Source organism: Microtus oregoni, unplaced genomic scaffold, assembly GCF_018167655.1.
Source record: "Microtus oregoni isolate MIOR12 unplaced genomic scaffold, Mior012 000026F_ref0000081, whole genome shotgun sequence".
In the NCBI taxonomy this organism is placed as follows: Eukaryota; Metazoa; Chordata; class Mammalia; order Rodentia; family Cricetidae; genus Microtus; species Microtus oregoni.
In genome coordinates this window covers 34481380-34553468 of record NW_024543085.1, presented here as the reverse complement: position 1 = coordinate 34553468, position 72089 = coordinate 34481380, and the positions used below count along the sequence as shown (strand labels likewise).

Below are 72089 nucleotides of genomic sequence, written 5' to 3'. Positions count from 1 at the left end.
ACAACAGAGACAACTAATACATATTTAATATCAGGTTTGCCAATCTTTGCCAATTCCCGTGATGTGAATAGTTCTGCCATGCACTATTCCAAACTGTTGTTGTGATATCACGACTGAGGGTAAGAAGGGCAGCACACAATTCTGTAACATCCCCATTCTAGAAGAGAAGTAAATAAACCTAAAGAGCATAAGTATAGTAAAAGACAGGGAAGTAATTTGGAAGTGTTTGCATCTTTTATATAATTTAATTATAAGAATGTATTTTTTGGGGGGAGGGGGTTTCGAGACAGGGTTTCCCTGTGTAGCTTTGGAGTCTATCCTAGAAATAGCTGTGTAGACCAGGCTGGCCTCTAACTCACATAGATCTGCCTGCCTCTGCCTCCCTCATGCTGGGATTAAAGGAGTGTGCCACCACCACCCAGCTATAAACCAGTAATTTAAAAATTTTAAATGATAGTGTTTAATAATTGCCTCCCCAAACTCTCGATAATTTTAACCACTGTGTTTCATGAATTTGGTGAAATCTGGAGTCATCAAGACAACTTGTTAAGTAAAAAAGCTGGATCACGGGCTGGCGAGAGGTCTTAGTGGTTAGCTTGCTGCTCTTGCAGAGGGCCTGGGTTGGATTACCATCTTCCATATGGCAGCTCAGAACCGTCTGACTCTGGTTCCAGGGGAGCTGGCACTTTTTCAGAACTCCACAGGCTCCTGCATGCACATGGTATATACATACACATAGGCACACATATACATAAAGTAAAGAACTATATAAATAACAACAAAATGACAAAAATGCTTACTGTACAAGACAGGTGATGGGAGCTACATCCACAGAAGCCACGTAAAGGAAGGAGAAGACCAGCTCCGCAAAGTTTTCCTCTGACCTCTACATATGTGCTGTAGCATACATACTAAATAGAAACAAAATCGAATTTACTGTGGGGTACTGCTGCAGTAGAGACCAGTTTCTCTTACTTCCTGTTTTGATGATTTCTTCTATTTGATGAAATAAATGTATAGGGCAAGAGTGAGTGACTTGGAATGAATTATGTGAACCATGAAAGAGAAACAAGTTTTTGTTGTTGTTTCGAGACAAGGTGTCTCTACCTAGTCCTAGCTGCTCTGGAACTTGCTGTGTAGACCAGGCTGGCCTCGAACTCACAGAGATCTGCCTGCCTCTGCCTACTTAGTGCTAGTGCTGGGATTAAAGACGTGTGCCACCATACCCAGTGAAACAAGGTTTTTAAAAATAGGAAACCTGAAACTAATTTGTAATAAATTCTTTCAATTTTCAGGTAACTTTAAACACAGAGAATTTTATTTTTATGAATGTCTAGTCAAATAGAAGTTCTTGTCTGAATAGACTGAATATGATAATTGAGGATGGTTCAAACTTAAAATTATTCATGCCTTTATATTAAAATTCTTGATTATATATATTTGGTTTTTCAAGACAGGGTTTCTCTGTAGCTTTGGAGCCTGTCCTGGAACTAGCTTTTGTAGACCAGGCTGGCCTCGAACTCACAGAGATCCACCTGCCTCTGCCTCCCGAGTGCTGGGATTAAAGGCGTGTGCCGGTCACCATCCGGCCCTTAATGGTATATTAGTTACTTATTGCCACATTGTAAATTACTCCATCATTTGGTTGAGCTGGGTCCCAGCTAGGCTTGTCTGAAGTTGCCTCAATACGGTGAGGGAGCAAGTTCTTTCCCAAACTCACGCAATTGCTTGTTGGCAGGATTCCGTTCCTCTTGGGTTGCTGGATTGGAGACCTCAGTTCCTCATTGACTGCTGGCTGGAGTCCCTCAGTTCCTCACTGTCAGGTAGGCTGTCCCGTGACGCAGCTCATGACGTAGCAGTAAGTCTCTGCCAATGAAGAAATGAAGGAGGAAGCAAGGGGAAGCAAGATGGAAGCTCTAGGCTTTTCATGCCCAGATGTGAGAAGTGGTGTCCCATCATTTCTGCTGTAGCGTTTTGGTTTAGAGTCATTTGGAAGTCATTGGGGCTTCCCTTAAGAAGAAGGGATTAAAGAAGGGTGTGAACTCCAGAAGACGGATATCGTTCATTGGTGGTAGCCTGCTACCAAAGGGAGTGGCTATTTTTAAAAAATTTAAATATGTTTTTTGGGGGAAGGGTTGGATAGCATCTCAAACAGTCCAGGATGGCCTCAAATGGACCATGTAGTTGGGGTATGACTGAACTCCTTCTGCGGCTACCTACTGAGTGGCAAGATTATAGGCACACACCGCCATGCCCAGTTTACGTGGTGCTAGAGACCAAATCCAGAGTCTTGTACACGCTAGGAAATACCTCCAAATGACCTACATCCTTAGTCCTTGAATATATTATTTTGACTGTAATTTAGAAAATGCTTTGAGCATCTCAGTATAAACAGCGAGACATTATAGAATCTGAATTTGCATATAGATGAAAGCTGCTTCTATCTGTCAGCTTTGAGTGTGTTTAAGTGAAGCATGGTGGTGCGTGCCTGCAGTCCCGGCACTTGGGACCTGAAGCAGGAGAATAGCAAGTTCAAGGCCAGCTCAACTAAACACTGAAACCCTGTCCAAAAAGACACACAGACATATGTATGTAAATATGGACTGGCAAGATGGCTTGTTGGGTAAAGGCACTTTACTGCCGAGGCTGATGCTCTGAGTTCCATCTCCAGGACCTACATGGTGGATGAAACAAACAAAAAACGATTCTCACAGTTTCTGTCTTTTAAACACACACACACACACACACTGTTAAAAATAAAAAAAGGATACACTTAAAAGGAAATAAAGGATAACTTTAAACTTTTGATACCTCAGTCAGAGAAGAGTGAGTCACATGAGCACATTAGGAAGCCTGTTTAATGATGACAGCAATAAAGACCGCGAGAAATGATAGCACGGAGCTGGTTATATTATGCCTTTAGTTCCGAGCAATCACAATTAGCTCTCCCAGAAGAAAATTGGAATTTCCTTGGAATCTTACCGCTCAGATATGAAGATATGAAACAGCTAAGTAGAGCCATTTCCAAATTTAACAATAATCATAAATATTTATATAATGTTACTGCTAATGATTCGTGGAATTGAAACTTTTCTAAGTTATAAATAATAATTTTTAAAAAATCAAGCATAGTATAAGGACTGAATTACCTTGCCATTCCCCATAAAAAGTAGTATTTCTCCCACCTAACTGGGAGGCTGGGATAGGAAAAGGGTGCGTTTGATACCAGACTGGACATCATAGCAAAACCCCTGGCCCCCATGTGAAAATTCAACAAAAAAGTATGTAGCCAACAAAATTTGACTTAAAAAATATTTGTGTTTGTGTGTGTGCACATGTATGTGCATGTGCCATGGTCAGAGGACAACTTGCAGGAGTCACCTCGCTCCCACGGTTGGGGCTCTGAAGCTAGAACTGAGGTTGTCGGGGTGGATGGCAAGTGCCTTGCTGGCTCCCAAAGTGACTTCCTTTATCTTTCTAAACTGGCACATGCTTTTGTTACTTAATCTGATACTTCTTTTTCTTTCTCCTCTCTACTTCCCTCCCCTCCCCTCCTCTCCCCTTCCTTCTTCCTTCCCTGGCCTTGATCTCCAGAGGTGCCAAAATCAAACACATAAACAAATCATCTAGGACTCCCAGAACTTAAATTATGATCTACTTAAACATTCAAATGAGATTTCTTTATTTTGAGACAGGGTCTCGGGTTGAAGTAGGTGAGCAATCTGGACTCTGCTTGGATTGGTTTATGCACACCTCACTCTTCTAATAAAGCGCTTGGCAGTCCGACTCCTTTAGCTGCACATGGTGCACACACTCCTCTCTGAACAATGCACCCGGCACTTGGTCAACCTCTGAGCACACCCTCTCTGAACAATGGGATAAGTTTCTATACCCCTAACAAATTTAGACAGTTTCTATTCAAATATATTCTCAATGTTTCCTGGTACAAAGAGTGGAAAGGCTAAGCCAGACTGAACTGGTTTTGGGTGCATGCATCGTAAAGCATAACTGGATATTAGGCCTGTTCATAATTGGGTGTGCATATGATTAAAATCAGATTCATTATGGGACTGGATAGGCACAGTAGAAAAATGATTATATGCCTTAATATAGCAATCAAAACAGAGAAACGCCCTCACAATCATGCTACCAAGTGAGTTACTTCCCCAGCTTCAAGTAGATACTCAAAAAATTATTTTATATATGACAAAATTACTTTCAATAATATTCATAAAATGAAACAAACAAGCAGACAATAAACACAGACGAGCACTGTTCAAAAACACTGGTGAGATTCAGTGGGTAGAGGCTCCTGCTAACAAACCTGAGGACCTAAGCTTGGTCCCCAAGGCCCACATGATGGAAGGAGAGAACTGACTCCTGTAAGTTATCTCTTGTCTCCACTATAGTATGGCACTTGCATGCACGTGCGCTCGCACGCACACATACACACACACACACACACACACACACACACACGAGAGAGAGAGAGAGAGAGAGAGAGAGAGAGAGAACTTTAAAATATATTTTTAACAAATAAAGAAAAAAGAAAATCACCCTTTCTGTGCTCCCAACACCACCACTGGTAACAGTGGAGCCCAGGCTAGCCTTCATCGATTAACCACGACGACCAGGAAGTCCCCATCTTCCCAGCTCTTTCTCGCCAGTGCTGGATTATAAGTGTGTGCCACAGAGGTCAGCAGTGATTCCTACTTTGTCAATGTCCCTGGCCAGGAGTGGCAGTCTGACTGGCGATCTGGTGAAGTCTGGGGGCTTTTGGTCGCACAGTGTTAGACTCCTGCTTCCCTGGCAATGTTTGCATGCAGAGCATCTCCTGCACATTCAGTGTTAGACTCCTGCTTCACTGGCAATGTTTGAATGCAGAGCATCTCCTGCACATTTAGATTGCTTACTGTAAGCCCCTCCCACCCATATCCCACTAAAGGATAGAGCCACAGAGAGCTCCAAGTTCAGTTTACTTAAAGTTAACCACTGCATCTATAACTCCTAGAAAAAAGCCCGAGGACAGGGCATGGCAGTAGTGATAATCCTGCCCCCACCGTCCCCTCAGCCTCCACAGCGCCCTCATAAGAGCCACCACACTCAAGCCCCTGTTTTCTCTTTATCTGCCTTTATTTCTTGGTCATTCTCAGATTCCATTTATCTCCCCCCCCCTTCTCTCTCTCTCTCTCTCTCTCTCTCTCTCTCTCTCTCTCTCTCACACACACACACACACACACACACACACACACACGGTCTCAGGTAGCTCAGGCTGGCCTCAGCTCTCTCTGTAGCCAATGCTGACTACTTCCCCTCCCAGGTGCTGGGATTACCATGCCTGGTTTTGTGCCGCTGCTTCCAGAAACTGCATGCTTCTTTCTTTCTGGGAGTCCTTACACATTTCTGAAAATAGTTTTTTATTTTCTTTTTAAAGATTTATTTTATGAGTGTGAAAGGAGTGCCTTCAGGTATGCATGTGTATCAAGTGCTGGAGGTCAAAGAGATCAGACCATTCAGGCTGGCAGGCTTGTTGAAGCACCTTTCACCTGCCAAGTCATCTCACTGGCCCTCTACGGTTTGTCTTTATAGTCTTGAGTTTTTAATCTAGCCACGGTCTCAATAAACATATAGAAGACCCATTCATAATAAAATTACTCATTTTATGCTTAATCTTAGGGACCTATTTACCATTAGACCTTTTTACTAGGTACTTTGTTTCTTTATATATGTATTTATGTTCTTATACATATAAGTGTGTGTGTGTGTGTGTGTGTGTGTGTGTGAGTGTGTGTGTGTGTGTGTAACTTTTTAACTTGGATACTGGGAATCCAAACTCAAGTCCTCGTGCTTGTGCAACAGGCACTACATCCTCTGAGCTGTCTCCCCAGCCCATATTCCTGTTCCATTGATCCCCGTCTCACTCCTCTTCCTATTTGCTTTCCTTGTAGGATCTCAATCATGCTGGCCTTTATTTTCTATGTCTCAACTTGCCGGGCCGTGGTGGCGCACGCCTTTAATCCCAGCACTCGGGAGGCAGAGGCAGGCGGATCTCTGTGAGTTCGAGACCAGCCTGGTCTACAAGAGCTAGTTCCAGGACAGGAACCAAAACCACAGAGAAACCCTGTCTCGAAAAACCAAAAAAAAAAAAAAAAAATTCAGAAATTTTATGTCTGCATGTGTGTCTGTGCAGCACATGTGTGCCCGTGGAGGCCAGAAGAGGGCACTAGATTGCTTGCAGCTGGAGCCACAGATGGTTGGGAGCTTCCATGTGGGTGCTGAGAATGGAACCCAGGTCCTTAACTACTGAGCCGTCTCTTCAGCCCTGCCCCTCCATGTCACAGTTTATCTTTCCATTTCTTCCACTTTGGCATTATGTTCTGCAAAACATTTTAAGTTTTTCTCTTCCAAATCACCATTTTACTTATTTGTTTTGAGATGGGATTATTTCAGTCCAATCTACACAGCCAAGGTTGACCTTGACTGTTTGATATTCCTGCCTTCGCACCACAGTGCTGGGATTACAGGCTTGAGTCCTTGCACTTGGTGTAGGCAGTTCTGGGGATTCAATCTGGCCTTTGTTCATGCTAAACAAGCTCTCGACCTAGAGCACTCTGTTCATTCTCTAGGGAACTCACTCCCGGCTTACAAGCAGAATGTTTGGCCACCATACTTTCAGTTCCCCAGCGCCTTGGAGGAAGGATCTACGAGGGAGCTGAGGAGTAAGTGCCTTTTCCACATGTTGCTGGAAATTTCTGAGACTATTCATTAGAATTAAGGAAATATACCTGTCTCTGCCTCCGGAGGGCTGGGATTAAAGGCAGGCAACCACCACCTGGCTTTCTTTTTTGGTTTGTTTTTGTTGTTTTCAGGCAGACTCTCTTGCTATGCGTCCTTGACTAGTTCACAGTGTAGACCCTGGTTGGCCTGAACTCAGAAGTCAGCCTGCCTCTGCTTTCCCAGGGCTGGGATTAAAGACCTGAGCTACCACACCCAGCATGAGACAAGTTTTTTCCAGGATGTTTGTGTTGGTTTTTCATGTTAGTCCTTTAGAACATTATTGATTTTCCTCTGGTGCCTTTTGTGTATGTCTTCACAGAAGTTTGGGGGTGTGATTATGTGCTGGGTTGGTTTTTTTTCTGGCAGTCTGTCATGGTTCTCTAAACTGACACCCCCATGGTGGGTGTTTAAGTAAGCAAGCAAGGGGTATTTACAGTCATCTTCCTGTCTGTTTCAGTGTGCAGAGACCAGTCAGTTGGGGAACTCAATTCCTGAGAAAGAGGGCACTAATCTGGAAGACTGACTTAGTGTGTCAGCATCCTTGTCTTTTGCTTTTCCTCTCTCTGTATCTGCTGAGGAGGCCTGAGTTGTCTTAGCTCAGTCAAGCTGCCCCCCTCTCAACCTCTCCCAGGGCCTGGTACCCCTTAAGCAAATTGCTGGGTTTCTTTAGAGAGCAATCCTACCTTCAACCAAGAGCTCATTGCTCATTGTAGCTGCAGACCAGTATCAGCACGACTGGGAACTGGGCAGTGTCAATTCTCCGCCCCACCCTAGACCCATGGACACTGAGTGTGGAGCTCAGCAGTCTGGGGCTCCTGCTCAGGCAGACTCACTGATGCCACCCCACCCCCACCTGCCCCTGCAACCCCCACCCCCACCCCCACCCCCATCCCCACGCTCTGGGTTCTGTGGCAGTTGGCAGGGTGCCTAGTGGCTAGTATTCCTGGTTCCTCCGAGGCCTCTGGGGTCTTTTTAGGAAGAGTCGCAATGAATTTTGGTGAGAATTCCTCTTTTCTTTATTAAAACATCAAGTCCTAAATGCTTTTTTTTCAAGTAGCAGTTTTATCATGAGAACATAAAGATATAATGCATGCATTGTAATGGCTACTCTTCTCCTTGATGTAACCGATTCCTGCTTTAAAAAAAGAAAAAGAGAGCCGGGCGGTGGTGGCGCACGCCTTTAATCCCAGCACTCGGGAGGCAGAGGCAGGCGGATCTCTGTGAGTTCAAGGCCAGCCTGGTCTACAAGAGCTAGTTCCAGGACAGGAACCAAAAGCTACAGAGAAACCCTGTCTCGAAAAATCCAAAAAAAAAAAAAAAAAAAAAAAAAAAAAGAAAGAAAAAGAAACAGCATGCGGGAGTAGGGTTTTATTTCAACTCACTGCTTGAGTCTCTTACCTTGAGGAAAGCCTGGTGCTGGGAGTGGCTCTCAGCTGTGGACAGATCAGGGCGGAGAAAAGGGATGCTGGTCCTCAGCAGGCTTTTCTCCATTTCCTCTTTTATTCAGTCTGGGATAGTGACTGGGAGAGTGGGGCCCATGTTCCCTCCTCAGTTAAACAATTCTGGAGACCCTCTTACTGATATACCCACTGGTAGGTACATGTTTTACTAATTCCCTAGGCGTCTACATCTTAAAAGAATTTATCTTGTTTATGTGTGAAGATTAGAGCTGTGTGCTACCGTGCCCGATTTCACGTGAGTTTCAGGATCTGAATCCAGGTCCTCATGCTAGAGTAGCATCCACAGAGCCACCTCCCTGATATACTTCTTAATCTGATCGAGTTGGGAATGAAAATTAATCATCATGGATATCAAGCCATATGAGATAGTTCCTAATTTCCTAATGACGAAAGCAGACTGTGTTAGTAACATGACGTCCACCCTCCCTTCACTGAATGTCGTTAGACCCATCCACTACTGCCAGCTATTTTGACTGTTTAGTCATTTTTCTGTTGACACATTCCTAAATAAAAACTTATATATAGCTTTTTTTTTAAAACAATTTGGACATTAGCTGTTGACTTCCTGGTACTGAAGACTTAACTCCTTTATTCTATCTCCTTCTTGTTCTCTATCCATCTTGAAAATTTTTTGAGATTTCTTTTGAGAGAGAGAGAGAGAGAGAGAGAGAGAGAGAGCAAGCATATGCCTGTCACAGTATCTGTGTGATCAGAAAATAACTTTGGGGACTAGGGTTCTCCTTCGACTATATGGGTCTCTGGAATCCAACTTGGGATATTCGGCTTTGTGGCAAGTAGCTTTCTTGGATGAGCTTCTTTACGTTTTTTGATTTTGTTTTTTGAAACAGGGTTTCTCTGTGTAGTCCTGGCTGTCCTGGAACTCAACTTTCCAGACTGGCCTCAAACTCAAGAGCTATCCAGCCTTCCGAGTGCTGGGATTAAAGGCGTGGGCCACCACTGCCCAGGCCATCTTTTGAGAATGGTTATTTCATTTTGGTTTAAATAAATAGCCAGAGTTTAAGTGAGATGTACACAAAGCTCGCAGCGTGCTATGATTGCTTCCTTCCTCTTCTGGCTCCAACCGCTCTGAAGTTAAGGCAGACTTATTTCCCTACTTGCATAGTTTTCTAAGTGTTTATTCATGAACGCCCCACCCCGTGCTCCAAAATACCCAGATGAGCATGAGACACACTCATCTCATACCTGTGTCTTCTTTCTAGTGTTAAAGGAGCATTTCCAATGACCTTTCGATCTCTTTGTTTTCTTTTCAGAGACCGTCATCTCCCAAGCAGCCCGTCTTCCTGTCAGACAGATCTAACAGGTTGTTCTCTGGGCCTGTGCTCAGCTCTTGTCCTGGGGTTTGTCTTTTCTATTCTCCCAGGCTCATGAATCTTAGCAGGAAGTATTTAAGTAGTGCAGCATAAATCACCCTTCCTTGAATTGTACTTCAGATTCCTGCCCCTGGGTCCCAGTCCCTGTGAATAGATCATTATTTTGGCATATTCAAGATAATTTAGGCATAGTACCTAACTGTTTTCTTCTTCCTAAAGTACTAGAGATTGAATAAACAAACCTAGGGCCTCATGCGTGCCAGGCAAGCACTCCATCACACTGAGCTGTATCCTCAGTCTATTCTTAGTTTTTGTTTTGAAACAGTACCTTACTAAATTGTTCAGGTTGGCCTTCAACTCACTCTGTGCCCTAGTCAAGCCCTGAATTTGTTATCCACCTGCCTTATCCTCTTCAGTACATGGGAGTAAAAGCTTCTGCCACTAGGCCTGGTTACTTTGTCACTAGCAATGTACCGTCAGTTTGTTTATTCATTTTACTTAGATTTGTTTGTTTTGAGACAAGGTCTCATAAATCTTTGGCTAGCCTGGAACTCACGCTTTAGAGCAGGCTGTCTCTTCCTCCCAAGTGCTGGGATTAAAGGCATGCACCACTTCCACTTGGCTTTATTATATTATTATTATTATTATTGAGACAGAATCACACCACGTAGCCACTCTGCTGTCCTTGAACTTGCTGTGTAGAGGCTGGTCTCAGACTCACAGAGATCTGCCGATCATTTCTTCCAGAGAACTGAGGTTAAAATCACGTACCACCATGTCAGAGCCTTTACTTCATTTTTAAAATAGTTTTCCTAGATAGCGGTTAGAGCACATACATTACTGTTTCAAACACCAAAAGCAAAGGGCTTGGGCCGGTGGCACATGCCTATAATCTTAGCACTTGGGAGGTGGAGACTGGATGGTTAGCAAGGCCGTCCTTGGTTACACAGCAACTTTGAGGCTAGCTACACTAGCTACACAAATCTGTTTCAAAGACAACACAACCAAGTATCTGGGCATGTTGCTGCTATACAATTATAACTCCAGAAAGATAAGGCAGCATGGTGGAGAATTCAGAGCCAACCTACTTTGTTCTGTTTTTAAATTTGCATTACTTCTTATTGCTATTATCAGTGTGCATGTGTGTGTGCCCATATGTATAATGTGCGTGAATGCACAGGTACTACAGTGCACCTGTGAAGGTCAGAGGACAGCTCTGTGGGAAATGATTCTCTCCTTCCTTTGATTCGATCCCAGGGACTGGCTTGCACAGTATGCTTACTGTGCCACCATGCCGTCTTGCCCACACCAGCCTGAGTTTCCTGAAATACGACTGAGATATAATAAACTGCACACACTAATGCATAGTTTTAGGCACATTCTGTGAAACCATCACCACAAATTGAAGCACTACACTTACTTGTTTCCCCCAAATCTTAGTTCCTTTGTCCTTCCATCTTCTTACCCAGGGAGGATTATCATGGAAGGTCCTATCTGCTTAGAGGTCCTTGAAGCCAGTGAGCACATCAGACTCTTGAGTTTATTATCCCCTGGATTCTACGTGGCTGTGCCCTCTTCAGCATATGGAGAATGCAGACCTACAGACAAATCTCACCTGCTCCTGTCACTAGGAATGTACCTGCAGGCAAGTCAAGTCTTACTTCCCAGAAGTAAGAGCCAGAAGAGCCAGAAGAGCCAGAGGCTACTCACGAGAAGGATCTAGAGATCAAAGGGATAACATGTTCTATGTTCTGGTACTAGCCCCTGGAAGAGCTCCTAGCACACAAGACCTGCTCTACTCTAATCTCTGCTCACTTGCCTCTGGTTTCACTGACAACAGCTTTCTTTGTGTTGCTCCCATTAGGTTTTCTATTTCTCTTGGATAGTGAAGTTTCTTCCTCCTACATCAGCCCTTCTCTAGCGTCATGTCTACCTACCTTCAGACTTTGAATGTTTCTCTTTGAAGCCTTAAGAAACACAGCCTAGGACTGTGACTCAGCAGTTAAGAGCACTTGCTGCTCTTGAAGAGGAGGACCCATGTGGTGGATCACAATCACCTGCAGCTCCAGTCCTAGGGGTCATGATGCCCTCTTCTAGCCTTCATAAGCTGCTCCTGTGGTACACATGGCACACATGCACTTACACACACACACACACACACAAAAAAAAAAAACAAAAAAACAAAGAGACAAATAAAACCAGTTTAGATTCAATTAGGGAACTTTTCTAAGTCACCCAATCCAATCCTCCTATAAAGAAATGGGTCAAATCAATTCTCTGTTTCTTGTCCATTTTTTTTCTTGTAGACAGTATTTCTCAGCTTAAAGATACCCCTGGATAAGGGTGACAAAAGCAAAAGAGGTTGAACAATTTTGCTTTATCATACATCCATATTACATCATCTGCCCCAAGGATTTGTGACTACATGTTCCCTTTTTGTACTAAATATAAAGGGTGCTTTCAGTTGTCCTTATTTTTGGCAAGGCCAAGCTCATCCTGGCTTTAATCTTCCTAACACCTTTCATACACGTGTGAGCCACAATTCTGAATCTGTCCTTGACTGAATGTCCCTTTCTCTAAGTGACAGTCTTGGATTTGGAGGAACTCATTAACTCCTCTCTTATGGCTTCTTCACTCCTGTGACTTATCATGTTCTTAAAAGCAAGAGCTATTTTTTATATTTCTTTCCATTTCTTCATGGCGTTGTAAAATCTTATTTTATTTTTGCAGGGGTGGGTTGCTGAGGACTGAATTCAGAGCCTCACCATTCAGGTGTTCTACCACTGAGCTATAACTCCGGGTGCCAAGTATAGTGAGCTCTCAGTAAGTCAACCTTCTTTCATTACATGAGCTAAAGTCACTTTTTAGTGCTTTTGCTTAAAAGAATCTTTAGGTGCGGTTGTGATTTTAACACCAGCACTTGGGAGACAGAGGCAGATAGATCCCTAAATGAGGCCAACCGGATCTACATACTTAATTCCAGGCCAGCCAGGGCTACATAGTGAAATCTCAAAAAAAAAAAAAAAACTTATCAAACATATGGAGATAAATTTTTTAACCTTAACAAGTCCTGAATATTAAACCTGGTTATATGACTGTTTTTGAAATACTTAATAAAAGAAGATAACTGGAAATTCTGATTTCTGTCTGCTACACTGTGAGGCAATGTACTGAGTGACAGTTTACAGTTTTTGCCCTGTGTGCTGGTGCATGCCTTTGATCTCAGTGCACAGGACAGGCAGAAGCAGGTCGGTCTTTGTGAGTCTGAGGCAAGTCAGAGCTATATATCCTGTCTCAAAAAACTGTTTTTCTATGTGCATGTATGTGTGTCTTTGTGGGTAGAGGTCAGAGACTGGCACTGGGTGCCTTCCTCAACAACTTCCTACCTTGTTTTTGGAGACAGTCTTTCTCTGACCCTGGCCCTTATGTGGCTAGCCTGGCTGGCCAGCATCTCCACCTCTCCAGTGCTGAGCTTCGTACCTGACTTTTTTACTTAGGTGCAGGGACTGAGTTCAGGTTCCCAGGCTTGCATGATAAGCATGTTGCCAATGGAGCCATTGACCCAGCTCCATCTTTTACAACTTATATGTAATTAGAAAACAAAAGGTTTCAAACCCCTCCAGATTTAATGCTAATGTCCTAATTCATAACTATAAAGGAATAAATCTGAGGCAATAAAATTGAGACAGGACTCTCAATTTAATCGGACTTACAGATTTATTAGAGTAAATGAGCTATCCATGGGCAAAAAGATTGATAAGACAGAAATGAGGAATAAAAAATTTACATTTATTTATATAGTGTATGTGGGGTGCAGGGAGGTGGGTGGTTGATGAGGCACATGCAGCCACACTGCATATATGGAGGTCGGAGGACAACTTTCAGGAGTTAGTTCTCTCTTTCAACCACATGGATCTTGGGAACTGAACTCAGGGTGTCAGGCCTGGCAGCAAGTGCCTTCGCTCATTAGCAATTTCACTTACTCCTTCAATTATAATATCTTTGTTGTTGTCTTGTTTTTTCCAGACAGGGTCTCTCTGTGTAGCTCTGGTTTTCCTGGAAATCAAGGCCAGCCTTGAACTCAAAGATATCCACCTGTGCCTGCCTCCCGAGCTGGGATTAAAGGCATATGCCGTCACCAGCTGGTCCTTTAATAACCTACAATGGACCGTCAGTGTAGAATTTCCCTAGCTCCTGGATTAGAAGCAAAGTCAACCACCCTATTAACAAAGCTGCTAGTTTTGCATACTGGGTCTTTTTTCACTGTGACTCTGTTTTCCTACTTTTCCAGCACCCATGATGCAGTCCTTTGCTTTACCAGACTTTATCTGTTTCCCTTCATCTCATAAAATTCAAACTTCCCAGTCTTCCGGGTGTGAGGATATTTTCTGTCTCTTGGGTTAATACAATGAGCCACTGTGAGGATCAAGTAATAGAAAGTGCTATAAAAAACAAACCATGAGGCTAAAAAGATGGTTTAGTGATTAAGATCATTTGTTGCTCTTGCAGAGGACCCAGGTTCAGTTCCTAGTACCACGTGGTGGTTTACAATCATCTGTAATTCCAGGTCTGGGAGATCTGACACCCTTCTAACCTCCACAGGCATCAGGTATGCATGTGGTACACAATACATACATGAAAGCAAAACTTTCATGCCCATAAATCTAAAAAATATTAAAAATTCAAGAAATCACTATCAATTAATGCATGACAGTAGCTTAAAGTCTAAAGCATATTTTTTTTCCCCAAAGAAACTAACAGACACATTTATGGAGACAGGAAAGTGCCAGCAGTACTATAAACAGAATTGCTACGCTGGAGAAGTGCAGCTTCTGGGGATGCGCAGCTCAGAGGTGTACTGCCAGGACCGCAGCATCCATGACCTAGACAGAGGGAACCTCACTACAACTCTCACACCTGTGTGGAGGCAGGTGTCTTTCTCTTTTTAAATTGTGTGTCTGTGTGCACACACATGCCATGATAGGTGTGCATAGATCAGAGGACAACTTGCAGGAGTTGGTTCTCTCCTACCATATAGGTCTTGGGGACAGAACTCAAGATTGTCAGACTTGGTGGCAAGCGTCTTTACCCACTGAGCAATTCTGCCATCCATATTTTTAAAAATTCAAACTCTAATTTGAGACAATTTTCTAGCTGCTCTTTATTGTCCTCTTTAATACTATTAATAACCAAACAATTATGGCTAATTACAGTTAACAGCTATATGGCTTATTAGGAGCTAAGCTGTTCTCAGCAGTTGGTTATCTCATTTAATGAATCCTAAGCTGAGGCAGATATTCTTATCATTCTCATTAAAATGAAAAAAAACCTAAAACTCGTGCATAAGTTGTCATAGAGACAGGAGGGTGCAGAATCCAAACCCATGTACGTAATTGCTATGTCTGGAGGCTGCCACTAAAATGTTGGCATTATCCAGAGTTCTACCCTGCATCCCTTTTTCCTCAGCATTGAACATTTGTGTGCGCACCTTATTATCTCCCCCACTTTTAAAGAGATTTTTATCCTTATAGTGTTCTTAAGCCTGATTTTTCTCATGTGCCCGTAAAACCATTTTCATTTTCAAACTCAACCAGCAGACCAAACATGAATACAGAGGTTTACTAAATAAAGCTCTTCTTAATAAAGTCTATTAAGTGGAATGAAATGTCCATTTGCCACAATATTGGTGGCACTTGATCAGATGACTAAGATGGTGTCTCAGGTATTGTCTACTGGGCTTCTCAGCATCATGAAGTTATCCAGTTTTCTCTGCTACATGTTTTAGCTGTGGCTCTTAGACATGCTAGTCAAGTGCCCTCCCTTTGTAATTACTAAGAGTTTTGTGGGGATTTATTTGAAATTGTTACAATCCCTATCAAACATACATTTTATATCTGTGCGATTTCATATGTTATTTGATGGGCTGTAGTACGTTATCATTAACAACAAAGATATGAAGCTCTGGGCCAGAGTCGGCTCAGCAGGTGCTTGCCACGCAAGCCTGAGGACCCGAGTTTGCCCCACATGCAGATGAACAGTGAAAAGAGGACAGACTCTGGAAAGTTGTCTTCCACAAGTGCGTACACGCTTGTCCGACAGCACGTGTGCAATCTCTTACATGAAGCTCATTTATTTTCAATAAAGTCCAAGAAATGCAAGTTGGTCTATATCCTTTTGACACTCTTTATTAGTTTATGCTTTTTCATTTTATTTTTGAGACAGGGTTTGTGTAGCCTTGGCTGGCCTGGAACTTGCTCTGTAGACCAGGCTGTCCTTGAACTCAGAGATCCGCCTGCCTTTGCCTTCTGTGTGTTGGGATTAAAGGCGTGCACCAGTACACCTGGGAGTTTTTGCTTAAATTCTTTTATCTGACACAACTAAGGCTCCAAGTTCATCTTGTATTTTTTTTTCTCCTCCAGTCTTGGAACCAACCATTTTGCTAAGAAAAATGGGGAATTGTATTTAGAAGCCAAACTCTGGACTGTTTTACCGCTCACAGATCCTCTCAAGGGACAGAGTATTAACATACTTATATTTCTACAAATAGAGACTGATTCCGTTATTACTAGCCTACCAGAAAGGTTTTCTAGATTTCTTCTTACATATATGTAACTCTCTTTTTCAACAAGGAGAAACTGGGCTCTCATTTTGCTTACTATAATTACCTACTGAACCATCACGCTGTACATCACCAAATGTTAACTCTCCCAAAGCCAAGTGTGCCCTCAGAGAACACTGCACATGGCTGCTTTCTGCACGGATGCCTCTGGTTTTAGCAGACAACTCTGGCTGCCTTCCTTTCACTCACTGGTTGTTTTGTCCTTTGACCTCATGCAAACGCTACAGAACACATTAAATTCATTCTTTTTATATTTCTTCATCCTCTCTCCCTCTTTCTTTTCCTTTTGCCTCAGTGAGGCGATTAAGGAAGGCATCATTAGCCATATTTTTTTTATCAGATCTTTGGGGAATTGGTCAATGATACATATGCTAAAGTCACATTCAAATTCATTGAGTTTGTGTGAAGTATGATTTTCTTTTCCTGTGATGTGAGAAACAGTAGTGCATAACAGAAAGGACTCGGTATAGAAAGAAGAAACAAGTTTAGTTCCAGTTCTGATACGGTAAGTTACTCGTTTTCCTCCACTTGGAAAAAAAAAGGGGGGAGGGGGCTAGACTAGACCAAGGACATTTACTGCTTGGGGACAGTGAGTCGACTGCTCCCTGCCCATTTTCCAAACAAAACTTACCTAGGGAGTTCTATTGCTCTCCCTGATACAAATGTTCACAGAAATTCAGCTTCCAACACTCCATGTGATAATCCTTAACATTCTTTCTACTGTTCATTTTTCGCTATTTATTAGATGCTTTTATTCTTCAGTTTATCACTTGACAGTTAATTTGGCTTCATCTTTCACTGAAAATCGGTGACGGCCTGTAGTGCACCGAAGACTTCAACGACTTTTTTTTTTTTAAAGCATCTCTTTTTCCCAGGGAAAACAGGGTTCACATGTTCTCCCCACCTTCCCAATTAGCAGAGCAGAGCAGTCACAGCCAAGCCTCGTTATTTATAAAAACCGCCGGTTCTTCATTCCTCTCACCAACCCCGTTTCAAGACTGTCCCCCCACCCCCGCCCGCCCCTTGGCGACAGATACTAACGGAATTCCTCCCGGAGACAACGCTCTTCCTCCTCACGGCAGCTCCAATCAACACCCTGATTTCCGAGTCGTTCCCTGGGAATCTGAGCGCGACGCTCTCGGAAGTTTGAGTGCGTCTCACAAGGCATTCCTCCACTTCGGGAGGCACAACTGCCTGACGTGTCACCCCGGCTGGGGCCCACGCAAAACGGGGGTGGCATCCTCAGTGGGCGGCTGCTAACTGACGTGAGGCGAGGCGACCCCGGAGGGCTGAAACTTCCTGGCTTCTCCGCCTCGGACCAGAACCACCGCGTCTCCCCGTCTTCACGCGGCAGGAACTGCGCCCCCCTCGCCCCCCGCCGCCCCCAGCCCGGGCTTTCTCTCAGCGACAGCGAACCCCGCTCCACGCACGCTCCCGCCGCCGTCCTCCGTCCCCGAGCCGCGCGCCCGCCCTGGCCGTCGCGCGTGTCCTCACGGCGTCTCCCCTTCCTCCTCCTCCCCGACCCGCCAGCCCTTCGGCCGGTGTCGCCGCGCGGGTCGCCGCGGAAGGAGCCGGGAGCGCGCGCCGCGGCTGAGAACGTGCGCGAGACGCACAGCACCGCGCCGAGCGCCGGAAGGAGGCGGCCGGGCCTCGCGCGTCGCGCGCGCCGCCCCCGCCCCTGCGCCGCGACCTTGCTCGCGCGCGCGCACTAAGGCGCCGCCGCCGCCGCTGCCGCCGCCGCCGCCGCCGCCGGGGCTGCTGCTCCGGCTGCTGCAGGAGGCGGCGCTGGCTGGCGGCTGCGCTCGCTCCAGTCGGCGAGTGGAGGAGCGAGCGAGCGTGTGTGTGTTTTTTAAAGATGGCCGGAGCGGCGGCGGCGGTGGCCGCGGGAGCAGCAGCTGGAGCCGCCGCGGCAGCGGGGTCGGTGTCGGCTCCGGGTCGGGCCTCGGCGCCCCCTCCGCCTCCGCCCGTGTACTGTGTGTGCCGGCAGCCGTACGACGTGAACCGCTTCATGATCGAGTGCGATGTCTGCAAGGACTGGTTCCACGGCAGGTAAATAAACCCCCTCAGCCCCGCCGCCGTCGCCCGCGGCCACCGGCCAGCCTCCTCCGCCGCCGCCTGTGCCTCCCTCGGGCTGGGCCGCCGCGTCGCGCCCCACGTCCCGAAACCCGGGCGCTGAGCCCCCGGGCCGGGCGGAGGCGAGAGCGGGGGGCCCCCGCCTGCCGGGCAGGCTGCGGAGCGGAGCCGGTGGACTCGGCCGGCCCGGGCGAAGAGTCGCCACAACAAACAGGAACAAAGGGGCCGGCGGAGAAGTTGGCAGGGGAAGCCCGGGCGAGGGGACGCGGCGGGCGGCGCGGCTCTGGTGACGGCGGAGCGCAGGCAGGCCCGCAGCTCGTCGCCCCCCACTGCCCTGGCTGCGGCCGGGCGCAGTGTCCCGGGCTCCCGCCGCCCCGCGCCTGCCCTCGCCGGCCACCGCGCCTGCTCCGCTTCCGGGCGGCCGCCGCTCTGTCCGGCCGCGCGTCGTCCCCGCCGCGGGTCCCGTCGCGCCCCCTTCTCTCTTTATCAAACTTCCTCGGGCGGCGGGACGGGGCGGCGGTACGACGGCGCGGGGCGGCGAGTAAACAGAGCAACAGATGAGGAGGCACTCTCTCCTCGCGAGGTGCGGGGCCCCGTCACGGCGCAGTTTGCCTGGCCGCCGGCCCAGCCCGCAACACACCCCCCTGCGGCCGGGGGGGCGGGCGACCCGGGTCGGGGCACGTCGCCGCAGACCCTCCCCGGCGTCGCCGTGGCGTCGCACCTCAAACTTTATACTGAGTGCGGTCTCCGGCGACACCGGGACGGCCCGCAGCGGTGGCCCGGGCGCCGGGGCCAGCCAACTTTGGGGCGGTGCGGTGGCGGACGCTGCCCTCGGACGCCGCCGCCGCGCCGCGGTTTGACGTTTCGGAGAGCTCGGGCCGCCTCCGCAGCCAGGCCGCCGACTCGTGTGTTTTGTAATCAAAGTGTGAGGCTAATAAAGGGCGGCGCCACAGCCTCTTGACTCCGGCGTGGGAGGGATTCGCAGGCATTTAAACAAAGAAACTAGTTGGGGTTGGGCTCCCAAAGTCCTTATTTGGGTGTTGTGGCAAAGCCTGCGGTCACCTTTAGGTGAGGCAGGTTTTCTGGGCACCGTAGGATGTTGTATCTTGACAACAGCCCGCTTGGGAGTTATCGCTGATATGGTGACTGTGGTTGTAGGAAGTATCCTTTGATTGACAGCAGGGCATTTAAATAGAGCCCCCGCTCCCCCTCCCCAATTTTACAGAAACATTGCACCACCAGGCCAGATGCGTTAGTCTCCCTCTACTGGTCTGGGAAGAGAAAACCGTTGATGTTACAGGGTTTTCAGTGGTGTTGACTAACTAGGTAGAGTTCGACTTAATTTTCAAGTACAGTTAAATTTACTGAGTTTTAAAGTTAGGTGTCCCTAACAATAGATAGCACACACAAAACTGTCTCTTTAAAAGAAGGGTAACGTAATCACTTTTGTGTAAAGGCAAATTCGAGCAGTCTGACAAAAGGTGAAGGGTATTGTCATGCCACTTAATAAATGTTTTCCTATATTTTGATTATTCACAAAGGTGAAATTTGTAGGTATCAGACCTTACTGAGTCTGTTTATACCTACATTCTCCGCTTCTACAAAATTTCAGGCAACCAGAGAAGACTATCCAACATTAAATTCTAAAAAGAATTAGTTGCAATTTCTGAAAGGTTGAGGTTTCCGGGGGATGATTTGATGGAAAATATGCCCCGTTGTGTAATTCATGGATCTGATAGCTTAATAAGTTATAGATTTGAAGTTATTAAAGCTAATGTTATTGTAATGTGTGTGCTGGGGAGTCAACCTCAGGTGCTCATGCTTGTGCTGCAAGCGTGCGAGAGCTCTCACACACACCCCCCCCACACACCAGTTTTTTAAGACAGTGAGTTTCTGTATAGACCTGGCTATTCTGGAAGCATCATAGATCAGGCCTCCAACTTGGAGATCTGCCTGCTTCTGCCTCCTAAATGCTGGGACTAAAACCATGTACCACCATGTCCAGCTGCACTTTTTGGTCTTAAATTAGGTGTCTTAATGCTAGAGCATAATAAACCTAAGGTGTTTCCTAACAACCATTTATGTTACACATTTAAGTACCAGTATCTATTTTCTGGGGACCCCAAAAGTTGTCTTTATTTCTTCTGACAAAGAAGAAAGGGCCTTCCTTGATGCAGCTAGGCTGCAGGGCGACTAGAACAGCTTCCTCTCTGGTTGAGACCGTTGAGCTTTGGTGCATCCTTGGTTCAGGAGTTCCCATCCCTTAGCCTGCCCAAGCCTTTTTGAAAGGGAAAGAATAAAAGGATGCTTAACTAACAGACTGTAATGTATAATAGATACCCTGGGGTCAGTGAGCTGAGAGATGGGCAGGGTTTTCCTAGGGAATTTTTTTCAAACTTAAAGAGCTCTTCCTCCAGTCCTAATGGAAGTCCTCCTGGGGCTGCTCCATGACTTTAATAGTGCTTTGAAAGCATCCCGTGAAAAACTACACCATTGTTCTGGTTCAGTAGTACCAGAATGTTGTGTCTTGTTTAGAATTAAACGCTTATATATCTTTATAATCACATATTCTTTAGATTTTACAGGAGCAGTGTATTACAGGAAATTAAAAAGTATAGAGAAATATAGAGAGTCCCTATCTTTCATGGATAACTAGTACTTAATGTTTGAGATATGACTTTTTAAAAACAAAATTGGATTTTGCTTTATGTATTGTTACATTTTTAACTAGTGTGTACTTTTTGTCATATTTTTAATGCTATTTGGAAATTTTTTTAGTGGCTGTATAGTATTTTTTTTTGCCATGTAGTGTTTAATTCCACAGAATCATAACATTTGAAAGTAATTTTCCTGTTATTACTTTGTTTTACTACTTGCATTTATTAGTGGTGATACGATTTATACCCTTTTAACCAAAATTTTGTGAATATTTCTGTTTCCTTAGATTAACTCAAATAGACAGCCTGGCTTATGCTAGGTATTCAGTAAGAAATTCCTTGAAACAATTGATGTTAGAAGGCACAGTTGTTTTTCGTTTGACATGTCTTTGCCAGGTTATATTCTGAAATGTTGCTCAGTTTTTTCTTCACCAGTGCCCGCTTTAGTTCCCTGTGTCTTTGACAATATAAAGTGTTACTTTCTTTATCAAACAAACAACTTTGGCAATTTGTATGTAAGTGAATATTATTTAAAAAGGCCTTGGGCATAATGGATAATAGGGGAACACAAATTTGAGTCTAGTCCAGTCTACTTAATGAAACTGTCTAAAAACAAAACAAAAAGATAAAAAAAATCCTCACCACCAGGCGGTGGTGGCACACGCCTTTAATCCCAGCACTTGGAAGGCAGAGGCAGGCGGATCTTTGTTAGGTCGAGGCCAGCCTGGTCTACAAGAGCTAGTTCCAGGACAGGGTCCAAAGCTACAGAGAAACCCTGTCTCGAAAAACCAAAAAAAAAAAAAAAAAAAAAAAAAATCCTCACCAAAAAATAATACACAAAAAAATGGTTTTTAACTGTCCTCAAACTAAAACAACCCAAATATTAACAGTAGATTGCATGAATTTGATATATTCATAAAGTAGAGTAACACTTCTGCAATAAAAAGAATACACTATTGGTTCATGCAGCAACATGGACAAAACTCAACAGATAAAGAGTTGAACATAAAAAGGTAGAAATGAAATAAATTCTGCTTTTAATCCCAGCACTTGAGAGGCACAGGCAGAGCTCTGTGTGTTGTAGGCCAACTGGTCTACATATCAAGTTCCAGTCCAGTCAGGGCAAATAGTGAAATTCTGTCCTCAAACAAAAAAAGTACAACAAAATGTTTTTAAAGTTAAGAGTTGTCCAGTTTGGCAGGTGACAAATAACATTCAGGTTGTTGGTAATGCTGCTTCCCTGTGGTGTGCTTGTGGAAAGCCTGTGTCCATGATGCTGACAAAGTGCTGATTCAGAGGGAAAGGAAAGCCAATATCCTGAGTGTGGACCCTGTGGAAATCTAGGAAGAGTCAGAATACCCGTTTGGAGAGTAGAAGAGATCACTGTCTGGTTTTGTAGGCAGGTCTAGTACTTTGAATTTTACTTTTGTTTTTGTTTGTTTTGTTTTTTTGATGCATGGTTTCCCTGTGTAGCCCTAACTGTCCTGAAGTCCTGAAACTCCTTCTGTAGACCAGCCTGGCCTCGAACTCAACAGAGATCCAGCTGCCTCTGTCTCCTGAGCATTGGGATTAAAGGCGAGCACCACTACTGCCTGGCTTTGATTTTACTTTTAAACAGATGGTTTGCTTTGGATTGAGATATCAAGGAGTTGACAACCTTTTATAAGGATTATTCTTGGTCTTGGGCATGTCTGAGGATCCCTGCATTTGATTCCCTGCTCTGGAGGAGAATCGTTCTGCTTGTACATCAGAATAGACTGGAGGTGGGTGAAGGTGAAGCTAAGGAGACTACTAAGGCTCTTGTAATAATAAGTAGCATGGTTGAGTCAGTTTGAGTAATATATGAGTGGTGTGTGTGTGTGTGTGTGTGTGTGTGTGTGTGTGTGTGTGTGAGAGAGAGAGAGAGAGAGAGAGAGAGAGAGAGAGGACTGAACCTAAGGCCTTGGCCATGTGAGGCAAGTCTTTACCACAATCTATATCCCCAGCCCTCTTTACTTTTTGAGACAGGGTCTCACTAAGTTGCCTGGGCTAGCCCTGAATTTTTTTTTTTTGGTAACCTAGACAAACCTTGAACTTGTGATTTTCCTGCCTTAGCCTCCTACGTCTTATATTATTTTTGTCTTTTATTATTATTATTATATTATAATAAATGTCTTAGATTATTTTTCTCCTTGATGTTGAATGGAGAACTTTGTACATGGGAATAGAAGAATTTTATTGGGTAATATGGTTGAATGAGCAATTCTCATGTTATACAGAGCCTCAGGAATTCACCAGAAACATACTGGATGTTTTAATCAGTCCTATGTGCAGTTTGATTACAGTAGACCTTTAACACATCTAATTCTCACACCTTGGATAAGTGTTATTATTGTCCCCATTTTGTACTTTAGGAATCCAAGGGATAGAGAGTTAAATTACCTTCCCACGATTGTATAACAACAAGGTGAAATAGTATCTGATCTCACATAGCTCTGGGTCACTAGAAGTCCTAGGTTGTCTCTGTGGCTATAGATAGTTCAGGTTTGTCTCTGCTGGTGATGGAATACACATTCCAGAGGGAGATACCTGTAGGCATCTTACTTTCTTGATTCTTGCATTTCTCTCTCTCTCTTTTCCTTCTGTCCATCCACATACCCACCCATCCATCCATGTGTACAGTGTTCTGCCTAAATGTATGCCTGCACCACTAGATTCTTTCTTTCACTTACTTGTCATTCATTCATTCATTCACTCGTTTATTTATTTATTTATTATGTGTGCAGTGTTTTGCCTAGAAGAGGTCACCAGACCTCATAGATAGATGGTTGTGAGCCACCCATATGGTTTCTGGGAATTGAACTCAGGACCTCTGGAAAGAGCAGTCACTGCTGTTAATCTCTGAGCCATTTTTCCAGCCCCTTTCTTATTCTTTTAAGAAAAGATTATGCTAAGAGATGGCTCTAGTGGTAAAGAGCACATGCTCTTGAAGGAGACACGTTAGGTTCCTAGCAGCTGTGTTGTATGGCTTACAGCTGTCTAATAACTCTAGCTCCAAGGGTTTGGCTTCTGGGCATCCCTACACACTTGCGTGCAGACACACAGACAGACAGACACACACACACACATATAAATAAAATTTAAAAAATAAAAAAGATTTTCAAGTGAAATATGTTAAAATTGTAAGTGAATTGGGGACAGACTATTAACAAAATATTGGAAGCTTTCCTCATTTAACTCTGCTTTTAGTTGTTATAAATGAATTTCTTGTTGGGGAATATTTAGCTTTTAATTTTTTTTTTAATAGGAGTTGCCAGAGGTAGGTGAATTTCTGTGGGTTCAAGGTCAACCTGGTTGCAGGCTACATAATGAGACCCTGTCTCTCCCCCACCTTCCCCCACCCCCAAAAAAAAAAGAACAACAAAAAAAAGAGTAGGAAGTGGTGGCTTACACCTATAATTCTATTCCCAGGCATTAAATTCAAGGCTAGCCTGGCCACATTAGACTTTGTCTAAGCTTCTACTCCCTAAGTGCCTCCTCCCTCACAAAATAGGGATTGGAATCCTTTTTAAAAATTGTTTTGTAGGCACTATCTTAAAGATGAAGTCTTGGTTTAGTATAAACCTAAGTGAGCGTTTATCTCCCCATAAGAGGACAAAAGCCGGGGCTGGAGAGATGGCTCAGTGGTTAAGAGCACTGCCTGCTTTTCCAAAGGTCCTGAGTTCAATTCCCAGCAACCACATGGTGGCTCACAACCGTCTGTAATGAGATCTGGTGCCTTCTTCTGGCCTACAGTCATACACTCAGACAGAATACTGTAATACATAATAAATAAATAGATATTTAAAAAAAAAGAGGACAAAAGCCAAATTACTGGACTTTTTGGCTACTTTTTGATTTTTTTACTTCATTTTGGGTGGGAGTGGGACAAGGTGTTGCTGTGCTTGTCATGATCTTCCTGCTGTAGCCTCCTGAGTGCCAGGGCAACTCCTTTCCTTGATAGGACAGCTTAGTCATAAGGGAGATAGATAGACTTTTCTCATTAACCCTATTGGGTTAGTTCTAACTATTAGTGTGGGGCTGACTTCTGCTTGTTTATTCTTTTGTCTCCAGTGTTCTAGGGTTAAATTGAGTTTTCTGCTCCTTTTCTTTTTGAAGTGAAGTGGAGGACTTGAGACAGAGCGGAACAGGTGTACAGGAGTCTGCCAGCAAGAGCTTTGGTAATTTCAGGCACAGAAACTTGGATTGTTTGCACAGTTTTTGAACAGCTGGTGGGTACTGCTCTGCAGTCTGTCTGTTAGGCTTTAGTTCTTTATAGACACTGCCTTTTATTTATGTAGTCATCGTTACTTTTCTATTAAGGATAGCTCACCTTCTATATCCAATATAGTGTGATTTAATGCTGATTTATGATTTTTCTGTTTCTGTGTGATCCCTGGTTTCCCCTCCCCCCCCCTTTTTTAAAATTTTCTTATTTTTAGTATTTTGTGACAGCCTGCCTCTGCTTCCCCATGCAGGAAGTAAAGGTGAGTGCCACCATGCCCAGTACGCTGGTCCCATTTTTATGGAGAATAATGTTTAGAAATCAAGGCCTGTTTGGCTGTAAACTTGACAGTATGTCTAGGCTTTCTCGTGGACATAACTAGGAAATACAACATCATCCACATATGTGAACCTCTATTTCTATACCTGCCTATATACAATAAAGATCACAAGTTTTCAGGGTGGTACCTTATAGACTAACAGCACAGGACTCTTTTTAGTATTTTTCCTATTCCAGTCTTAATTTTTTTGTCCAATAGTGGGAAGCTCAGCTCTTTTTTTAAAAAAAAAATTATTTATTTATTTATTATGTATACAATATTCTGTCTGTGTGTATGCCTGCAGGCCAGAAGAGGACACCAGACCCCATTACAGATGGTTGTGAGCCTCCATGTGGTTGCTGGGAATTGAACTCGGGACCTTTGGAAGAGCAGGCAATGCTCTTAACCTCTGAGCCATCTCTCCAGCCCTGGAAGCTCAGCTCTTATCTGCAGCTTTGTGTGTGTGTATTTTGAGACAGGATTTCTCTGTGAGATATTTGCTAGATTGCATTTTTTTTATATAGTTGCCTTTAGCTTCACAGCATGTAGTAAAAAAATACTGTATAGCTTTATTTTTGTTTTTTTAGGCATGTAGATTTTTTAAAGATTTTTTTAAAATTTATTATGTATACAGTGTTCTGTCTGCATGTATGCCTGCATGTCAGAAGGGGACGCCAGATCTCATTACAGACGGTTGTAAGCCATCATGTGGTTGCTGGGAATTGAACTCAGGACCTCTGGGGATAACAGCCTGTCTTCTTAACTGTTGAGCCATCTCTCCAGCCCCGTGTAAAACATTACTAAAAGGTCCTGAGAAGTCAGAGTTATATGAGAGATAAACTCAGAAATATTGCTAACTCTTTCATTTCTTTCTCCTTGCTAATCCTTCCCTAGCCACCCTTGTAAGAAGTCACTTCGTGTTTTCCTTTGAGACAGGATCTCACTGTGTAGTCCAGGCTGGCCTTGAAATCATGGAGATCCATCTCTGATCTCAACTTGGGAAAATGAGACAGGTGGATCTCTTAGTTCAATCCCAGCCAAGGATACATATTAAGCTCCACCCCAACCCTCCAATGTGTATATGCTATCACTCCCAGCCCTAGGATATTAAAATTGGTTATAAAGGTTTTTTTTTAACACTTTATGTATATGATATGTATGAGTGTTTGCCTGTGTGTATATATGTGCATGCCTGGTCCCTTGGAGGCCAGAAGGGACATTGTGGTTCCCTCTACCCTGAACTGGAGTTAACAGTTGTGAGCTATTATGTGGGTGTTGGGAACTGAACTCATGTCTTCTGCAAGAGTATATCAAGTGTTATTAACTGATGAGCCACAAATTCAACCTCATTTTTTTTTTTAAAGAGAAGGTTTCATGTGTCCTAGTTTGACCTCACACTTACTATGTAGCTGAAGATGGCTTTGAACTTTTTTGTTCTTCCTAACTCCACCTGCACCACACCTGGTTTAGGTGGTGCTGGAGATTGAACCCAGGGCTTTGCACATACCAGGGAAGCATTCTATTAACTGAGCTGTATCACTAACCCTGGTTTATCTTTTTTGCATGTGATGTGTGGGATGTGCTTTCTTGTATTCATGCATGCTTCTGATGAGGATTGAACCCAGGGCTTCAGAAATTCAAAACCCATTGTCTACCAATGGGCAACATGTCCAGCCCTCGTGTGTGTGAGCATGCCTGCAGAGGATCTGACAACTTGTGGAATTGGTTCTCTTCCTTCCACTATGTGGGTTCCAGAGATTGAACTCAGGTGGTCAGGCTTTTGAGTCACCTTAACAGCCCTGTTTCATTTTATTTTTTCCATGCTTGGAATCAAAACCAGAGTCTTACACATACTATGCATGTTCTTTTGTTCTTTGGCTTTTTTTCTTTCTTTCATTCATTCTTTGCTTCTTTTTCTTTTCTTTGCTGTGTAAGTTTCCATGTTTAGTTTGAAGGGGATTTCTTTTTTATCTTTTAAATCTCTATGACCACATAACTCTTTTATATGGATCGTTTGGTTCTTTTTCTACTTCTTTGTTGTACGTGGGCATTTAAGTTGTTTACAATGTTTTTTTAACTAACACTACTGCAGTAACAACCTGGTGTATATGTGTATTTTTATGTTGTTGGAGATGTTTCTTTAGTTAGATTGTCAGTAATGGTAAGTGGAGTCACAGCTATAATCCCAGCTACTTGGGAGGCAGAAGCAGGATCAAGGTGAAGGCCAGTCTGAGCAACTGAGTCAGATTCCTATCAAAACAACAAAATTTTTAAAGGGACTAAGGTGGGCTCTGAGTTCAATCCCCAGTACTATACTACCACTACCATCACTCCTAGCCCCAAGAAAGCAATGCATCCATTGTTTATTAGTACTACTTCACTCCTTCCTAGTGATCATCAGCATTGGGTATGGATCTCACTGTGTAGCCCAGACTAGTTTAAAACTCTATTTAGCCCAGAGTGACTTTGAGCTGAGATCATCCTGACTACAGGAGTACAACTATGTGCCTCCATGCCTGGCCTCTGCCTGTTTTTAAAATCTCTCGGTATGTTAGGGGTATTAGTCCTGTGTGGCAGTTACGAATAGCCTCTTCCTGTGTTCAGCTGTCTGGTGCTTTGTTATGGTGATTTTTGAACTCTGAAACCATAGGTTTAGGTTATGTAGTTACAATCTTTTCTTTTAATTGGCTCTGGAGTTTGAGTTATCCATTTTCTATTCAAGGTTAAAGAATTTTTACTTTTTCTTTTCTAATTTTTTAAGCATTCAGATTTTCTTTTTTAATAAAAAAAAGTCTGTGGTGTGCCCCAAGCATATTTGGTATCAATAGTATAAAATTATACTATAATTTAATTTTTTTCTAAATGTGTCCTGGCATTGTTAATTTAAAACTCCATATTGGGAGGGGAGAGAGATGGCTCAGCTCTTAAGATCACTTGCTGCTCCAGAGGGCCTAAGCTCTGTTCCAAGCCCCCATGTCAAGCAGCTCACAACCAGTATAATTTTGGCTCCAGGAATTCTAATACCTCTGGGCCCCACAGGCACCTGTATTCACATGCACACTCACACCTACAAATAATAATTAAAAATAATGAAAACAAAGCTTTAAGAAATCCATATTGGGGCTGGAGACATGGGTCCAGTAATTAAGAGTACTTGCCTTTCTTGCAGAGGACTAGCGTTTAGTTCCCAGCCCCCACTGTGACATCTTACAACTGCCTGTAATTCCAGGAGATCTAATGCCCTCTCCTGGCCTCTATGGATACCAGGCATACATGTGGTAAATATACATACATACATACATACATACATACACACACACACTCACACATACCCATAAAACAAACAAACAAATAATATACAAATAGATAAATCTTCTAGAAAGTTCATAATGACCTCAGTGGTTTGAAGTGCCCAAATCCTTGCCAGTCAATGTATATGGCTGGAAATTTCATGTATGGTTGATTCTTTTTCTTTTCTTTTCTTTTCTTTCTTTCTTTTTCTTTTAGATTTATTTATTGTGTATACAACATTCTGCCTCCATGTATGCCCGCACGCCAGAAGAGGGCGCTAGATCTCATTACAGATGGTTGTGAGCCACCATGTGGTTGCTGGGAATTGAACTCAGGACCTCTGGAAGAGCAGCCAGTGCTCTTAACCATTGAGCCATCTTCCCAGCCCCTTGATTCTTTTTCTATACATTCTATTTCACTGTTCTGTTTGTTTCTGGACCAGCAAAAAAACTGTTTAAATTATAAGGGCTTTTAATAGTATGTTTTAAAGACTGCTAAGGCCAAACTTGTCCTCATAGTTCTTTGTCTTCAATGTTTTTCTATGTGAATTTTAGTATTAACTAGCCTAAATTTTAATCTTAAAAAAGACTTATTAAATGGATATATGTATGTTTCTGTATCTGTATGTTATATATGTATGTATGTGCTCAAGGAGGCCAAGAGAGGGGGTGAGGTTTCTCTGGAGTTGGAGTTCCAGGTGGTTGTAAACAGTCCAACGTGGGTGCTGAGAAGTGAACGTGGAGAGAGCAGCATGCTCTTATTAAGCCATCTCTCCAGGTGTGTACTATCATACCCAGCTCAGTGCATTTTTAAACTTGATCTAGGATGGTGGTCCAGCCTAGCACCTCCTAATCTATTTAGCATGCCTGCTTTGTTTCAGTTGATACATATTTGGTAGAGATTGACTGTGGGACCTGTGTAGATAGATCTGAGTAGGGAATGCTGAATTATATATGAAAAATGTTAGCTGTATGGAGCCTAAAGTCTAATTATAGTTACAGTTTTCATAGAAAGTGGTTATGAATCGACATTGTACTAACCACTCTGGTAGGGTTTTAGATTAATAGTCCCCCAGTGCCATTCCCTGCCAAACTGGCTGCAAAAGAATCACCTGGGGACCTTGTTAAGAATAAAGATTATTGGCCTACCAATTAACTGTCCCCTGTAGATTGAAGGTGGGGCTTAGGAATGTGGTTTTCTGTATGCATGTGTGAATACATGTTCGCGTATGTCTGTGTGTGTGTGTTTGTGCCTGATGTTGATGTTGGGTATTATTCTCAACCTTTCCTTTTCTTATTTTTTAAGGCAGGCTCTCTCACCGGAGCTTGACAGTTCAACTAGACTGGCTGGTCAGTGAGCCCTAGGGTTGCTATCTCCACCCCTCAGCACTGGAATTACAGTGTGTGCCATGGTGCCTAGCTTTTTTTTGTAAACCTGGGTTCTTGGGGTGGTGGTGTCTAACTCCAGTCCTCATGCTTGCATGTTAAGCACTTTACATACTTATCTCCCCACCCCTTCTTCTTCTTTTAAATAAGCAGTGTACAGTGCAAATATTAGTTCAGAAGGCTGTCTTAGTGAAAAGTAGTTCTCCCTCTCCTTCATTCCACATCCACCCAATTTTCTCTTCTAGATATTTCAGAACTGCTATCAGTTATTGCAGATCCTTCCACACACACAGGTGTGGGGACAAAGTAGGACTGCACCTGATTTTGTTTCTTTTCTTAGAGATCTCTGTCTCCTATAGAACATCTTCCTTGGAAAGGCTGCCTAGTGGCAATTGGAAAAGATCCACAGGGGACTCTAATGGGTTATGGGCATTAGGAGGCACAGTGTGAGTGTTATAGCAGTTAGAAACAGTTTTGTTTTAGTTGAATGTCAATTCCCTAAATCTTGAATTTCACAAGGAACTGTAGTCATCAAGCATTTTGTAAATTTCTAGATTTATACAAACTTTTACATTTTTTTTCTTGCTAGTGATTAGGTGGAAACTGTCAGTTAAAAGTACATGATCAAGGCCGGACAGTAGTGGCACATGCCTTTAATCCCAGTACTTGGGAGGCAGAGGCAGGTGGATATCAGTGAGTTCGAAGGCCATCCTGGTTTGAAAAGTTCCAGGACATTCAGGGCTACGCAGAGAAACCCTGTCTCAAAAAAAAAAAAAAAAAAAAAAAAACAAAACAAAAAAAAAAACCAACAACAACAACAAAACATGATTAAGGGGCTCAGAGGTGAAGAGCACTTGCTATTTTTGCAGGGGACCCAAGGTGGCTATAATCATCAGTAACTCCAACTCCAGGGAATTTGACACCCTATGTAGCATGAGTAATAAAAACCCAGAGGCAGATATTGGGGTTCAACCTAAAGATCAAAAAAGCAAAGCAGAGCCACTAGAGAGCTCTTACCTCTATGAAATCTTTAGACTGATCGAGAGCGAGTTCCTGTCTCATCCTACCTTATAGTCCTCTCTAGTGCTGGGGTTAAAGCTGTACCACCACCATTGCCCTATGGCTAACTAGTGTGGCTGCTGGAATTAAAGGTGTGTGCTACCACTGCCTGGCCTGTATGGCTCACTAGTCTGGCTGCTTTGCATTGATCTTCAGACAAATTTTATTTATTAGAACACAAATAATATACTACTATAACGCTATTCTGGTCTCTACAGGCTTGTACACCACACACAAGGAAAAAATGGAAATTAGGGGCTAGAGAGATAACTCAGAAGTTAAGAGCACTTACTGCTCCTTCAGAGGACTTGGGTTTGGTTCCTACTGCTCACAACTGTCTAACTCCAGTTCTAGGGAATCCAGTGCCCTCTTTTGCACACGATGCATATGTACCCATGCAGACAAAACCCATACATGTAAAATTTTTAAATAAATTATATTTAAAAACACATAATGAAGTTGAGCTTATAGACACCTGCTTACCATCCCCGATAGAATTTGATAAATGTAGAATCAGGAGTTCGGGGCATATCTTATCTCAGTTACATAAAACCAAAAATCAAAACCGAAACATACTAAAATGTATGAAATCAGCAGCATGAAAGAGGCATCTTGTGGCGGAATCAGTTATGAACAAGGTTTTTCAGCCTTCAGGCTTTGTTGCTGCTTACTTTCTGTTATTGCAGGAGGTGTGTGTAGGGATGGGTTAGACAGAAGATGGCAGAGGGCAGATGGTAAATTATATCACAAATCTGCTCTACAAAACATTTCTTGCACTGTAATACCAACATGTAAGAGATTCTTATATTCATATCTCTGTTAATGACTTAATTATCCTCTCCATTCACTGTGACCATGGTTAAAGCAGAGGGAGGATTATTAGAGATATGAAAGAAACACAGAGACATAGAATAGTACTGCGAGGGCAACTCAACGAATACTGAATTTGCTGACATTTAATTTTCATGTGTTTTTATATCCCAGTACAAGGTAGCGGGGGTGGGGGTGGGGCAAAAGACTACCTTAACATTTCACAAAGGACAACCAGAACAGTTACTTGCTTCAATACCTGAGACATCAAGCCATGATTTCCTGAGTAAAGCATTTGATGTTTCGGGCAGGATATGCGGTGAATACACCCTAGACAAAGTATCCTGTAGGTCAAATTTCTTGTTTTAAAATGAAGGAGCAGGAATGGGCTTGAATTCTCTGACCTGAGGTCAAGGTGGAGTGGATCTTCCTCTTTGGCCATCTCAATGTCCAAAATACCAAGTGACCATACCCTAGGTCAGGGTTTCTAGTTTGTAGCCTCATTTTGACCTTCAGTCAAGTTAGAACAGGCCTTCAGCCTGGGCCCTCACAGCTTTGGCTCTCCTGGAATTTGTTCTGTTTTCCACACTGGCCTTGAACTCTGAGACCCACTTAGCTCTGCCTCTTGACTGCTGGGATTAAAGGTGTGTACCACCATGCCCAGTCACCTTCCTTCCTTCCTTCCTTCCTTCCTGTCTGTCTGTCTTTCTTTCTTTCTTTCTTTCTTTCTTTCTTTCTTTCTTTCATATCTTAATTTTTCTTTTTCTTAAAACAGTTTCACTACATAACCCAAGTTGTCCTTGAGCTGGTGATCCTCTTAATGCTGGGATAGCAGGTGTGTGCCATGACACCTGTGTCTTTTTCTATTTGTTTTTCTCTTTTTAAACTTAATGGGTTAATTTTTAGAATTACAAAAAAATTATGTGTGTCTGAATGTGGGTTTATGCAGTGCCCATAGAGGCTGGAAAAGGACATTAGATTCTCTGGAGTTGGAGTTACAGGCACTTGTGACTTATCCATGGGTGCTGTGAGCTGAATTGGGGTCCTCTGTAAGAGCAATACACATTAAGTTATTATCTTAATAATACACATTATCTTATTAAGTGCTGAGCCATCTCTCTAACCTTCTAATTTGTGGAATTTATTTGTTCATTGTGTAGGACTGTAGTTCTTCATTGAATATTTATTTCTGTATGAATTCTATTATGAGAATATACTATATTTTTGATACGCTGTTATAAATAGATATCCATTTGCATATAGGTAAGGTATTCTGGTGTACATTGCATGTGTTTTGTTCTCTAAAATTGTATTTAATTACACTTCTGCTAGTAATTTATTTAAGTATTCTTTTTTTTTTTTTTTGGTTTTTCGAGACAGGGTTTCTCTGTGGTTTTGGAGCCTGTCCTGGAACTAGCTCTTGTAGACCAGGCTGGTCTTGAACTCATAAAGATCTGCCTGCCTCTGCCTCCCAAGTGCTGGGATTAAAGGCGTGCGCCACCACCGCCCGGCTTAAGTATTCTTAAATATTCTTCAACATTTAATATCTTTACACTTGGTATTTTTTAGCTGGTATAGTAGAATATTATGGAAATAATATTGCTTCTTAGTGATTTATAGAGGAGTTCATTATATTTTGGATATGGTATAATTTCTTTGAGTATCTACATTGAAATGTCCTTACTCTTGACTTATTTTGCTCTTTATCATAAGTTGTAGTTTAATGCACAGAAATTACTTTAACATGGCTGTTTCTCCCCTTGTGGGTGCGTCTGTGCTTTAAGATAAGCTTTCTACCACAAAGTCATATTTTCGGTATTATGCTGTATACATTTTTGTGCGTTTTCCTTTTGTTTGTACTTAGGTTTATAATCTCATTTAAATCCCCTTCCCTTTTATTGAGACAGGGTCTTATTACATAGACCAGGCTGACCTCAAACTCACAGAAATTCACCTGCCTTTGTCTCCCAAGTCCAGGGATTAAAGGTGTGTACTGCTGTGCCTGGTAATTACTAATACATTTTTACATTGCATCAACAATTGTAAGATTTTTTCTTTTTTTCATATGACTAAATGAAATGTATCTCAGTAGAACCTTTCATTGAAAAGTCTTTAGTGGACCCTCCTATGTTATGCATAAGTGTCCTATGTAAAATATAGCTCTGCATTTTGGGAGCACTGACATGTGTTCTGAGTGGCCTTTAAAATAAATTTTCATATGTAGTAGAACTTTTTTTTTCTAAGAATATCTGACTATCTTGTATATTCTTGGCTTTTTAAAATTTTGACATCAGTAAGAATTATCTTGTGAGATTTCACATTGATTGGGATTAAATTGAATTTTATTAGTGATTTTCAGAAGAATTTTTTAAAGATTTATTTATGAACTGGGCAGTGGTGGGTGCACACCTTTAATCTAGGCACTCAGAAGGCAGAGGCAGGCAGATCTCTGTGAGCTAGTTCCAGGACAGGCTCAGAAGCTACAGAGAGACCCTGTCTCGAAAAATAAAACAAAACAAAAAAAGATTTATTTATCTTTAGAAAAAAATTTATTTCTGTTGGGAATCAAACGCAGGTGTTCTGAAAGAGCATCCAGTGGTCTTAATTGCTGAGCCTTGTTTCCTTTTCACTTCCACGCAGAAACATTTGCCAGATCTAGGGGTTACTTTCTGTGCTATTAGAAGCCTTTTTCAGAAAGTCCTTGCTTGTGCCTAGTTCCAGTGCTTTGAATATTCTTCCCTCCAACAGTTTCAAATTTTGAAGTCTTTACTTAGATCTTTGTCCGTTTTGAAGTGATTCTTACTCTGGAAGAGAGAGAGGCACCAAGTTTCCATTCTGTTTGCCTAGCACCACTTGTTTTTCTGGGGATATCACGCTGTTTCTGTCACCGTGGCTAGGTAGTGTAAGTTGATAGTAGGCATCTCGATATTTCCAGCATTGCTTTTCAGTTTAGAATTATTTTTATATTTTCACATGATTTTAGGATTGCCTTTTCTAGTTCTGTGAAGAATGAAACTAAAATTTTGATGGTACTTGTTTGCTAAGGGTTTGTTTTGATATTCTGGGTAACATCTTGAGTTGTATATGCTTTGCTCAATAATGCGTCTTCCTTTTTCAAACACATTCACTTAAGGATATACATTTCTGTTTGCAAATTCTACAACCCACAAATTACACTATGTAGTACATAAAAGATGAAAATAATGTCCAGAATTTCATTATGACTTACCTTTGACTTATCTTATTGACAATAATTTCAGAACAGATGACATTTTCATAGTGCTTGAGGGTTTCATGCTTATAATTACATTATTTTTGGTGTTTCCACTGCTGTTAGAAGTGAATAACTTCATGTTCATTTGGATATATTCTCACCCACAATTATTAGCAAATGTATGGAGGGAGAGGATAATAAAATTTATTCTTGTGTGTGTTTTAAATTTGCTATTTGAGTTATTGTACATTTCTCACTTCAAGTTCAAACATTTCTTTATAATTAAGTAAAGTGTTTCCATTCATGTTTTGTTTTTGTCTTTATCTTAGCTGTGTTGGTGTAGAAGAACATCATGCTGTTGACATTGACTTATATCACTGTCCCAACTGTGCACTTCTGCATGGTTCTTCCTTGAGTAAGTACTAGATGCTTAAGTAAAAATTAAATGTTTGAAACTTAGCATGTATATGATGGTATTTTTATGATACTCTAGTAAATATCACAATGCTTACCAAGAACTGTAGGAAAGATTTCACTGAAATACTTTTTTGTCTGAAAATAGTAATTAACAATTTGAGGCAGTCTGGTTAGATAGCCCACACTGGCCCCAAATTCCTTTCTTTTAGTTGGGTTTTGTTTTGTTTCTCGAGACAGGGTTTCTCTATGTATCCTGTGTAGCTGTCTTGAAACTCACTCTGTAGACCGGGCTGGCCTTGAACTCACAGATCCCCCTGCCTGTGCCTCCTGAGTGCTGGGATTCCAGGTGTAATAAGCCTTTGTTTGAATTATTAAATATGTCACAGGAATAAGGAAGAGAAAATACGTTTTTAATTGTTCATGGAGAGCCCTCAAATTTTAAGTACATCTTTCAAAAACAAAAACCTTGCAATTTACAAACCATGGCAAAGAACAGCTTGCCTGATTCTGTAAACCTATTGCAACTGGTAAAATCATGTTGTATTGAATCAGTATGCAGAGTTAAGATTAGACTCTCATGGGCAGATGCACATTGTATATTTAGGAAAAAATCAGGGTATTGATAGGTAAAATATTACATGCATTTATGAATTTGATCGTCAAAGAATATCTGCTTAAAACTTCTTTTTCCCCACCCCTGATATCCATGGGAAGATAGAGATGAGGATAAGGTCAGAGCAAGTCTCTGATGGCAGTCCTTTTCAGAGAGGACAAGGTGGAGGCTGGAATCCTTTTCTTTCACTAGTCTGGAGTAGACCAGCATTAGAAACAAAACAACATTCATCTTTTACAGATATTCGGTCTTTTACAGATACTTCCAAAAACTAAATTAAGATGTCATATTTAAATGGCTTTGGAATATAGCTATTTATTTAAAAAATTTTGACTGCAAACTATAATTTTTGTGTTCATAAAATTAAAGGGAAACCATAGACTTTATTCTTAAACTAGAAAGGGCTAGAGAGATAGCTCAGCCATTGAAGACAAAAGCTCCAGCACCCAAATAATCAAAGCCTGTCCTTCCAGCTTCCCTTTCCAGTACTCAGGAGGTAGAGGAAGACAAGGACTGCCTAGTTTACATAACAGACCAGCTAGGGTTACATAGTGCGACCTGTCTCAAAAACATACAAAACAATACAAGAAGGAACAAGGGGCTAGGGAGATGGCCTGTAACATGAGGGCCAGCTTGTTGGGATTTCTGTCCTCCCTGGTACCCCACAGCCAGCAAGCCCCAAAGAAAATCACACAGAGGTCTCCATAAGATTATAAACTGGCCCATTAGCTCAGGCTTCTTATTAGCTCTTGTAACTTATATTAACCCATTATCCTTATCTATGTTAGTCACATGGCTCAGTACCTTTTTCAGCGGGGCAGATCACATCCTGCTTCTTCAGTATTCTGGGAAGGACTAGGGAGGAAGCTTCCTGCTTCCCAGAATTCTTCTATTCTCATCGCTCTGCCTCTACTTCCTATCTGGTTGACCCGCCTATACTTCCTGCCTGGCCAATCAGAGTTTATTCAAAACATGATTGACAGAATATAGACAATTCTCCCGCACCACAAAAACATATTGACAGAATACAGACAATTCTCCTGCACCAATGGCCTAGTGGTTAAGAGCCCTGTATGCTCTCACATGGCAGCTCACAGCTCTGTAGCTCCAGTTCCAGTGGATCTGACACCCTCACACAGACATACATGAAGGAAAAATACCAATGAGCATAAAGTAAATAAATTCACTTAAAAAAAAAAGAAAGGACTTTTGACTGAGGGTGATTTGATAAACTGTGGGTGGTATGTAGGTAATATATAGCCTCTCTGTTTTGAATATGAAGTTTTGCCCCCTTGTACTCTTCTAAGTAGAAACTTTGTTATATGAAAATAACATGCAAAAAAACTTAGTAACAATTAGACTGATCATTTATTAGAAATATTAATAATTCTTATAATTTATAAGAGACTTAGGAATTTAAGCTGTAGTATTGCACAAGAATAGTTCATGTCAAATATAGTTACCTGTTTTCATATTATATAGTATAAAACTTAAAATTAAGACACCTGGTAAAATTGTTACATGAATCTTGCTTGGTTTATGTTATATATAAGTTAAGTAAGTTTTGGCCAAGAATACGGAAGCAGTAAATAGTACAGTATTATTATTTCAGTTGAAACAACTAAATTTTATATCAGTTTTGGTGCAAAATATTTATTCCCCAAATGAAATGATTTAAATTTTATTTGTATGAAATACTGAGTTACTAAGAGGAAGTACTACTTGAACGGGGATACATTCTATTTTTTCCATATGATGTCATCTTTTAAAAATCTTAACACACTTGCTAAACTGATTACACAGACTGTAATGGATTGTAACCTACACTTTGAATAATGATGCTTCAGAGAGAAACTTGCCTACTACTTGACCCTTCAAGTCCCTCTTCTCTTTGAAGAACTTCATGCCAGGGATTGGCTGTCTTCTAGGCAAGCATCCAACTCTGACTACTCAGAGGGGAGATGCCCAAGATGCAGTAATCTGTTTTGTCTTGACTTAAGGCTCACCTTCCCTCATACTTCAACATCTGCTTCAATTGGGTAATCCCTTTTGATTCCTTTCCCTTTGCTATTAAGTGTTTCTTGATAACACAGGGTTTTCTGTTTCTGTCAGAACATCCCAGATGTCTTTAATGTAGATATAATCGAGATATTACAATTTCCACTTAATAAGGTTCATTATACTATACTCTGTGGTTGGGAATTAAGAGCCTATTTTAAAAAGCAGAAAGCTGCTCAACATTTGAATATATGTATATTCTGTGTGTTCCTCAGGCACATGCAACCAAAGCAGACATTTTCTCCCCTGTGACCACTACTTAAACTATCCCTTCACTGGCTTTCTCTTAAGAAAAATTAAAAAGGGGGCTGGGCTGGAGAGATGGCTCAGCTGTTAAGAGCACTGGCTGCTCTTCCAGAGGTCCTAAGTCCAATTCCCAGGAACCACATAGTGGTTTACAACCATCTGTAATGAGATCTGGTGTCCTCTCTGGCCTGCAGGTGTATATTCAGGCAGAACATTGTATATATAATAAATAAATAAATCTTTAAAAAAAAAAAAGAAAAGTTTAGTCAGCTGTTGTAGTGGATGATTTTATGTTTCAAACTTTTTGGTCAAATAGGACAGTTGCATGTTTCTCTTAATCTTTAGATCATCACATTAGAGGAAGTTATAGTATTTTGGTAGGTTATTATATACCAGATTCTATAGTGAGTAAATACTTGACCTATATTATCCCCTTCAATATGTGCAACAATGTTATATGAGATATAAGAGAAAGTATCTAATTAAATATTATGTAGTTATTCATCAGAGCTGTAGTTTGGACCCATAGCTATCACATCAGAGAGTATACTTTACTGATTAATGTGCTCTGCAAAAATTTAAATAAATAAATGGAACATCTGACTGGGTCTGGTGGCACATGTCTTTAATCCCAGCACTTGGGACGCAGAGGCAGGTTGATATCTGTGAGTTCAAGACTAGCCTGGTCTCTGTAGTAAGTTCCAGGAAAGCCAGTACGATGTAGAGAGACCCTGTCTGGGGGCAGGGGAGAGGGAGGGAAGCAACATCATAGTTCACTTCGCAAATGGACAGCTTTTTTGTTGTTGTTTTGCTTTTTAAATGATAATGCCTATTAACACAGAGCCTTGAGCTAGGCTACCTGTATGATAGAAACGTGAATTACTCCCACTTTTCTTGAGGCAGTATGTATTTGCAGTATATATAACACATATCTTTAAAATAGTGCTCTTTGTATAAGTTTTTCTGTGCTGTGATAAAATTCCACGACCAAGGCAGCTTACAAAAGAAGGAGTTTAATGAGGTTTATGGTTCCAAGAGTTAGCATTTACTATGGCGGAGTGAAGTCATGACAGCAGGTGGCTGGAAAGGCAGCTGAACTCAGTCTATATTCCTAAGCAGGAAGCAGAGATAGTGTACTGGGAATGGTGGGAGGCTTGAAACCAGTGTCATCCCTCCTCCAAGAAAACCACACCTCCTAATCCAGCCCAAACAGCCACCAACTGGGGACCAAGTATTCAAATATATGATCCTCTGGAGGCCATTCTTAGTCAAATCAGCACACTGTCTTCTAGCATTTCTGCAAATGTGTCTTGAGTTAATCACAGAAACAGGTTTATGTTCATGGTTGTTAATTATAGTGTCATATGGAGAAAGACTGAGAACAAACGAAGCGCTTGTCTTAGTTACTTTCCTGCAAATGCAATGAAACAGCATGTCTAGGGTGGCTTAGGAAGAAAGTATTTAGTTTGCCTTATAGTTTAACAGGGTTAGAGTCCATGATGGGGGAGCAAAGGAACAGCTGAGATCTCACATTGGGATGAACAACCATGAGGCAGAGAGAACATGTGCACTGGGAATTACAGTCTTGTGGAATTTCGAAGCTTGCCTCCCAGTGGCACAGCTCTTTCAACCAGACCACACTTGTGAATTCTTCCCAAACAGTCTAAATAGGAACCAAGTATTCAAAGATATTTTCTCTGGGAACCATTCTCATTCAAACCACCACTGTGCTTAAGAATCAAAATAATTATATCGTGACACATCTACACCTTAAAATTGTTGTCTGCTTTTAAATTGCTTCTGATTACTTAATGCCCATAAAACAAGAAAATAATATAAAAACATATGATACCAGATGGAAATAAGTTATATCTATATAATAGAGGAAAACCTACACTAGGATGTCCTTGAACTATAGGAATGGTTTTAAAGGTTTGTTTTTATTTTTATGTGTTTGTGTTTCTGTATATGTGTTTGCACCTGTGTGGGTACCGTAGGGGGCCAGAAGAGGTCATTGGAGATCCACCTGATTTAGATGGTGGGAACTTGATTCTAGTGTTCTGTAAGAGCAACAAGTGTTCTTATTGGCTGAGCCATCTCTCTGGCTACTGTATGAATAGTTTCAAATGAGAAAAAAATAATACACAAGGGATACATTAGTGGAATTTCTTAGGAAGATTCAAATGTAATTCACAAGTTTTCTAAAGAGACCTAGTGTTATGATCTTAAAATAACTTGAAATTGGGCTAAGGCATAAATCATTTGGTAGAGCATACATGAAGTCCAAAGTTTGATTCCCAGCACTACATAAAACTGGGTATGGTTATGTGCTTGCTATGCCTATAATCCCAGCACTCCAGGAAGTGGTGGTATCTGGATTATCAAAATTTAAGGTCATGTAGCCTGGGTTACGTGAAACCTTACCTCAAAAATAATAAAATATCTTGAAATCACATAGTTGTTTTTTTCTAATCCATCTCCTTCATTCTCACTTTGAGGAATCTGGATCCAGAAGTGTCAAATGATCTTCCCAAGGTTGCAGAGGAAGTTGATGGATGAACTAAGAATTAAATATTTTCATTGATTTTCATTGTTAGGACTAATTAAGATAATCTCCTCCACCCTCCAGCTTTAGAACCATAGGAATTTAGTATCTGAACTAACCTTGAAGTTTTTGTTTTATCACAGCACTGGTCTTGCTTTAATTCCGTCTTGGTGAACTGATCTCTGTTCTTTGTGTCAGTATAAATGTGCGTATTTAGAGACTGAAGCCTAACATAAAAGAGAGTGATGGTTTGGTTTTGGATGGATTTTTGGTGTGTGATAAAATGCCTTATCCTGAGAGATAATTTGGATGATGTGGTTAATCGTAATATGACTGACTCAGTGTTTTAATAAACTGATTTTACATAATTGGAAATGCTTAAATGTGAGTAAATAAAGACTTCATTTGATGCTTTTAATTCTTTAATTTTTAAATTATTTTGAATGAAATGATCAGGCTTTTAAAAACCCACAGTTAGTTATTTATAATTACAGCATTAGCTTTTGTAAAATGTTCATTTGTGATCTGGGAATGCATTAAAAACGCAAGCATTTCCTTATACCTATAGCTGTTACTTCTTATTAGGTAACTATAGCAATTAGATAGTCCATATAGCATTACCAGTTACCAAAAAAAAATGTTTTCTTTTCCTGACTTTCTACAAATTCAGTGAAAAAGAGGAGGAACTGGCACAGGCATGACTACACAGAAGTGGATGATGGCTCCAAACCTGTGCAAGCTGGAACTAGGGCCTTTGTTAAAGAACTACGTTCTAGAGTCTTCCCAAGGTATGGAACCTTGTTCTGGTTCAAACAAGATTTAACAGCATTGGCTAATGAAGTGGGATTACCTAACGTGGTCTTTTCAAATTTAGGTGCCACCATGCTATTGGTGTCAACTGGCTTTTCACTGTTTCTATAAAAGAAGTAAAACTATCAGTACTTATGTTTTGTATATGCATACTGGGTCACCATATAATTCATCCCCAGAATTTGAAATATATTCATTTGAAGCAGTTCTCATTTCTGACTCCTTCTGATAATGTAGCCGTTGTGTTCTCTTTTTCTTTCTTCTTATTTTCCCTATTTTGCACCTCTTTTTCTCAAATCACTGATTCTTAAATCACTGCCTGTTTCCTGGGTCCACCAGAAGCATGCAGGGCCATTGCTTAGCCTCTGGTGCATCAGAACTGAGATTTTTGATTCTGAAAAATAATCAAGTATATTTGAGTTGTCTAGGCTAAGAGAGAATCAAAAGCATTATAAAACATTTAATCATGCTAATTCAGGTCATTTCCTACTCACTGCCTGACATCTATTTAAAGAGATAAGGCTTAATAGGCTTTACACAAGATCTTATCTCAGCTTGTTAATAAGAGGAAGCACAATTTAAATTTAAATCACAGTATCACGTTCAGCCTATTATGGAATTACTTTCAGATACTGAAGTGAAAGCCCTGAAATTTTCCCTGTCTTTAGATTTCTCTGCTCTGTTCACCACCTTTTAGTCCTTAAACAGAAACAGGATGAAAAACCATCCACATTGGCCTCCCTCAGGTTGGCTGAGAATAGAAAGCACAGGAAACAGTTTCTACGTGATGTTTGCTGAATTAGATTCTTGTTCTCAAGCTGTCGTTTACCAGTTTCCAAGTTGTAAGAGAAAGTTTACTTGTTTTCCTTTTTACTCAACAATGCTTGATTTATTTGGGGCCTAGCCCTACATTTTTAGTCTGGGCCTATTTACAGGTCTCAGAGGTGGTTTATGTTCTCAAAAAAAAAAAATTATTCAAATTAATGTCTGTGGGTATACATTTTTCAGGGAGAGGAGATAATGGCTTTCACTTCTCAAGATTTGCAGCCCTCAAATCATTAGTAATTTATACGCTTTTCTGCCAGTGTAAACACAGGAGAGAATACATTAGAGTGATCACAAATGTCGAGGTTGTTATTTTTTATTTTTTTCAAAGACAGGGTTTTTTTGTGTCTTGTCCTGGAACTCACTTTGTAGACCAGGCTGGCCTCAAACTTACAGAGATCTGCTTGTCTCCCACGTGCTAGGATTAAAGACAAGTGTCAATATCACCCAGCTAAAGGGCTATTTTTAATTATGCAAGCTTTTTATTATTTAAACTATAGTAAAATAATAATAAGTATTGAATTAAATATAGTTGATGTCATTTACATAGTATATAAAATAAATTGAGTAGGTTTTCATAATTCCCTCCGTAAGGCTTAATGTCTTTTGAGCTTTTCTACATCAAAACATTGATGTTTATAAATGTATATATGTCTAATTCTTTAAAAATGTGATTGTGAACCCTGCCTTGAAAAGCAAAAAAAATAAAAAGAGAGAGTTGTTTTTGTTTTGTTTTTTAAACTGGGTGGTGGGGGCACACACCTTTAATCCCAGCACTTGGGAGGCAGAGGCAGGCCTGGTCTACAAAGTAAGTTCCAGGGAGGCCAGGGCTGTTACATAGAGAAACCCTGTCTCAAAAAAGCAAAAAAGAAAAAAATGTGATTGTGTTTGTTATGAATGGTATTATTATATAAATTTGCTTTTATAATCTATATTATAGGTACCTTTTCATATGAATACATAATTTGCCTCACTCCATAACTGTTGTACTGCATGCAATATTTTACATTCCCATATGATCTATTATTTTATTATTTAAATATGAATTTTACTTTGGGGGTTCTAAAGTTATTTAAAGAGGAGAATTAGGTTGAGAACCACTGATACAAATACACATTCTTTCTCCATGTTGACTCATTACCACAGGACTTTTATAAACAGTTTATGATTAAAAATGACATTTTACTCTTACGTTTTTCTTAGTGCCGATGAAATCATTGTAAAGATGCATGGCAGTCAGCTGACACAAAGATACCTGGAGAAACATGGATTTGATTTTCCTATTATGGTCCCTAGATTAGAGGACCTTGGACTCAGGCTCCCTTCACCTGATTTTTCAGTGATGGATGTGGAACGTTATGTAGGTACGAAATTGGTTCCTTTAAATTCTTGTAAAAACATGGAAATACTATAAATGATAGTGTCCCAAAAGTATTGATATAGAATGGAATATATCAGTTCTTTGTGCTGGATGCTTCATAAAGGTCAGGAAAAGTGAAATCCAGTAGTGCTTTTGTTGAATGCACAGACCAACAATGGTCAGAAAAGAATGAAACATTTTATCTATTCTTATTTTATCAGCTTATCCTACCAGTCTCTTAGTTACTAAATTTGATATTTGTGTAGGTAAAGTCATTACTGAAGGGCTGCCACAGATTCTGAGAAGACATGAGAAACTGGATAGGTTCTAGCATCTGCAGAATGAGGGATCAGTCTGAGCCTAGTCTTCTGGATCCTGCTTCTTGACCTCCTGTCTCTTAGAGGAGGAACTGTAAAGAGAAGATTCAGTTCAAACATGTATTTATGTTAATGACTTGGCCAGTATTGCCATTTAATGATGTCTGAACTGGTGTGATTTTGAGACCTAAGAAAGTAAGAATTAAGGCAAAAATTACCGATTGCCAGATTGTCATTTTCATTCCTTTCATTTATTCTCATTATAAAGTTTATAGATAAAACTAGCAATATGTATTTGCCATTTGCTAACAAAAAAGATAGGTGTTATTTGAGAATCAGAACCCAAATCTACCTTGTCTCAAAATTATGTGTCCACTACTATACATTATTACCTTGGCATGTCATATTAAAGAACTTGTCTCTTTGTTCATTTTTATTAATTGTTGCATTCAGAAAAGTCCAGTTAAATGCTCTGACTTAAACACTCATCTAAATTTAAATATGATAAACTAGGGAATAAGACTTAGATTTAACTTAAACCTAATTGCCTTTAAAGTAAATAGTGTAACAGTTACAGAAAAAGTTGTTCAAACTGCTTTATCTACTAACTTTTAGTACTGCAAAGCTCTTCAGTTAAAGTAACAGTAGTAGAAATATTATGTTTTATATAAAGATAAAGAAATCGAGCAATATTATTTAGCTTATATGACGTTACATTGGCATAAGAGTGGAACACTTAAATTTTTTATTTCAGATTGGTAGCTGTTGCCATATTTTGAATCCTAACTCATTCTGTTAATCCATTGTAAAGGGGGTGGTGCTGCAGAGGTCTGCAAGCTTTACCTACCTTGCGGTTTTTACAGAGAAAACTGCAAGGTAATTACAACCTAGAACGTGAGCACTCAGACTGCACTAACATGGATTGGCTTTTGCTTGATGACCACTGTTCTTCAAGGTGAATATTAGAAGACACTACTAATGGAACAAAAATTATTTGTTCTGATGACATATTTAATAATTCCTCAGTGCCTTCCTTTTTTTAAAGCAACAGATTTAGACTCTTAAGCATTATAGAAATTAAAGGGAAGAGCCAATCTTCTCTTTTATGCATGAGGAATATAGTAGTATGTTATTTGTGTTTTAATAAATAAAGCTTGCCTGAAGATCAGAATGCAAAGCAGCCATGCTAGTCAGCCATACAGGCCAGGCAGTGGTGGTGCACACCTTTAATCCCAGCAGCCACACTAGTTAGCCATAAATATCAGGTGGTGGTGGTACCTGCCTTTAGTCCTAGCACTAGAGAGGAATATAAGACAGGAGGAGACAGGTCTGAGGATTCCTGTAGGCAGGATCGCCCATTTCGGTCTGAGGTAGAGGTAAGAGCCAGTGGCTGGCTGGTTTGCTTATCTGATCTTCAGCTTGAACCTCAGTATCAGTCTCTGGGTTTTTACTATTCCCAGTATAAAGAAATTGAAACCCAGGAAACAGTGAACAATTTTCATATCCCAATTTAATGTATTTTTTTTATTATGAGCTACCCACAAGAAATCATTAACACTAAAAGGCTTATTAGTAAATTGTATGTTTTTACAATTGATGTTAATTCTATGCAGTTTTTTAAAAATATTTATTATGCATACAATATTCTGTCTGTGTGTATGTCTGCAGGCCAGAAGAGGGCACTAGACTCATTACAGATGATTGTGAACCATCATTTGGTTGCCGGGAATTAAACTCAGGACCTTTGGAAGAGCAGGCAATGCTCTTAACCACTGAGCCATCTCTCCAGCCCCCCTTCTATGCAGTTTTATAGTTGGCTTAGTTATCAAAATAAACAAATATGAATTTTAGTATTTTTGTTTAGAGTATCTACTTATGCAACTTTAAAGGTTAACAATAAGACTGTAATTTTTCTCTGCAGGTGGTGACAAAGTAATAGATGTCATTGATGTGGCAAGGCAGGCAGACAGCAAAATGACACTTCACAACTATGTTCAATACTTCATGAATCCTAACAGACCAAAAGTGTTAAATGTGATCAGCCTTGAATTTTCAGATACAAAGTGAGTATCTCTGGACAGTTTGCCTTAGCAGTCTCAATTTTAGCTCAGTGTAGTTTGATGATGATGTTTATTTTAATAAACAATTGTGACTTTTATAGCTATCCATTGGAAGCAGTGTAAGTTACAGTGAGACCATGTCTCAATGATAATAATAATAGTAATAGTGATAATAATGACATAAAATGTATTTTGAATGTGTAAGTATTGTTAATCCATTTCATTGCTTTGTTTGGGTTGGCATGGGAAGAACAGTTTTAAGAAGTCTTTAATTTGTATTACATTGGTATGTGTGTGTATATATATATATATATATATATTTTTTTTTTTTTTCTTTTTTAAGGATGTCTGAATTGGTGGAGGTCCCTGATATAGCCAGAAAACTTTCCTGGGTGGAAAATTACTGGCCAGATGATTCAGTCTTCCCTAAGCCCTTTGTCCAGAAATACTGCTTAATGGGAGTTCAAGATAGCTATACAGATTTCCACATTGACTTTGGTGGGACTTCTGTCTGGTACCATGTCCTCTGGGTAAGAATAGGGTCTTTCTTACTTTCTTATTAATGAAAGCATGCCTTATTTTTCTGGTAGGACATTCATTTGTTCTGTGTAACATTTGTAAACATTTAAATATTTTTCTGCTGCTTAAACATTTTATGCCTTGGTGCTTTCTTTTTTCTTTTCCTTTTTTTTTTAATTTCAGGTTTAATTTTAGATTCCTTCTTTACTTCTGTATTTTAGGTTGATTTCTGTTAGCCTTTTGTCTCTTTTTGTTTTCCTCTTCTTAGTTAATTCACATTAATTTCTGAACCAAATGACTAAGAAAGAGCAAAATTATAGTGATAATTGCTTCTGGCCTTAAGATGAAAATGAGAAGACAAGTTGTATAAATCACAAATTTCTATAAAATAAACTTAGAGTTTTTATTTGTTCTACTTTATCTAGAACTGCATTGCCTAATAAACATTAGCCTTATGTGGCTTGATTTAAATAATTAAAATTTAGTCTAAATAAAAATTGAGTTCATTCATACTAGTTATATTACATGTAGCTAATAACTCCTACACTAGAGACATAACACAGTTTAAGAATATTTAAAAAAATATTCCGTCACCATTGAATTACATGTTGCTTGGCCAAGAACCTGTTCTGATTTAGATTCCTGCGCCAATGCAGTTCTCAGGACTAGAGTTGATGCTGTCCTTGAGATATGGTCGTGTTCTCTGAAGATGCCAAAAGTTCACTAAAGGAAGTTTATTTACAAGTTTTTAATTCAATAAAAACCTACCTATCAGTTATCCATAAGATCTTTATGGTTCTAAACATGAGGTTTGAGAGATGATTATGCTATGACCCATAGAGCCTGCTAACATAATTTACTTCTGTTTGTGCTTCTTTATCTTCTCTCTTGCAGTACTTTTTTTGATAGGACTTTTATTGACTCTGTCGGTTGGAGATAGGAGAGGACTTTTATTGACTCTGTCGGTTGGAGATAGGAGAAGTTTTAGTGCCTGTGAACTTGCTAATTAGAGGATTGATCAAATATGTGACATTTTTCAACCTAAACAAAATCTCATAAGTTTTGTTTAGATGCTTTTATTGGGAAATTGTACCTATGTAGGCCATGCTGAGAATGGGTTTTCTTTTTCAAAGTAGTATGGTTACTTCCTTCTAGGGTGAGAAGATTTTTTATTTGATAAAGCCAACTAATGAAAATTTGGCACTCTACGAATCGTGGAGCTCATCTGTGACCCAGAGTGAGGTGTTCTTTGGAGATAAAGTAGATAAATGCTACAAATGTGTGGTAAAGCAGGGACATACCTTATTTGTTCCTACAGGTAAGGTTTTATCTCATCCCTACTTCACAGTTGATTGTTGAAGGCTGGGCTGATGCAAGGCTTTCCCTGAGGCCTTGATGAATGGAAAATGACATAGTTCCTTGTCTAAAACCAGGAACACGCTGGGTAGTGGTGGCGCACACCTTTAATCCCGGAGGCAGAGGCAGGCAGATCTCTATGAGTTGGAGGCCAGCCTAGTCTACAAGAGCTAGTTCCAGGATAGGCACCAAAGCTACAGAGAAACCCTGTCTCAAAAAAACCAAAAATAAATAAATAAATAAATGCATAAATACATAAATAAAGAAAAAATAGGGGCTGGAGAGATGGCTCAGAGGTTAAGAGCACTGGCTGCTCTTCCAGAGGTCCTGAGTTCAGTTCCCAGCAACCACATGGTAGCTCATAACCATTTATAATGAGATCTGGTGCCCTCTGCTGGTGTGTGTGCAGGCATGCAGGCTAAGTAAATAAACATTTAAAATAAAACCAGGAACATGCTTGACAGAGCCAGTAATTGCCTGGGGCTAGGGTCTTGGGAGGCTTTCCCTGAGGCCCTAATGTATGGAGAACAGTCCCTTTTCTAAAACCAGGAACATGCTTGACAGAGCCAGTAGTAGCCTGGGACTGAGACTTTTGGGTAGCTGGTTCAGATCCTGAGAACCCAATTCTTGCCACCTTAAAAGGCTGTCGTGTGTTCTGTCTATAAAGCTCTTGAGATACCCTTTTGCAATATTGTTTGATTACCTTTCCACTGACTTTTTTCTGCTGTGTGATAGTTTCTGGTGACTTGCTGTACTTTTTAATAAGCTTGCTTAGCATAAGACATAGCTTGTACAAGATCTCCTAACCTCACCTTTTCTATTTTCTCTACCTTCTCATTTCCTGGCCACCTCCAATTTAGGACCCTGTCACTGAAGAACCTGCTGGTCTAGGTTAGTTGATAGTGAGTCACTTGGAGTCAGTTTGTAATTACAACCAACTTTGACTTTAACATATGTGTTAAATAAAACAGCCTTGAGGGCCTTACCTAAGAAGGACTAAGGACTCAATTGTTCCTTAGAGGACTTGATCACCATCCTATTAAATGGTACAAGTTCATGATTTTTAATAGATTAGTATGATCACACAACCATCACTGCCATCTAAGTGAAGAGTCATTCCATTATGTCCAAAAGAAACACCATACTTTTTAGCAGACACTGCCATCCCACTTCCTTGACCCATTGGCAGGGACTAATATGCTTTCTATGCATTTGCCTATTTTGACACTTAATATGTTTCCTTTTGTGTCTAGCCACTTCCCTCTGTGTATTTTTCTCTCTTCCCTTCTGTTTGTTTGTTTGGGTTTTTGATAAAGGCAGGATCTCATAGCCCAGGCTGGCCTGTAAGTCACTGTGTAGCTAAAACTTGCCTCCTAAGTGATGAGATTGTAGGCATGTGCTATTATTATCCCCAGCTGTGAGTAATTTCTTTTACATTCCACATTCACTTGACTCATCTACACCACAGCACACCTGAGTGCTGAATCTTTTTCACCTAACAATGCTCCTTTGCAGGATATACAATAGTTTGCTTACCCATTCATTAGTTGATGGACATTTGGGTCCTTTCCACTTAGTGATTTTATGAATAGTGCTGTTTTGAACAGTTGTACAAACTTTTATGTAGAGGCATGTTTTCATTTGATTTCTTTGGAGTATGTACCAAATAGAATTGCTGTGTTACATTACTTAACGATACTTAATTCTTTGAGGACTACCAAACTTCTCTGTACTGTATATCTCAAGCATAAGTATTAATTCATTGGTTGGCAGTGTAAATGAATATGCAGGCTATCCTCTCTGGGCTTGGGTGACCTTATGGTTATACAATTTACAGAGCTGTTATTACATGTTCTACTTTTCTGCTTTGCCTCTGATGTAGAATAATTAAGCTTGAGTAAATTAATGAATCATTATCTAGAAGTATTAAGATTTATGTCTGACTTTTGAAAGGCTGCCTTTAACTCTTCTATTGCTATTTAGTATAATATTTCTGTTGTATCCTTTTAAAAATCAAATTAAAATTCATAGATTAAACTTTTTATAAAGTTAAGTTAGTGACCTACTGGAGTGTGTAATGAAGAAATGCGGTTTTTCTATGTGCGTGCATTCACAGCAGTGTTAAGAGTCATGAGTCTGCGGATCAGTACGTGTGAGCCAGGGACAGCTGAAATTCATCAGCATTGGTGTAATTTGGGGCCTGTCCAGCTTCATGGAGCATGGGGATGACCAGGAGGGCTTGGTAAACTACAGGCTTCTGGGCCTCTCTCTTCAGGCTCTCATTCAGTAGATGCAGGATGGGCATGAGAATTTGCATCTCTAACAGGTTGCTTGCTGATGGTGCTAGGTTGAGGACTGCATCGGGACTGCTCTAAGCAATGGGATTTTCCCCAAGATGATTAGCAACTTTCTAAACAAACTTTGCTCTAGTTTTCTTTAATATGCACAGTAGTACACTAAATGGAAATGGTTATAAAACCATGTATAAGTACATTGTTTAAATAATGGAGTTTTAGTTTCTAGTCCTGGTTTTTATTGAACATGCTTTGTTACCTATATGAATGCCCAGCAAAACTTATATTTTTATGGCTTTTCATTCAGTCTGCTAACATTTAAAAAGTTAGACATCCTCTGTTAGAACTGTCTCTCGTTTTGCAAACACTGTAATGGAAGTAAAACATTTAATCAGCAGCATTTAATGTTCATAGTCCCAATTTCCACCCATTTAAATGTGGGTGTCTGCCTTTTCTTCTGCTGGAGCAGGGTGTCACATTGTGTTCCCAATCTTTCCCTGAGTATTCCCGTATTCCTTCCAGGGGACTTCCTTCATGGCGGCACCAGGGAAGCAGATTCCTCAACCAATCTCCCCCACACCCCACACCCCCAAATAGGGTTTCTCTGTGTAACAGCCTTAGTTGTCCTGGAACTCACTTTGTAGACCAGGATGACCTCGAACTCCGCCTGGCTCTGCCTCCAGAGTGCTGGGATTAAAGGTGTGCACCACCACTACCCGCCTTCACCCAATCTTATATTCGGTAATGGAAAACGTTATTTCCTAATTCAAACCAGATTTGACTGCTCTCAGAATAAAATTTTTCATTGTAAGGTGTTTATTTTAAAACAAAATAAAACAAAAGAAGTATTGGTGGTCACTATCCCAAACCCTCACTTTACCCCCTCAGGCTCATCAAAAAGCTTTAGCATATGATACGCTTTAAATAAATACTCAAGTGAATGAGTCAATCAATTGTAATAGCCTAACTTCTTTAGTGCTGGTGTATGAAGTAAATTGATATTGGTATATAAGTTACTTACTTCACAGGTAGAATAACATCTGTTTAGTTTAGAAACAGAATCATCATTGATTTGTGTGTTTCAGGGTGGATTCATGCTGTGCTCACTTCTCAGGACTGTATGGCTTTTGGGGGTAACTTTCTACACAATCTCAACATTGGCATGCAGCTCAGGTTTGTGTGTCACTAATATTGAAAGGATCTTTTGTTCTTAATTGTAACATTTTTGCATTTTTGCTTGTTTCCTATAAAAAACTACAGTTTTTTTGAGATCCTGTGAAGATAGGCCTTGAGGAATGAATGATTAGGATTGGGTATTTGTTTGTTTGTTTTTTGGGAGACAGAGTTTCTCTGTGTAACAGCTCTGGCTGGTCCTGGAACTCATCCTGTAGACCAGGCTAACCTCAAACTCAGAGATCCGCCTGCCTTTGCCTCCTGAGAGCTGGGATTCAAGGTGTGTGCTACTACTACCTGGCTAGGAATGGGAACTTTTTAACAAAAAATATTTTTAAAAGATTATTTGGAGGATATTTTCAAAACTAAGGTAAAATAGATAACTTGTTCAATCTGATGATACCTCCTGCATACCAAATTTTATAAAATGTTTATGCCTTTTTTAGTCTGTAAACGTGAATATGAGTTAAATTAATTAGATTCAGGTATAACCTTTGGGGCTGGAAAAATCCTTGAGTCAGGATTGCTATCAGAATGCTTTTGAATTTTGTTGTAGGGCAGTTCTTTCCCTTTTGATGATATCTGGCCTTTGCCAGCTTTGTTCCTTTACTGTACCTAGAAAGGATTAGGGTCAGTCACATCACAGGTCTGCTTCCTGATGGACCCTGCATGAGGACTGAGAAAAGGGAAATGCCTTTTGGGAGGCCGAGTATCATTGGTATTCCCCCAAATGTAGTGACTTTTGTAATTCTGCGTGTGCATGGGAGCCCTGGATGCTTCGTCCTTGCAGTTAGAAAAGGAGGTGGTCAGGCAGATCTCTGTGAGTTCGAGGCCAGCCTGGTCTACAAGAGCTAGTTCCAGGACAGAAACCAAAAGCTACGGAGAAACCCTGTCTTGAAAAATCCAAAATAATAATAATAATAATTATAATAATAATAATAGAAAAGGAGGTGGTGATTCTTACAGAGCATAGGGCTATGGGAGGTTGTGTGCCTGCCAGATATAAGTTTTAATCTTTTTGTACCTTAGCTATTTCTGGAAAAGAGATGGCCTCTTCTACATGTGTTGTTAGGACTCTGACAGAAGACCAATATTGTGCAAACTGTGGTCCCTCTCTTTATACCTTGACTGGTGTCAAGTATTGATCTGGAATGCTCTGTAGAGCCTAAAGAGAACATTCATGGGTGTTGGTAGTGTTGTTCAACATATGAAACTGATCTTTAAATCTACTATTTTATTAGTGGAACCCTCATAAGATCCTTTTTTGTTAAAATTAGGATACAAATCCCAAGAAGTGTTCTTTTACAGTACCCAATGTAATTGTTAAGTAGACTAGCAAATTTATTAAGGTCAGGACCAGAACTTGCATAAGATCACAGTTCAGTGTTATCAAAAGGTAGTGTTGTTAAGGAAACATATTTATCATGGCCTGTTTATTTTCAGTTGAGTACCTTTATTTAACTTCGAAATGCTAATATTAATATTAACTGTTCTTCAAATTTTATTCATTTAGGTGTTATGAGATGGAGAAAAGACTAAAAACACCAGATCTTTTCAAATTCCCTTTCTTTGAAGCCATATGCTGGTTTGTAGCCAAAAGTTTGCTGGAAACCCTGAAAGGTAATTTGTACACTCTGTTGTGTGATAAGATGTGCGTTTGCAAATTCCTTCAGGGACCCTTTGCTAGATTTCACCCTCACTTTTTTTTTTAAAGATTTATTTATTTATTATGTATACAGTGTTTTACTGCATGTACGCCTGTACACCAGAAGAGGGCACCAGATCTCATTACAGATGGTTGTGAGCCACCATGTGGTTGCTGGGAATTGAACTCAGGACCTCTGGAAGAGCAGCCATTGCTCTTAACCTCTGAGCCATCTCTTCAGCGCTGTCACCCTCACTTTTAAAATTATTTTATTTTTAATTATGTGAATGTATGTTGGGATTTGTCCATGTGAGCACAGTGCTGGGAACTCAGGTCCTCTGCTAGAACAGTAGATGCTCTTAACTTTTTGAGCCATCTCTCCAGTCTGGCTTCCCCTCTTTAAAAAAGTATGTATTTCTTTCCCCTGCTAAGAATATTTTTAGCAGTTAGAGCAGTGGTTCTCAACTTGACTCTTGAATACAGTTAGTTCCTCATGCTGTGGAGACCCCCAACCATAAAATTATTTCATAACTGTAATTTTGCTGTTATGACTCATAAGGTAGATATCGAGTATGTGACCCCAAAGGGAATCATGATCCTGAGGTTTAGAACCACTGAGTTAGAGTATCTGGTCTATAGCAATCCCCTCCTTATTCTTAGAAATCAGGTACCCAAATACTGAAAAACAGTCATTTCATTTAATAAGAGTGAATGGCTTGCGCACGCGCGCGCGCGCGCGCACACACACACACACACACACACACACACACACACTGTCTTATTCTCAAAAATGTAGCTTGTGTCACAGACAGACTACTACCTAACACTTGTTCTGAAATACTTGCTTAAAAATTTAGAGTGGTGTAGGATGGGCATGGTGATACATGCCTTTAACCTCAGTACTCACAAGGCAGAGGTAGGCAGACACCTCTTAGTTGAAGTCAGCCTGGTGTACATAATGAGTCCTAGGCCAGCTGAGGTTATGTAGTGATACTCTTTAAATATTTTTTTTTAATTTTATGTATATGAGTGTTTGTCTCTATGTATGTGTGCACCTGGTAAGAGAAGGGGACATGAGATTGCTCAGAACTTACAGGAGTTACAGGTAGTTATGGGCCACTATCTTAGGGTTTCTACTGCTGTGAAGAGACATCATGACCACCAGCAACTCTTATGAGGACAAAAACATTAAATTGGGGCTGGCTTACAGTTTAGAGATTTAGTCCATTATTGTTATGGTGGGAAGCATGAAGGCATACAGACAGACATGGGGCTGGAAAGGTAGCTGAAAGTTCTGGATCTATAGGTATTAGGAAGAGAGAGACCCTGAGCCTGGCTTGCTTCTGAAACCTTCAAGTCCACCCCCAAAGGTACACTTCCTCCAACAAGGCCACACCTCTTAATAGTGTCACTCCCTATCAGCAGCCTATGGGAGTCACTTTCATTCACACCACCACAGCCTCCCTGTGGGTAATAGGAAATAAGTCTGGGTCCTCTGCAACAACAGCAAGTGCTATTAAACTGTTTTACCATCTCTAGTCCCAAATGATAATATTGTTACAGTTAACTCTCAGATAGATGTACAGTGGTCTAAAATCTAGACATTTATTTCTTTATATATTTAAGTTATATAAGAAGAAAAGTTGGAATGAAAAAAGTAACAAACTAAAGGTAATTTGTAGTATTGTGTATGTGTACACACACACACATGCAGTAAAAGTCTGGGGTCATTTCCTTCCAAAGTTTAAAAGGGGGGGGGGGGCAGCAAGATAGCTCAGTGTTAAGGTGCTTGCTCTAAGCTTGACCACCTAAATTTGAACACTGAATCACATAGGAGTTGAAAGGAGGGAACCAATTCTGTGTTTGTCCTCTCAGCTTGCACACATACAAAATGATGAAAAAGAATGAAACCATTATAAAGACACCACCTTACTTCAAATGGAAAGGTGAGAACAGTGAGTCCTTGTGTCAGGAGAGAGGCTGTGGCAGTTTTAGGAGTATGTGTATAATAGGTTAGGGTCCCTCAGATGAGGAAGACCGTACAGGAACAACCTGTGATCTAGAAGTGAGTCTTTAGTGTGAATCTCTGACTTTATTGAGTATTATTCTTGGCTAAAGGGATGGCTGTGAATTGCGCCCATTTCTCAGTGACCAGGTTGTTGTTGTTGATTTTTCCCTTGAACATAGTCTCCAAGTTCAAGTCTAGAACAGCAGGAACATGTATTATACACTTGTAAAAGTAGCTGTAAGTGTCTTTGTTTTAGAAATAAAATTTAATTCCTGAACTCTCCAGTTAAGAAATCTAAAGTTCTACATTTGGTTGGTAGTTCTTTTTCTTGCCTCTTTTCTCTAACTCTGACTCAAGGACATAAAGTTTATATCATCTGGTTAGCTAGATGAAGCTCTACTACTTCATATTCATTCTGTTTCTGTCTCCTCCCATCCCCACACTTCTTTCTACTCAGAAGCCTAGAAGAAGCCTTTTAGAACAAAATAGAAGTTTATCTGAAATATGAAATATTGTTGCTCATTAAATTGTAGCACCAATTTACTCTTAGAAATAACTAGTATTGGGGGCTGGAGAGATGGCTCAGCGGTTAAGAGCATTGCCTGCTCTTCCAAAGGTCCTGAGTTCAATTCCCGGCAACCACATGGTGGCTCACAACCATCTGTAATGAGGTCTGGTGCCCTCTTCTGGCCTGCAGGCATCCACGTAGAAAGAATATTGTATACATAATAAATAAATAAATATTTAAAAAAAAAAAAGAAATAACTAGTATTTTATCACCTCATGTAAAAAAAGGTTCAGAAATACTGAGGTCTATGACATTCATTATTGAGGTTTTTTTTTTTCCTTTCCCTTTTCTTACTTTTTTAGACAGGGTGAGTCTGACCCAGAACTCACTATGTAGACTAGGCTGGCTCAAACTCAAGAGATTAGCTTGACTCTGCCTTCCCAGTGCTGGAATTAAAAGCATGTATCACCACACCTGGTCACCACTGAGTTTGCTGAAGAATGATCATGGAGCGTCTGAGTCTTGTCTTCTTTAATGTCTTTTGAAGTTTTGTAAACTTTACACTTGCATATCTTGATAGATTTATTCCTAGGTACTTTGCATTTTAGTGCTTTTATAAATATAGCATACTATTTTATAATATTATTCCCATGGTGGAGTCATGTAAAGTTGTTTCCATATTTCAATATGGTCAAATACTGGCAATGGCAACTCCATATGGCTCAGCCTAATAGTAGTGGTAGGGACAAACCCAGGACCTTGTGTACGAGGCAAATGTTCTACCACTAAGCTACAATCTCAGTCCTGAAACAGGATTTTTTTTTGTTTGTTTGATTGTTTTGATTTTTGATGCAGGATTTCTCTGTGTCACTGTAACTGTCCTGGAATTAGCTCTATAAACCATACTGTCCTTAAATTCAGAGAGATCTGTCTGACCCTGTCTCCCAAGTGCTGGGATTTAAAGGCATGCACCACCACTGTCCAGCTAAGCAGGCATTTTTCAAAGCATCAATTAAGTTGTTTTTTTAACTTGAGTAGCAATTACCTGAGTAACAGCCTTCTTTAAACTAGGTACATAGATGTATATATGTTGGCCATCATCATAGGCATTCATCCAAGAAAATCTTGGTACCACCCCTACAGTATAATTAAGTTCCATCTGCCTCCTCTTCTGTAGTTAACTACTGTCTTCACTTCTGCGATAATCCTTTTCTTTAGTTTCATCACCCATGTTTTGAATGGCAGTAATATTTTCTATTTGTAAATTTCATATAATTTCAAACTGATACTATCCTATGGCCTTTAAAATTATGTTTTATCTACTTATTTTGGTGTGGGAAGGGTGTGGGTCTGCCATACATGTGTGTCTTTATGTCTGAATGTGTGTATATGCACACATGTGTCTTCAGAAGCCAGAAAAGGGCATCAAATCCCTTGTTGCTGGAGTTAGAGGTAGTTCTGAGTCATCTGATGTGGTACTGAGAATTGAACCCCAGTCCTGTAAGAGTAACAAGTGCGCTTAACTGCTAGGCTATCTCTCTGGCCCCAACGATTTTTAAAAAGTCTCGAAAAACCAAAAAAAAAAAAATCTTTTAGTTTATATGTTTCTTAGTGCCTGTAATTTAAAATTCCTAATCATTTGTTACCTGTTGCTGTTATCTATTGTGTTGATTTCTAGCTTAATTGCGCTTTTGAGCATCTAAGTGATTAAGATCATTGGGATTTGTTGAGGCCTCGTTATGGTCCCTGCAGTGCAGATGATTTTTGTAAATGTAATGAGTATGTCTGAAAAAAATGTGCACTTTGCAATTTCTAGGTGCAGTATCCTATTTATGACTATTGAACCAAATTTTATATTGCTTGAATTGAATTATCTGTCTACCTATTTTTTCAGTCTACTCTATGTTTACTATTTTTGTTAGAAATATCCCACTGTAATTGTGAAATTGTTTATTGTATTTTGTTGTTTTTTCTTTTTTTTTATATTTCAGGCTTGAAATTTTAAATGTTTTCCTAGTGAATTGAGTTTTTGAACGTGTTGAAATGATGCTTTATTAATGATGACATATTACTACAGCTATCTCATTTATTTTCAAAACTTAACATCGTTTTCATACTGTTTTATTTTAAACAACAGAACTGAAAGAAGATGGGTTCCAGCCTCAAACCTACTTAGTACAGGGAGTGAAAGCACTGCATACTGCTTTAAAAGTATGGATGAAAAAAGAAGTAAGTTGTTTTTGCTGGGTTTGTTTGTTTGTTTGTTGGGTTTTTTTTTTTTGTGGCAAGTCATGCAAATGGTCCTTTTATTGTGGGCAGCATTCACATGCTAGTTGTAAAAGGAATGAAATTATTATTTTATATACAGTTTGTACTCTCTGTCATACTATACACAGATGTATTGATTCTGGTTAGAGAATAAAGAGCTTTGGTTTTCTTTATTTTTGAAAAAGCAAAATGCAAGTATATTTATGATTCTAAGAAACAAGCAGGCTGATAGAGTAACAAGCCATGTTGAGCTCTTAGCATGTCAAGCACTGTGCTTTGTCTTTACATGTGTGGCCTCGTTTAGTCTTGTAGAGTTGCTGTGTGGGGTCTGGGTGCTGCGCTGTCCCCATTTAAGTAACTTTCGTTTCCTGTCCTGACTACCCAGTCCCAAATAACTGACTCAGAGGCTGAATATGAATCATAAATGTTTGGCTGATAGCTCAGGCTAACTGTTACATTTAAAGTTACCCCATATTTCTATCTGTGCTTTGCCACGTGACTCATGGTTAGGGTTATCATGGTTTGTTACCTCATTTTTACATGTCCTGCTTGCTCAGCGGCTAGCTGGCGTCTCTCCTGACTGCCCTTCTTCTTCCCATCTTTCTCAGTTTGACTTTTCTGCCTAACTTCCTACCCAATTACTGACCTGTCAGTTTTTTATTAGCGGACATATTCATATCCATAGTGTAGAAAAGGATTGTTGCACAGTAAGAACTTGTGAGGCTAGGATAAAAAGTCCTGCTCTTTGCCACTAGTAGGTTTTAAAAAAACTGAAAGAAAGGAAGGGGCAAGAATAGTTTTCAGTTATCCCAGGCTTTTTCTGAGAGTTCATCCAAATCTGCATTTGGAGTTAAGTGTTTACTTTTACTTCCCTTCTGCTTCTGTAGCATGTTCTTACGTACTTAGGCTTAAAACTAATGTGTATAATGTATGTATGTTTTCTTCACTAAGCTTTTGAACTCTTATTTCAACTCTATGGAGCTTCACACATGATCTTAAATAATATGATTGATAAATATATGTGCTGATGATTTCCAGATTTGCTTGCTATCCATTTAAAATAAAATTCTTGCTGTTAAGGGAAATGAGGAGAGCCAATGAGAAACTTAATGTCTATAAAGCACCTTCTGTGTAAGCCTGAGAACAGGGGACCAATGTAAAGGTCAAAGGAAACTCCACAAAGTTCATGTGCCTGTCTGTGTCTGTCTGTCTGTCTGTCTGTCTCTCTCTCTCTCAATAATAATAATAATAATAATAATAATAATAATAATGTTATTATTATTATAAATTTTTAAAAGGAAATATGGGAAACAATAAATACTAGCCTATACTCCAGGAAATTTCATTTTAGGATTTTAATTTAAGATTAGTGCTACAAGGGCTGGAGAGATGGCTCAGAGGTTAAGAGCACTGACTGCTCTTCCAGAGGTCCTGAGTTCAATTCCCAGCAACCACATGGTGGCTCGCGGCCATCTATGGTGAGATCTGGTGCCCTCTTTTGGCATGCAAGCATACATGGAAGGAATGTTGTGTACATAATAAATAAATAAATCTTTAAAAAAAAAGAATACTTTAAAAAAAAAAGATTAGTGCTACAAATCCATTAGGGCAAGGTGCCATAGAAACATAAAGGAAAGTTAAAAACATGCCTTCCACTCTCAGATTTTATCATGTGTGTGAGGAGGAAAAGCATAAGCAAGTTAACAGCTGTGTAGCATGATTGAATGTAAACTGTAGAAATTGTGTGCCTTTGTCCCTTTGTCTCCTGGTAGAGGCTTTGGATGGGTGCTTCAGATGTGTGTTAGCATTGCCTTGAGAACATTTTGAAAATAAAATCCCTGTATTTTGCTTGGGATTTTGGTTTTAATAGCCCTAGAGTAGAATTGATCCTAAAAACATCTTACATGATTTCTGTACATAGTTAGTTTTTATTACAAGTATTATTAGGCATTGTAAGTAAAGTGTGTTTCAAAACATTTCTACATTTTTAGTAATTTTGTTCAAAGATAAGAGGCAGTTCAGTATACTGGTTAAAATTTTGGGTTCTGGAGTCAGATATTCAGAATCAAATCTCATCTCTGCTAGTAGTAAGCTGTTTCATTGTGGATATATTACATAAGGTCAGTGTCTCAGTTATGATGGCAATACTCATCATAACCTGTAAAAGGTTGAGCATCTCCAATCTGAAATCTGAAGTGCCCCCAAATCTAAAACATGACTAATCCTAAGTATCTCAGATGAGGAATATCCAGCTTGAAGTATCCATGTCACCCTTATAATGAGGATGAGTTCGTGCTTACCAAGTGCACTTAACAGTATCAGAATACAGAATTAACACTATTGCACGTTATTGTTGCTAACTAATTTCTGCAAGTTATACTTAAAACAATTCAGTAATAAAGCAAAAATGAAACTAGTTTGTGTCTAAAAATCAAATGTCCTTAGATACGGAGAGAAATAATTTGTAAATAGACATAAAACTAATGGTCGGGCTGGAGAGATGGCTCAGTGGTTAAGAGCACCGACTGCTCTTCCAGAGGTCCTGAGTTCAATTCCCAGCAACCACATGGTGGCTCACAACCATCTGTAATGGGGGTCTGGCGCCCTCTTCTGGCTGTCAGCCATACATGCAGGCAGAACATGTATACATAATAAAAAAATAAAATCTTTGAAAAAAAATAATGGTACTAGTTTGTAGTTAGTAGATATGCTCACTTACTAATTTATTTCTTGTTCCTGTTAATGGTATTTTTTTCATTTGCTTTTGACTATTAAACTTTTAACTCAAATTTATTCAAAGTATACTTTCCATGAAAAACAGGGATTACTTAATGCCAATGGTCCCTACAAAAATCCTTATGCATTTTGAATTAAATGTTAGGCTTAATTTCTTTATTGATAGTTGTACTTAGGATCACAGTGGAATTTGTGGTGTAGAATGCATTATAAAATAAGATTCACTGTGAGACAAATAAGAGGATTTTATTTGATATGTGGATCTTCTTAGGTGACCATCTACCAAGTACATAAACTCTTTGAGAATGGCTTAACATTATCAACAGGTCTTTAAAATATAGAGAACTTTATGAAATAAGTTGGGCTTTAAATTTTAAGTGACTTTGGTTTTCTTATCTTTATTACTCCAAATACAGCTTGTATCTGAACATGCCTTTGAAATTCCAGACAATGTTAGACCTGGACATCTTATTAAGGAACTTTCTAAAGTAATTCGAGCAATAGAGGTAAGAAGTTATCATTAAATATGTTTGCTTGCTATCTGCCTTGAGAAGCACATGGATCTGTCACCATGCTGTAAATATTGAAAGCACTTTCACACTGGTGAAAGAATACAGTGAGCTGAGTTAGCGTTACAGATTATAGGCTTCTAATGTCTTACAGAAAAATATAAAGTGTTGCATAATAAAATAGCAAAGCAATAGTTCCAGTTACTGTAAATCCCCTAAGTTTCTCCAAAAATTAAAGCAAAAGTCACAGTATGATGTTTACCTGGAGATGAATGTAAGTGAAGTAGTTAGAGGAACGGATAAAACAGTAAGGGGAGTGAAGCTGGGTTCAAAAGAATATCAGGGACTCCTTTGACCAAAAATACTGGAGCAATTTGAGAAGTCAGTGCCTTTGATAAAAGCCCATATATGAAGTGAAATGTTTTCATTTTTAAGAGCTGATGTCAGTATAGAAAAACGGGGGTTTTCATTAAAATAGTTCTTCTGGAAACTAACTTGCTTGTTTAGTGTTTAGTTTGAAATAAGAGGAAATTTACCGGTGGAATGGAGGCCACCTGGTAGATTATATTAGGTAATTTACGTTTACACTTATTAATTTACATAAGTCCTAATCTTACATTAGGACTGTAGAAAGGAAGAGGAGCTGGAGACATGATTCAGCAGTAACAGGCTAGGTGCACAACCAGGATGTCAAGAATGGAAAGTAGTATACATCTAACAAATATCAATCATGTCTTTTTGTTCTTGGTACCGGGGACTGAACCAGGGCCTTGTGCTTGTTAGGCAAGTTCCCTCTACTACTGAACTAAAATCTCTAAACCTCTAAGGAAGATCACTATGTTGGGTTTACTGTCAATGGATAGACTATTTCATGTATTTTCAGATGTAGCAAAAATTTATTAAAGAGTGATAGTAATGGCATGTAAATGAGTTTTCTATCAAAAGTCTTATCAAATATATATAAAATATATGACCTATTATCTGTGACATATATGTGCATATATGTGTTTCATGCACAGTAAAACCAAATTGATAGTTTAGTAACACAAGTATCATTTCTGAAAATGTCAACTCCAATTTAATATTACAAATTTAAGATGAAAGTTTGGTGTGGTGGTACATGCTTGTAATCTTAGCACTTGGGAAGCTGAATCAGCTCCCCTCACCCAAAATCTTCTTCAGATAAAATAAGGAAATGCATTGTTCACAAAGTATATGAAGGAGAAGGGAATAAAAAGCTCAGGAAAGCTGAGGACTTGATTTAACTTCCTCTTAAATGATTGAATAGGATGTGTTTGTTTGTTAAAGTATTTTTATGGTTAATTGCTTAGTTAGGTATATGTACAGGAGCCTTGCCATAAAACATACTCTGAATTTGATTTTTATAGGAAGAAAATGGCAAACCAATTAAATCTCAGGGAATTCCTACTGTGTGTCCAGTTTCACGGCCTTCAAATGAAGCATCTTCACCATATCATTCCCGGCGAAAGATGAGGAAACTTCGAGATCATCATGTCAGAACTCCTTCTAACCTAGATATCCTTGAGCTCCATACAAGGGAAGTCCTCAGAAGATTAGAGATGTGTCCGTGGGAGGAGGCAAGTATATATCAGGATCCAAAAAGTGTTTGGATAGTACATACAGCAATTCGGCTAGTTTCTACTGTGCATTTATAGAGGATAATATTTGTCTGTGGGAGGCCATGAATCTCGTTTTTCTAGTCAGTGGTGTGGTGTTAAGATACCTAGAGTTCATTCATTTGCTGACATGTTCATTATTCAATAAATAAAATTAAAAAGTATTTATCCAAATATCTTATTTTTCTGGTTTCTGAAAAAGATGCCAGAGCAAACAAACTTGAGTCTCTACCCCCATGTAGGTTTTATCAAAATTTAAGTTGGAAGACGGAGACATAGATTAAAATGATATAATTTAAGGCTGAGCATGATGGCCCATTCCTATAATCCTAGCATTTGGGAGTCTGAGGCAAGGGGTTTACTGCAAGTTAAGGCTACGCAGTGAAACCCTTTCTCAAACAAACTGCAGCAACGAAATACATGTTTCCAATGCTAAGTATTTTGAGGGGACCCAGAACAAGGGTAGCAAGGAAGTAGAGGCTGGCTACTTTGCTTAGTGCCTTACAGGTGTTGATGTTTGAATTTATACTTAACTAACAAAAGAAGTCAAATGAAGGCCTGGCAGTGGTGGCGCACGCTTTTAATCCCAGCACTCAAGTTCGAGGCCAGCCTGGTCTACAAGAGCTAGTTCCAGGTCAGGCTCCAAAGCTACAGAGAAACCCTGTCTCAAAAAAAGAAAAAAAAAAGAGAGAGAAATCAAATGAAAACACAGCTTTGAATTAGTATTGCCAGGCAGTACAGTAAGTTGGACAAACACAGAACCGATAGAACCAGTCCAACTATCAAAATTGGCATGGGGGGTCACAGGAAAGGGTAGAAGGGGAGGGGGGAGGGAGGGGAGCAGAGAAAAATATATAGTGCAATAAAAAAAAAACAAAGAATAAATCTATTTAAGTTGAAGTCCTGGTGTACTGGACAGAATCAGGAAGAGTGTGGGGTAGTGGCACCTCAATAAATCATGCTACCGAGTTTGTGATAAAATCTGCATCACCCTTAATTTTATAGCTTAAGGATTGACATAGGTAATATAAAGTAAGATACAGCTATTGCTGACTTTAAAATACTAAAAGAAGCTACATAGTCATTATAATTTTATATGTTCTTATATTTGATACTATTATGCTGTTTTGAGATACTGAACCTACTTAACCCATAGTTATTTTGAAAAGCTTATAATAAGTTCTATTAATAAGGAGAAGATCTCAAAGAGAAGCTTTTTTTTTTTTTTGGTTTTTTCGAGTCAGGGTTTCTCTGTGGTTTTGGAGCCTGTCCTGGAACTAGCTCTTGTAGACCAGGCTGGTCTCGAACTCACAGAGATCCGCCTGCCTCTGCCTCCCAAGTGCTGGGATTAAAGGCGTGCGCCACCACCGCCCGGCTTCAAAGAGAAGCTTTTATATGTTAAAAAGAAAACAGCTCCTATCATGTCTTTTAATAAATGATGGCTCTTGTGCCTTGGAAGTAGACAGTCCAGGTTAGGGTAAGTGAGAGAGCCCCACAGCTGGGCTTCATCAAGAAAAAAGTGATACTTGGCCTAAAGCCATTTGACTCCAGTAAGAAAGGCCTGTGTTTGGATTTTCTGTATGCAGATTTTACATCTTATATTAGAAAATTATTTTATTGCTAATGGCTCTACTGAAAGATAAGCAATTTGTATGTGTTGGAATGAGGAACTCTAGATTCTGGGTCATTGAGATCTCTCCAAATCTAGACGGCTGCCCATCCCTTTACAAGGCAAGACCATGGAAGGAGGAGCAGTATGCAGTCTTTTCAGTTGGTCAGGACTTTCTGAAGGTGGATAGTAAATCAGTTGTGCTTTGTACTTTTAAGGACATACTGAATGGAAAATTCAACAAACATCTCCAGCCATCTTCTACAGTACCTGAATGGAGAGCAAAAGAGAATGATCTACGATTACTGCTTACAAATGGAAGAATAATTAAGTACGTAAAGTAGATCAAACTACCAGATTAATTTTTAGTGAATCTCACTTAATCACTCTACATTATTGGACAGCCAATTGTATTAGGTGAAAGGGTCTCAATTCTCTACTGTGTCTGAATGAATGGAGGGGAAGGGAACACAGAGCCTTATGCTATTTCTGATCCAATTTTTCCTTCTATGGTATAGAGATGAGAGACAGCTGTTTGCAGATCGGAGTCTTTATACAGCAGATAGTGAAAATGAAGAAGACAAGAGACCAACAAAGAAGGCAAACATAAAGACAGAGAGCTCAGGAAGAGAGGGGGCAGAAAGTGAAGGATCTCCAAAACCACTAAACAGTATGTTTTTCATTCTTCCACTAATGTGATAATGGGCAACTCACTGGTGTTTGAATTGTTGTAGGATTGAAAACATTTGCATTTATAACACTGTTGGAAAATCTGAAGTATTTTTAAATAGGTCATCGATCATCAAAGTGCTGAATATGAATGCCAAATAAGGTGTGGTAGCCAGGGGCAGATTACCAGTGAAGGAGTATGTGATGGTCAGCAAGACCCAGATAGCTTCCTTGTCTTTAAAAAGCTCATATACTTTATGGCTTCTACTCCCCAAAGTGAGTTTCAAGTTTAACTTCATTTCACATATGGCTTTTGCTAACATGTCTTTGGTTCTCATAATTAAGAGACATCTGGTTGGGTGATCTGCAGCTAGTGGGAATCCAAGTAGTGTGGTGCTATTTGATTGACTGTTGACAGGCAGCTCCTACTGGTATGTTAATTGGTTATCATCAAGTGAAGTGATAATAGGAATATCAGACACTGTAGTAATATCATCTTCTCCTTGAAGTTTTTCTTTGAGTAAATCTTAATTCCCAGACAGTTTTCAAGAACAGCATATACCTTTTCGTTTAAAAAGTAATTAAAAACAGTATTTTTTGACGAGTGTTCTGCATAATAAATACTATTGAATTCATTTTGAATATCTGTTTCCACTAGTTCCCAGTAAGTCTGGTCCTCTGTGGTTGGTAACTGTCTTTGTTCACATGTCAGGGCAAGACAGTGTATCACTGAGAACTGATGGGACAGTTGCTATGCAGCAGTACTTGTGGAAGAGAAAGGCCCAGATTATAAACTACTTGAACCCACAGTCCGTGAATGCAGTGAGCTTTGAGAGTTGCCATTTTGTTCTCTAAAGAAAACGAAGGGAAAGTCAGAAGCAGCTTGTAGTTCATTTTAGTTTTAGAGCTTTGTTTTATTTTTCCTGGAAAGAAATATCACAGATATTTTAAGGATATACTTCAATCAGTGTATATCTTGGTCAGTTAGAAAGGAAAAGCAGTGAGAAAGGGGAGACACTGTGGGAGATGGAAAGACATCTGGAAACTGGGTGGACTTTAGAGATCATCTTTTCTCCTTGCCCCAAAGTTTGAATGACTGATTCTTGTCCTTTCTTTTCTTTACAAATTCTTCTTCAGGAATTTTTACAAGTGTGAAATCAGAACTCAGGAATAGAACATCAGAATATTCTGATGTTTCTGATTCAGAAGACTCTGGACCTGATTGTACTGCACTGGTATGCTCAGAACCCCAAGCTTTATGTGTCATTTGGTGGGATGTTGAACACCCATGTGGAAGAAGCTTGATAACAGATTTCCCAAAGCTTATCTCTGGGCTGTGCAGCACATAGTCTCCCATAGTGTTACTGTGTGTATACACCATCATGTGCCTGGTCACATTCATAAGCAATTTTTGTTGGGTTCTGGTAAGGGTGGAGAAAGAGATTTATCTGCTTACACTGAGCTCTTGTGTGGTTTATGTTCTCACAGGTTATATTTTATTTTACCTTATAATGTGTAACTGTGTATTTTGTATTCCGTTAGTAGGTTACTAAAGTTACTAGAAAGTTTTAGGTTTTGATGTGAAACAAAGAAGTAATTTTATAATTCATATTCTAACTTCTAAACATAAATTTCAATTAGTTTGTACAGTCTTGGTCAGTTTCTTTTTAGCTTTGTTTCCATTTAATGATTTATTATTTCAGAAAATTAATTTTGCCACTGAAGATTCTGAAAGTTCAGGTGATGAAAAGAAACATGAAATAACATCAAACTTTAAGGAGGAATCCAATATAGTGAGGAACCTCCTTCAAAAGGGCCAGAAGCCATCCAGAAATGAAATTCCATTTAAAAGGTAGGCTTGTGGATGGTAGTAATTGTTTTGTATTGTGATGTAAATGCTGTGAAAACACCTTTAGTTTTATGTTTTACTGAATATTTAATCAAAAGAAATACACTGTTATGTTTTGGGTCACCTGCTCCTTAGGGAATGTCCTACCTCGACGAGCACAGAGGAAGAAGCTATTCAGGGCATGCTGTCTATGGCAGGGTTGCACTACTCCACGTGTCTACAGAGGCAGATACAAAGCACAGACTGCAGCGTTGAAAAGAACTCTCTCCAGGATCCCAGCAGCTGCCACAGCAGTAACCCTGAGCTTAGGCAGCTGTATCGCTGTGATAAACCGGTAGAATTTGGTAAGAAACACAAATATCAGTCTCTAAAAAGTAATATATGACTCCCAGTTTAATAGTGCTGTGATCCTAGTTGAGGTTAGAGATTATATGAATAAGGGCTGTTTACCATTAAGAAATGCTTTTTTATATAGTCATGTAAGATGCAAGCATAAGCACTCAAAATGTGGGTCAGCAAGGTGCCTCAGTGGGCTTGCTGCCAATCCCCAGGACACATAGTCGAAAGAGAGAAACAGTTCCTACAAGTTGTTGCCTGACCTCCACACAACAATTAATTAAAATGTAATTCAAATGTTAAAACTAAAAATGTAAACGACACGGGGCTGAAAATTGTGTCCACCGGCGTACTTCTGTCGTCTTGCAAAGATAGTCTTGTTTTCCTGTCACCAACTGTAAGAGCTCCCAGAGTGGAAATGTTCTAATTGGTCTGCAGAATCAGTCCATTTTCCTTTTAGGAGAGGAGAAATGAGTTTTGCATAGTTTCTTTCTGGCTGAGACTGCTTTCTCAAACTCTCTGAAAAGGAAGTAACAGAAACAGCGTGTCAGTAATGCCACCTAGTGTTTCTCCCCTGTGCTTTCAGAGAGAAAAACATCATTTCCCCAAAATCTTAGGATTGAGAAAAGGACATGTAGCAATTGTGTTCAGTCCCAAATAAATAGGGTCATCTATGCACCAGGACCTTGACCTCCATTTTATATGAAAAGGAAATATGATTTGATAAGGTTAATTTAATTTTACACACTTCACACAGGTATTATTCAAATCTGTTGGAATTTGAATCCAGGATCACTTGATCCCCAAATCTTTGCATAGTGTATAAGAGCAAACTGAACTTTGGAATGCTTTAATAGCTTGTCTAAAGTTGCATTGGTATTTGGAAGAACTCAAATTTAAATCTGTGTTTGCCTGCCATTCTCTCCTCCATTTTGCCTTCCTATAATCTGTTTGGTCCCTTAATACAGGAAAATATATACCTTTGTCCTGATGGAAAATATGTCATTTTAGAGACGTGTATTGCATTTGGTTTGCATCACATCAACAATATATGGCCATAGTGCTTGACTGTAGGTCTTCTAGCATCTAGCACAAAGCCTGTCATATAAAGACAGTTTGAAGAAAATTGAAAGAAATAGCAAGTTTGGTTGAGAGTTGCTAACTGTGGGATTTTTGTTTGTTTTAAGAAGTCTAGTAAAAGAAAAGGTATGTGAATAAATAGTTAATATATAAATGAAATGTCAGCATACATTTGCTTTCAGTTGTGAGTACTGGGTTAGTGTTAAGATAAGTTTGTGCAAAGATAACTTAATCCAAACTACTTTCTAGGCTACCATGACAAGACTGCAGATCAAGATCTGAGGACTTCTTCCTGGGCGAAACAGTTTGACAGGACTTCCAGATTTAATCCTCAGGTACTTTTCAAATGGAAATAGAAAGAAGAGATTTAGGATGTTCAATATTGTTTTTGCTTTCTGTATAAAACTTCATGTGTCTATTCAGTTCCTTTCTCTTTTGATGTCACTCATTACCTCAGTTTATTTCAGGACTTAAGGAAATCCTTACAAATTGACCTAATTATTTTATTTATTTTTTTAAATTTATTTATTTATTATTTATACAATATTCTGTCTGTATGCCTGCAGGCCAGAAGAAGGCGCCAGACCTCTTTACAGATGGTTGTGAGCCACCATGTGGTTGCTGGGAATTGAACTCAGGACCTTTGGAAGAGCAAGCAATGCTCTTAACCACTGAGCCATCTCTCTAGCCCTTGACCTAATTATTTTAAGAGACTCAAAGAGTACTTCTAGTAAAAAGAAAAATCAGGCTTAGGCCTGGATATTGGAATTTTTCTAGCAAACAAAGATAGTAGAGATGAACCTATACTAGCTGTGTTTGAAAAGGGGTAATAATGGAAGCCAGCAAGAAGGTTCAGCTGCTCAAGGTGCCTGCTACTAGGCCTAATGACTTGTGTATTCCTGGGACCTACATGGTGGAAAGAGAACTCTAAAAGATAGCACATTGCATTGAGAACCATGATGAGCCAAGGAAACTGTGGGTTCATTGCTTCTGTTTCAGTTTTCCTCCCAATTCTGGGATAGAAGGCAGAACTTCTTGTTTGATCTTGACCTAATGAACTTCAAAACTCAAGTAATAAGTAAGAACTAATCTTCCAAACCTTTAAGTCTCTTATGGACTGAACTGACCATCATGAAGGGTAGGTACTGTCAAGCACTGATTAAGAGCACTTGCCACTGAGACTGATGGCCTGACCTTGATACCTGGTACCCACAATGATGGAAGGAGAGAAACAATTCCCACAAGTTGTCCTCTGGCCCCCACACAAGCATCCTGATGTATGGACAGGCATTGCACATGTGTGCACACACACTCACACTCTTTATATCTATGAAACATAATATAGAAGGGAAAAAAAAGCAAAATTGAGTAGTTCATTTCCTCATCTTTGTTGATCTTGGTAATGCAAAGAGCAAAATACCTCATTTATCTGAAACTTGAAAAATGTAACTACATTCCTTTCTTTCCTTCTTTAGGACTTAAGTAGAAGCCAGAAATACATCAAAAAGGAAATCTCTTCAGAAATCAGTCAGAAGGCACAAAGCAGGCATTGTGTGGACAGCAGTAACTCAAGCATTCAAAATGGAAAGTACATGCTGAATCCCAGCTTGGTTTCAGGGCCATGCCAAATAGCTAATGGCAGTCTAAGTCCAGAAAGGCCTATTGGTGAAACTTCTTTTTCAGTGCCCCTTCACCCCACCAAGAGACCTGCATCAAACCCACCACCTATCAGCAACCAGGCAACAAAAGGTAACTTTTGTACATTAGCAGGTTAGGTATCTTTGTGACTGTGTATAAAGGTGAAAGGGCCGTTTGACTCCCAAAGGGGTTGTGACCCAAGGGTTGAGAATTGCTGCTGTATACTCATCATCTCTTCCATTATGAACAGTAGCATAATAGCAGTGGGCATGAGCTACTATAGTAACAATGAGAGGATACTTAAGCCAATCTTAGGGGACAGCAGTGGCTTTCTGAGGCTCAGGAGGAAGTAGGGCCTTAAAAAGAATGGGTTTACTAGGCTGAGTTAAGAGACAAGTGACAGAAGAAATAGCAATGGAAACAGAAGAGAGCATGACCTGAGGCACAGAAGAGCAGTGATTCCTGGGGAATGCATTAAGTTGTAGTGTACTTTGTTGCTGAAGCATAGTTTAGGAGGACAATGCCTTTCTATTTTGTGTGATAATGTGGAAGGTTTTGTTTGTTTTTTTGATTTTTTTGCGAGATAGGGTTTCTTTGAACTCACAGAGTCCACTGGCCTCTGCCTCCCAAGAAAGGTGTACACCACCACCATCCAGCATGGAAAGATTTTTAAGATATGAAGTCCAGAGATGTGACTACTTTTGGAACACGCAACAAACTTCTGTGAAGCCCTCCCTTTTAAGTCTTCCAGGTATTATATGCCAAACATACTTTTTGAGAGTATTAACATTGTTGTTGGTGTTTTATAGGTAAACGTCCAAAAAAAGGAATGGCAACAGCCAAACAACGTCTTGGGAAAATCCTTAAATTGAACAGAAATGGCCATGCACGTTTCTTTGTGTGACAAAGCTGCTCTTGCAGTCACTCTTCCTTCTGGAGGCCAGTCTTGGGATGTGGAAGCCTGGCGTTTCCACCGTCCACCATCCCCTGCCTGGAGCAGCTTGTGTGTACAGTAAGAATACTGCCTGAAGAACAGAATGGACCTGATGCTGCATCTTCACTGTGCCACACCCACTCAGCAATAACCCTTTGGACCTGGTCGGGAGAGGAAGAAGGAGGGTAGAACCTTAAAAAGAGGCCTTGAACTGGAAAGGGGTCTCTTGTCAGGGCTTGAATTTAAGTTTGTTGTTGTTAGTGTCTTGATTTATTTTCAGTAGTAGGATAAAGAATTATCAATAATTTATTTAACAGATTTTTTTTTAAAGTTAACAGCTTTTAAATTCTTTCTTTTTTAAAGCTATTTATTTGGAAGATTTCTGGAGAAATATCTCACTAATTTAGATTTAAGAATGTGAAGGTTTTTAAATTATTTTTGATAGTGTGTGTGTTACGTGTGGGAAGAGCCACAGTAACAGTAGCTAGTCTGGACTCTTAAATTTGATATTCAGGTTAAAGTCTTAAACAGGGATTTGATGCATTAATTATTTTAAATTAAGATGTATATGAAATCATTTTATTTTATATATTTCATGTGTTTTTTATAAGCTATTAGCTTCGCTTTTGCTAACATCCAAGGTGCATACTGTTATCCAGGTTGATTCCCTTACACACACCCCCCCCCACCTTCCCACTGCACCCTCCCCCGCAACATATTGAGATGACCCAAGACTCTTCTCTTTGCAGGGAAACACCTTTATAGCCAATGTTTAAGAACCACATAAAAGAGTCCTCATTTCTCGTTTCTTTTGACATTGTGGTTTTCTTCT

At 40.0% G+C, this 72089-nt stretch overlaps 1 protein-coding gene across 2 annotated transcripts; it reads left to right on the top strand.

Moving 5' to 3' along the window:
- The first annotated feature begins 17926 nt into the window (after positions 1–17926).
- Positions 17927–71834, top strand: LOC121463311 (lysine-specific demethylase 7A). Of its 2 annotated transcripts, XM_041675434.1 has the most exons (20): positions 17927–18236; positions 35568–35653; positions 41788–41905; positions 43956–44116; positions 46351–46492; positions 46833–47019; positions 48164–48326; positions 51744–51831; positions 53345–53451; positions 58130–58221; positions 61413–61502; positions 62894–63103; positions 64970–65082; positions 65270–65421; positions 66558–66655; positions 67124–67272; positions 67405–67613; positions 68935–69020; positions 70161–70434; positions 71133–71834. In XM_041675434.1, the coding sequence occupies exons 1-20, from the start codon at positions 18043–18045 to the stop codon at positions 71225–71227; spliced, it is 2814 nt and encodes a 937-aa protein (XP_041531368.1). In that variant the 5' UTR covers positions 17927–18042; the 3' UTR covers positions 71228–71834. The 2 variants fall into 2 exon arrangements, with proteins under 2 accessions (XP_041531368.1, XP_041531369.1); XM_041675435.1 differs by lacking the exons at positions 17927–18236; positions 35568–35653; positions 41788–41905; positions 43956–44116 and adding an exon at positions 45363–45384.
- The last annotated feature ends 255 nt before the right edge of the window (positions 71835–72089 follow it).

Excerpts from the sequence above, each read along its gene's own strand:
- LOC121463311 (XM_041675434.1), top strand. The coding sequence starts at position 18,043 with ATGGCCGGAGCGGCGGCGGCGGTGGCCGCGGGAGCAGCAGCTGGAGCC. Across the intron at positions 53,452-58,129 it reads TTTGCTGGAAACCCTGAAAG|AACTGAAAGAAGATGGGTTC; the intron begins GTAATTTGTACA and ends TTTAAACAACAG. Across the intron at positions 58,222-61,412 it reads AAGTATGGATGAAAAAAGAA|CTTGTATCTGAACATGCCTT; the intron begins GTAAGTTGTTTT and ends CTCCAAATACAG.